The 72,089-nt window shown below is 45.3% G+C and overlaps 1 protein-coding gene across 2 annotated transcripts; it reads left to right on the top strand.

The window, feature by feature from the left end:
- Window positions 1-20,315: 20,315 nt before the first annotated feature.
- Window positions 20,316-60,218, top strand: LOC130291003 (protein Wnt-11b-2). 2 transcript variants are annotated; one of them, XM_056539312.1, is made up of 5 exons: window positions 20,316-20,517; window positions 56,295-56,530; window positions 56,647-56,924; window positions 57,918-58,210; window positions 59,628-60,218. In XM_056539312.1, the coding sequence occupies exons 2-5, from the start codon at window positions 56,398-56,400 to the stop codon at window positions 59,800-59,802; spliced, it is 879 nt and encodes a 292-aa protein (XP_056395287.1). In that variant the 5' UTR covers window positions 20,316-20,517; window positions 56,295-56,397; the 3' UTR covers window positions 59,803-60,218. The 2 variants fall into 2 exon arrangements, with proteins under 2 accessions (XP_056395287.1, XP_056395286.1); XM_056539311.1 differs by lacking the exon at window positions 20,316-20,517 and adding an exon at window positions 53,513-53,772.
- Window positions 60,219-72,089: the final 11,871 nt, after the last annotated feature.

The following is a 72,089-nucleotide window of genomic DNA, read 5'->3' as shown; positions in this document are numbered from 1 at the left end:
ACATTACACCCAAATAGACTGGGTGCTTTTGAACACACCCTCCCTGCCTAATATGCTTTATGCTAGACACATCACCTCATCATGGTCCGATCATGACATTGTATACTCAGAATTGGACTTTGTTGGCGGACCCATCACTCCATTCAAATGGCGACTCAATGAGTCCATGCTGACTAACCCTATGGTTAAACAATCTATAGTGGAGGATCTGGCATCCTACTTTTCCATCAATGTCTCCCCTAGTTCACAAAGCGTTTGTTAGAGGAAGGCTCATCTCTTTGGCATCCAAAATGAAAAGAGACCGAGATAGGCATCAGACCACATTACAGGACAAAATTAGCGCGTCTCACCTTAGCTCACCAGCTCACATCCCTCTACCTTCATCAGGCTAGTAGAGAGACCAGGCTGCAGCTGGACGCTGTGCTGTCACACAGGGTCGAAAAAGCCCTGCGCTGGACTAAGGCTTCCTACTACCGTTATGTTAACAAGCCTGACAAATTGCTAGCCAATATGTTGCGGCAACATCAGAGGCTTAACTATGTTCACGCGATCCAGTCGCACCCTGGTTCCAGGACATCACATCCAGACCACATCTACGAGGCTTTCCACTCTTTCTATTCTAAACTATATTCTGCTCCTAACCAGTCTCCCGCTCTCTCTTCCCGCTTACTTTCCTTTCTTCACTCTCTTCATCTCCCCTTTACTGAAGCAGATAGAGAATCCCTGAACCCCCCATTCACTTACGAGAAAGTCTCTGACACCATAGCTTCCCTGAAACTAGGTAAAGCCCCTGGCCTGGATGGCCTGTCGGCCATCTACTATGAAAAGTTTTCCTCAATTCTCATACCCCTCATACCTCATAGGCTATTTCGGGCGTCACATTTACCTTCAGAATATCTGGACTCTCTGATAACAGTAATACCCAAGCCCTCCAAAGATCCCTCTATAGTTTTTATCTATCATCCCTCATTAACCTTAATACTAAAATATTAACTTCCATTATTGCACATAGGCTCAATAGATTCCGGCCAGACTTATACACGCCAATCAGGTCAGCTTCATACCTGGTAGGCAGGCGGCTGATAACATTCGTAAGGTGTTGGGTGTACTCCACTGGGCCTCATCTACCTCCTCCCCTTTAATGTTGTTAGCTTTGGACATCGAAAAAGCTTTCGATAGTGTCTCATGGACCCATCTCTGGGGAGTACTGGGATCTTCTGGGTTCACTGGACACTTTCTTCACATCATAAAATTACTGTACTCCACTCCCTCTGCATATCTAAAACTCCCAACGTTGTGTCCCACGCCTATCACTATTAGAAGGGGCACTCGCCAGGGGTGCCCATTATCCCCAGCACTATTTGCTTTAGCTATGGAGCCCCTGGCAACCCTCATCCGAGGCACCCTGAAATTATGGGTGTCCCCACTGGTCCCACGACACACAAACTGAGCCTCTTCGCCGACGACCTCCTACTATTACTGACTCACCCCTTGTCTTCTTTACCCAATCTTTTCAATATTCTTACTGATTTCTCTTCTCTCTCGGGCCTGTGAGTTAACACCTCTAAATCTGAAACGCTTTACCTGGGTACTCCTACCCACACCCAAAAACTGATCTCCTTAAACTTTGACTTTCCAGACCCCACCCCCACTCTCTTCTACCTTGGCATACGCCTTACTCTCAAGATTGCTTCCTTATATGGGGCCAATTATCCCTTAGCTTTTAGGTCCATTAGACGGGATCTTCACACATGGGATTTACCTCATCTGTCATGGATCGGCAGGGTACAGACTGTGAAGATGGTGGTTTTACCCAGACTGCTTTACCTGTTTCGTGCCCTGCCGGTTCCTGTCTTGATGGTGGATATTAAGTCTCTGCAGACTGATGCATTCAAGTTTATCTGGATGTCTAAAGCACCCCGAATTGCATGTTCTATTATGCATTACCATAAACGGTTGGGTGGATTATCGGTGCCCAACTTTCAGAAATACTATTACGCTGCTAGACTGGGCTAATTGGCGTGGTTTCTGGCGGAGGGGGAAATCCCGCTATGGGTGCACCTAGAGTCCTCCCTTATAGCTCCATACTCTTTCCCATCCCTAATGTGGTCTACACTCCCGGTTGATAAATATGTCCCGTACTCTGCGCTGCTCTCCATTCCCTGTCTCTTTGGCGACTGGTCCGTTTCCGCTTTCATCTCCAATCTGGCTCTTCCTCCCTCATTCCTATTCTTCGAAACCCTTTCTTCCTGCCATGGAATACAGATTGTAAGTACGAGAATACCTGATGAACATGAAGGTGTTCCGATATCGGGGGTCGATATTATCTTTCCCCTATCTTTACCTGATTGTTTTAGGGGTTGTGACTGTTACGCCGAGCGCTCCGGGTCCCCGCTCCTCCCCGGAGCGCTCGCTTCATTCTCCCCGCTGCAGCGCTCCGGTCAGATCCTCTGACCCGGGGCGCTGCGATTCCGCTGCCAGCCGGGATGCGATTCGCGATGCGGGTAGCGCCCGCTCGCGATGCGCACCCCGGCTCCCGTACCTGACTCGCTCTCCCTCGGTCCTGTCCCGGCGCGCGCGGCCCCGCTCCCTAGGGCGCGCGCGCGCCGGGTCTTTGCGATTTAAAGGGCCACTGCGCCGCTGATTGGCGCAGTGGTTCCAATTAGTGTTATCACCTGTGCACTTCCCTATATCACCTCACTTCCCCTTCACTCCCTCGCCGGATCTTGTTGCCATTGTGCCAGTGAAAGCGTTCCTTGTGTGTTCCTAGCCTGTGTTCCAGACCTTCTGCCGTTGCCCCTGACTACGATCCTTGCTGCCTGCCCCGACCTTCTGCTACGTCCGACCTTGCTTCTGCCTACTCCCTTGTACCGCGCCTATCTTCAGCAGCCAGAGAGGTGAGCCGTTGCTAGTGGATACGACCTGGTCACTACCGCCGCAGCAAGACCATCCCGCTTTGCGGCGGGCTCTGGTGAAAACCAGTAGTGGCTTAGAACCGGTCCACTAGCACGGTCCACGCCAATCCCTCTCTGGCACAGAGGATCCACTACCTGCCAGCCGGCATCGTGACAGTAGATCCGGCCATGGATCCCGCTGAAGTTCCTCTGCCAGTTGTCGCTGACCTCACCACGGTGGTCGCCCAGCAGTCACAACAGATAGCGCAACAAGGTCAACAGCTGTCTCAACTGACCGTGATGCTACAGCAGCTACTACCACAGCTTCAGCAATCATCTCCTCCGCCAGCTCCTGCACCTCCTCCGCAGCGAGTGGCCGCTCCTGGTCTACGCCTATCCCTGCCGGATAAATTTGATGGGGACTCTAAGTTTTGCCGTGGCTTTCTTTCCCAATGTTCCCTGCATCTGGAGATGATGTCGGACCTGTTTCCCACTGAAAGGTCTAAGGTGGCTTTCGTAGTCAGCCTTCTGTCTGGAAAAGCCCTGTCTTGGGCCACACCGCTCTGGGACCGCAATGACCCCGTCACTGCCTCTGTACACTCCTTCTTCTCGGAAATCCGAAGTGTCTTTGAGGAACCTGCCCGAGCCTCTTCTGCTGAGACTGCCCTGTTGAACCTGGTCCAGGGTAATTCTTCCGTTGGCGAGTATGCCGTACAATTCCGTACTCTTGCTTCAGAATTATCCTGGAATAATGAGGCCCTCTGCGCGACCTTCAAAAAAGGCCTATCCAGCAACATTAAAGATGTTCTGGCCGCACGAGAAATTCCTGCTAATCTACATGAACTTATTCACCTAGCCACTCGCATTGACATGCGTTTTTCCGAAAGGCGTCAGGAACTCCGCCAAGATATGGACTCTGTTCGCACGAGGCGTTTCTTCTCCTCGGCTCCTCTCTCCTCTGGTCCCCTGCAATCTGTTCCTGTGCCTCCCGCCGTGGAGGCTATGCAGGTCGACCGGTCTCGCCTGACACCTCAAGAGAGGACACGACGCCGTATGGAGAACCTCTGCCTGTACTGTGCTAGTACCGAACACTTCCTGAGGGATTGTCCTATCCGTCCTCCCCGCCTGGAAAGACGTACGCTGACTCCGCACAAAGGTGAGACAGTCCTTGATGTCTACTCTGCTTCTCCACGTCTTACTGTGCCTGTGCGGATGTCTGCCTCTGCCTTCTCCTTCTCTACCGTGGCCTTCTTGGACTCTGGATCTGCAGGAAATTTTATTTTGGCCTCTCTCGTCAACAGGTTCAACATCCCGGTGACCAGTCTCGCCAGACCCCTCTACATCAATTGTGTAAATAATGAAAGATTGGACTGTACCATACGTTTCCGCACGGAGCCCCTTCTTATGAGCATCGGATCTCATCACGAGAGGATTGAACTTTTGGTCCTCCCCAATTGCACCTCGGAAATTCTCCTTGGACTTCCCTGGCTTCAACTTCATTCCCCAACCCTGGATTGGTCCACTGGGGAGATCAAGAGTTGGGGGTCCTCTTGTTCCAAGAACTGTCTAAAACCGGTTCCCAGTAACCCTTGCCGTAACTCTGTGGTTCCTCCAGTAACCGGTCTCCCTAAGGCCTATATGGACTTCGCGGATGTTTTCTGCAAAAAACAAGCTGAGACTCTACCTCCTCACAGGCCTTATGATTGTCCTATCGACCTCCTCCCGGGCACTACTCCACCCCGGGGCAGAATTTATCCTCTCTCTGCCCCAGAGACTCTTGCCATGTCTGAATACGTCCAGGAGAATCTAAAAAAGGGCTTTATCCGTAAATCCTCCTCTCCTGCCGGAGCCGGATTTTTCTTTGTGTCCAAAAAAGATGGCTCCCTACGTCCTTGCATTGACTACCGCGGTCTTAATAAAATCACGGTTAAGAACCGCTACCCCTTACCCCTCATCTCTGAACTCTTTGATCGCCTCCAAGGTGCCCACATCTTTACTAAATTGGACTTAAGAGGCGCCTATAACCTCATCCGCATCAGAGAGGGGGATGAGTGGAAAACGGCATTTAACACCAGAGATGGACACTTTGAGTATCTGGTCATGCCCTTTGGCCTGTGCAACGCCCCTGCCGTCTTCCAAGACTTTGTTAATGAAATTTTTCGTGATCTGTTATACTCCTGTGTTGTTGTATATCTGGACGATATCCTAATTTTTTCTGCCAATCTAGAAGAACACCGCCAGCATGTCCGTATGGTTCTTCAGAGACTTCGTGACAATCAACTCTATGCCAAAATTGAGAAATGTTTGTTTGAATGCCAATCTCTTCCTTTTCTAGGATATTTGGTCTCTGGCCAGGGACTACAGATGGATCCAGACAAACTCTCTGCCGTCTTAGATTGGCCACGCCCCTCCGGACTCCGTGCTATCCAACGCTTTTTGGGGTTCGCCAATTATTACAGGCAATTTATTCCACATTTTTCTACCGTTGTGGCTCCTATCGTGGCTTTAACCAAAAAAAATGCTGATCCCAAGTCCTGGCCTCCTCAAGCAGAAGACGCCTTTAAACGACTCAAGTCTGCCTTTTCTTCGGCTCCCGTGCTCTCCAGACCTGACCCTTCCAAACCCTTCCTATTGGAGGTTGATGCCTCCTCAGTGGGAGCTGGAGCTGTTCTTCTACAAAAAAATTCTTCCGGGCATGCTGTCACTTGTGGTTTTTTCTCTAGGACCTTCTCTCCAGCGGAGAGGAACTACTCCATCGGGGATCGAGAGCTTCTAGCCATTAAATTAGCACTTGAGGAATGGAGGCATCTGCTGGAGGGATCAAGTTTTCCTGTTATTATCTACACCGACCACAAGAACCTCTCCTACCTCCAGTCTGCCCAACGGCTGAATCCTCGCCAGGCCCGGTGGTCTCTGTTCTTTGCCCGATTTAATTTTGAGATTCACTTTCGTCCTGCCGATAAGAACATTAGGGCCGATGCTCTCTCTCGTTCCTCGGATGCCTCAGAAGTTGAACTCTCTCCGCAACACATCATTCCACCTGACTGCCTGATCTCCACTTCTCCTGCCTCCATCAGGCAGACTCCTCCAGGAAAGACCTTTGTTTCTCCACGCCAACGCCTCGGAATCCTCAAATGGGGTCACTCCTCTCATCTCGCAGGTCATGCGGGCATCAAGAAATCTGTGCAACTCATCTCCCGCTTCTATTGGTGGCCGACTCTGGAGACGGATGTTGTGGACTTTGTGCGAGCCTGCACTATCTGTGCCCGGGATAAGACTCCTCGCCAGAAGCCCGCTGGTTTTCTTCATCCTCTGCCTGTCCCCGAACAGCCTTGGTCTCTGATTGGTATGGATTTTATTACTGATTTACCCCCTTCCCGTGGCAACACTGTTATTTGGGTGGTCGTTGATCGATTCTCCAAAATGGCACATTTCATCCCTCTTCCTGGTCTTCCTTCAGCGCCTCAGTTGGCTAAACAATTTTTTGTACACATTTTTCGTCTTCACGGATTGCCTACGCAGATTGTCTCGGATAGAGGCGTCCAATTCGTGTCTAAATTCTGGAGGGCTCTCTGTAAACAACTCAAGATTAAATTACATTTTTCTTCTGCATATCATCCCCAGTCCAATGGACAAGTAGAAAGAATTAACCAGATCTTGGGTGATTATTTGCGACATTTTGTTTCCTCCCGCCAGGATGACTGGGCAGATCTCCTTCCATGGGCCGAATTCTCGTATAACTTCAGGGTCTCTGAATCTTCCTCCAAATCCCCATTTTTCGTGGTGTACGGCCGTCACCCTCTTCCCCCCCTCCCTACTCCCTTGCCCTCTGGTCTGCCCGCTGTGGATGAAATTTCTCGTGACCTTTCCATCATATGGAGAGAGACCCAAAATTCTCTCTTACAGGCTTCATCACGCATGAAGAGGTTCGCGGATAAGAAAAGAAGAGCTCCTCCCGTTTTTTCCCCTGGAGACAAGGTATGGCTCTCCGCTAAATATGTCCGCTTCCGTGTCCCTAGCTACAAGTTGGGACCACGCTATCTTGGTCCTTTCAAAATTTTGTGTCAAATTAATCCTGTCTCTTATAAACTTCTTCTTCCTCCTTCTCTTCGTATCCCTAATGCCTTTCACGTCTCTCTTCTCAAACCACTCATCCTCAACCGTTTTTCTCCCAAATCTGTTCCTCCCACTCCTGTTTCCGGCTCCTCGGACATCTTCTCTGTCAAGGAGATCTTGGCTTCCAAAAAGGTCAGAGGGAAAACTTTTTTTTTAGTGGACTGGGAGGGTTGTGGTCCTGAAGAGAGATCCTGGGAACCTGAGGACAACATCCTAGACAAAAGTCTGCTCCTCAGGTTCTCAGGCTCTAAGAAGAGGGGGAGACCCAAGGGGGGGGGTACTGTTACGCCGAGCGCTCCGGGTCCCCGCTCCTCCCCGGAGCGCTCGCTTCATTCTCCCCGCTGCAGCGCTCCGGTCAGATCCTCTGACCCGGGGCGCTGCGATTCCGCTGCCAGCCGGGATGCGATTCGCGATGCGGGTAGCGCCCGCTCGCGATGCGCACCCCGGCTCCCGTACCTGACTCGCTCTCCCTCGGTCCTGTCCCGGCGCGCGCGGCCCCGCTCCCTAGGGCGCGCGCGCGCCGGGTCTTTGCGATTTAAAGGGCCACTGCGCCGCTGATTGGCGCAGTGGTTCCAATTAGTGTTATCACCTGTGCACTTCCCTATATCACCTCACTTCCCCTTCACTCCCTCGCCGGATCTTGTTGCCATTGTGCCAGTGAAAGCGTTCCTTGTGTGTTCCTAGCCTGTGTTCCAGACCTTCTGCCGTTGCCCCTGACTACGATCCTTGCTGCCTGCCCCGACCTTCTGCTACGTCCGACCTTGCTTCTGCCTACTCCCTTGTACCGCGCCTATCTTCAGCAGCCAGAGAGGTGAGCCGTTGCTAGTGGATACGACCTGGTCACTACCGCCGCAGCAAGACCATCCCGCTTTGCGGCGGGCTCTGGTGAAAACCAGTAGTGGCTTAGAACCGGTCCACTAGCACGGTCCACGCCAATCCCTCTCTGGCACAGAGGATCCACTACCTGCCAGCCGGCATCGTGACAGTGACTCTTTAGGTGACATGCTACACATTTGGTGGACCTGCAGTGTAGTAAAATCTTTTTGGTCTTCTGTCCTCGCTATTCTTCGCTCCGTTCTCACCTTCCGCTGTCAAATTTTACAGACCTGTCAAACTTCTCCTGGTGGGTTGATCACAATCTCACTGTTGCCAATAAATTTCATATACATGGTAAGATGCTCTCCCTGACCGAGTTGAGGGACCAATATCGACCCCCGATATCGGAACACCTTCATGTTCGTCACGTATTCTCGTACTTACAATCTGTATTCCCCACAAGCACTATCCCTGTTCTGACCAGATTTGAGCGTCTTATGCTTTACACTCCGTCTCGGAAGGGCCTACTCTCCATCATTTATAGCATGTTGAATGCCCCTCCACCGGACACTAAATTACCATTCATGCTACAGTGGGAGGCTGACTTTCACGTCATTCTGCCTTTGAACACTTGGCAGGACTGCTGTGACATACTGAGTCGGGGCAGCTGGCAGGTTTCTCTTACAGAGACCTCATTGAAGATCCTCCACAGGGCCTACTATGTACTGACACGACTATGTACTGACACGACTACATGCTATCTTTCCCCACCTGATTGTTTTAGGGGTTGTGACTCTTTAGGTGACATGCTACACATTTGGTGGACTTGCAGTGTAGTAAAATCTTTTTGGTCTTCTGTCCTCGCTATTCTTCGCTCCGTTCTCACCTTCCGTTGTCCTCTCCATCCTACTTTTTGCCTTCTTAGCAAGCGGCCGTGCAGGATGTCCAACAGCCAGTTCCGTCTGGCTCAATTTATTTTGCTCACGGCTCGAATCCACATAGCCTATAGCTGGAAGACTCCGATGCTGTCCATAGATAGAGCGGTGGATAGGGTCAATTCCATGATGGTTTTGGAAAAGATTAATGCTATGAGGTCGGACCTCGTTGATAACTATAATAGAGTGTGGTCGCCCTGGCAGTCATCCTCTTACTGTCCTGATATACGCTATTCCCTATCACTATCCTTGTTACGCTGCCACATTGAGTTCATATATTGCTACCTGTCGATACCTTGCTGATTAGGTTCTTGATATAGTCTCCAGACCCACAATTGTTCTTATTTGTATTGTTCATAATTCTATAATATGACCTGTACTTGCTTCGGGTTGCATCCCGATACGTTTTATATGTACTGATCTGATGTTCCTTTTGCACTCTCAATAAAACTGATATCTTTGACACTAAAAACGAGATGTGAATGCAGCCTTAGGCTGGTTTCACATGAACAGGTGCATTTTGCATTGCCCTAGCCCAACCTCAGGTTTATAGACCAATTCACTGCATTAAATATCATTATGATGCTGTCAGTTTCGGTCATTAATCCCATGTTTGGATGAGGACTTACATACTGCAGACACAAACATGCACCCATATTACTCTCCTGTGAAACCGGCTTTATACAGAAGACGGCTATGCTCCCACCATCTTATGTAGTAAAACTAAGGTATTTTATCCAGTGGTGCCCACAGAGCCACAGAGACCGAGCATACCTCTACGCAAGCCCTGCCATGTGTATGACAGCTAACACTAGGAGAAAATAACTTGGGACGTTGGCCCTGATTTACCAAAGTCCAACCAATTTTTCTCGGTAATTGCGCCCAAATTTTAGTCGCAACGTCTGTGCGACTACTTCTGCGACCAAATTTTACGCCGCACAACCGACACTTTAGAAACCACTCAGAGTGAGGTTTTTTCACTCTGAAATGGGTGTGTTTTATGCAAAAATGGGCGTGTTTCTGACAAAAAACAAAATATACTCGGAGTACTTCCAAAATCACTTGAGAAAAAGTGTGAGTTTGCCTCACACAATAACCGACAGCCAAGAGGCCGAGTGAAATAAAAAAAAATGGAGTGATTTCTAACAATGGACTGTTTGCCATTGTGTTTTGTGTGAAAGTAACTTGTTTTATAACCTGAAAACATTTTGTACAGTTCAACACTTTTATGAATTAATTATTGAATGCTGTTGTGATAGTTAGTGTTTAACCCCTTAAGGACGCAGGATGTACTCAAACGGCCCCTTTTGAGTACGTCCTGTCAAATCCCAGCCCCCCGCCGCTAGCCGGAGGGGAGCCGGTGCCCGATGCCTGTTGAAATTGTTCAGCAGGCATCGCGGCATATCACCCAGGGGGGTCAGGACCCTGATCCCCGGTGTCAATGTTGGGATCGGGGCCCCAGGAGCGGCGGCGGCGGGACTGACCTGTGCCCGGAGCAACAGCAGGTGGTGAGTGAAAGCCTCCTGCTGTTGCTTAGCAACAGCTCCCAGCATGCAAAAAGGGCATACTGGGAGCTGTAGTTATGCAACAGCAGGAGGCAGACCACCACAACTCCCTTATGGGCATGCTGGGACTTATAGTTTTGCAACAGCTGGAGGCACATTTTTTCTATGGAAAAGTGTACCTTCAGCTGTTGTATAACTACAACTCCCAGCTTGCACAATCAGCTAAAGTGCATGCTGGGAGTTGTAGTGGTGCATCTGCTGGTTGCATAACTACAACTCCCAGCATGCCCGTTGGCTGTCGGTGACTGCTGAGAGTTGTAGTTTTGCAACAGCTGAAGGCACACTGGTTGTGAAACACTGAGTTAAGTAGCAAACCAGTGTGTCTCCAGCTGTTGCATAACTACAATCCCCAGCATCCCCAGCCAAAGTAGTATGCCTCCAGCTGTTGCATAACTACAAGACCCAGCATGCTCTTCCGCTGTCCGTACATGCTGGGGGTTGTAGCTTTTGCAACAGCTGAAGGCACACTGGTTGCAAAACACTGAGTTTGTTACCAAACTCGGTGTTTCACAACCAGTATGCCTCCAGCTGTTGCAAAACTACAACTCCCAGCATGCACTGATAGACCGTACATGCTGAGAGTTGTAGTTTTGCAACAGCTGGATGTTTCTCCCCCCCAATGTAAATGTACAGGGTACACTCACATGGGCGGAGGTTTACAGTAAGTATCCGGCTGCAAGTTTGAGCTGCGGCAAATTTTCAGCCGCAGCTCAAACTGCCAGCGAGAAACTACTGTTAACCCCCGCCCGTGTGACTGTACCCTAAAAACACTACACTACACTAACACACAATAAAATAAAAAGTAAAAAACACTACATATACACATACCCCTACACAGCCCCCCTCCCCTCCCCAATAAAAATTAAAAACGTCTGGTACGCCACGGTTTCCAAAACGGAGCCTCCAGCTGTTGAAAAACAACTACTCCCAGTATTACCAGACAGCCACTGACTGTCCAGGCATGCTGGGAGTTATACAACAGCTGGAGGCACCCTGTTTGGGAATCACTGGCGTAGATTACCCCTATGTCCACCCCTATGCAATCCCTAATTTAAGCCTCAAATGCGCATGGCGCTCTCACTTTGGAGCCCTGTCGTATTTCAAGGCAACAGTTTAGGGTCACATATGTGGTATCGCTGTACTCAGGAGAAATTGTGTTACAAATTTTGGAGGGTATTTTCTGCTTTTACCCTTTTTAAAAATGTAAAATTTTTGGAAAAGAAGCATTTTAGGTAAAAAAAAGTATATATTTTTTTTACATATGCAAAAGTCGTGAAACACCTGTGGGGTATTAAGGTTCACTTAACCCCTTGTTACGTTCCCCGAGGGGTCTAGTTTCCAAAATAGTATGCCATGTGGTTTTTTTTTTTTGCTGTAAAGGCACCATAGGGGCTTCCTAAATGCGGCATGCCCCCAGAGCAAAATTTGCTTTCAAAAAGCCAAATGTGACTCCTTCTCCTCTGAGACCTGTAGTGCGCCAGCAGAGCACTTTTCACCCCCATATGGGGTGTTTTCTGAATCAGGAGAAATTGGGCTTCAAATTTTGGGGGGTATTTTCTGCTATTACCCTTTTTTAAAATGTAAATTTTTTGGGAAAACAAGCATTTTAGGAAAAAAAAAATATATTTTTTTACATATGCAAAAGTCGTGAAACCCCTGTGGGGTATTAAGGTTCACTTTACCCCTTGTTATGTTCCCCGAGGGGTCTAGTTTCCAAAATAGTATGCCATGTGTTTTTTTTTTTGCTGTTCTGGCACCATAGGGGCTTCCTAAATGCGGCATGCCCCCAGAGCAAAATTTGCTTTCAAAAAGCCAAATGTGACTCCTTCTCTTCTGAGACCTGTAGTGCGCCAGCAGAGCACTTTTCACCCCCATATGGGGTGTTTTCTGAATCGGGAGAAATTGGGCTTCAAATTTTGAGGGGTATTTTCTGCTATTACCCTTTTTAAAATGTAAAACTTTTGGGAAACCAAGCATTTTAGGAAAAAAATTATTATTTTTTTAACATACGCAAAAGTCGTGAATCACCTGTGGGGTATTAAGGTTCACTTTACCCCTTGTTATGTTCCCTGTGGGGTCTAGTTTCCAGAATGGTATGCCATGTGTTTTTTTTTGCTGTTCTGGCACCATAGGGGCTTCCTAAAGTTGACATGCCCCCCCAAAAACCATTTGTCACTCCTTCCCTTCTGAGCCCTCTACTGCGCCCGCCGAACAATTAACCTAGACATATGAGGTATGTGCTTACTCGAGAAAAATTGGGTTTCAAATACAAGTAAAAATTTTCTCCTTTTACCCCTTGCAAAAATTCTAAAATTGGGTCTACAAGAACATGTGAGTGTAAAAAATGAAGATTGTGAATTTTCTCCTTCACTTTGCTGCTATTCCTGTGAAACACCTAAAGGGTTAAAACGCTGACTGATTGTCATTTTGAATACTTTGGTGGGTGCAGTTTTTATAATGGGGTCATTTGTGGGGTATTTCTAATATGAAGACCCTTCAAATCCACTTCAAACCTGAACTGGTCCCTGAAAAAAAGCGAGTTTCAAAATTTTGTGAAAAATGTGAAAATTGCTGCTGAACTTTGAAGCCCTCTGGTGTCTTCCAAAAGTAAAAACACGTCAATTTTATGATGCAAACATAAAGTAGACATATTGGAAATATGAATAAAAAAAATTCATTTGGAATATCCATTTTCCTTACAAGCAGAGAGCTTCAAAGTTAGAAAAATGCAAAATTTTCAAATTTTTCTTAAAATTTTGGGATTTTTCACCAAGAAAGGATGCAAGTTACCACAAAATGTAACCACTATGTTAAAGTAGAATATGTCACGAAAAAACAATCTCGGAATCAGATTGATAACTGAAAGCATTCCAGAGTTAATAATGTTTAAAGTGACAGTGGTCAGAATTGCAAAAAATGGCCGAGTCCTTAAAGTGAAAAAGGGCTCAGTCCTTAAGGGGTTAATTATTATTATTTTTTTTTTAACACATTTGCAATTTTAGGTTTAAATCAATTTAACACCCAAGCTTATAAACAAGGATAATTGTAGTAATGTTTGAAAAATTATAACACCTGAATACTTTTGATTCATGAAAACATTTTTAAACAAACAAGTCTAAACCATTTTGACTCACACAACTAATTTCTTTAGCTCTGAGTTTGTGCGACACAATTGACTAGTGTGACACAAAAAAACGTGCAACAGAAGAAAAAAAAATGTGCAACAGAATAGTCCAGTCCTCAGTACATTAACTCTTTAAAAAGTTAAATGATATCTGTCTGGTATCACCAAGAAAGGAAATAGATATATTGTTCCAATGAATATAGATTTATTATATATAAAACTCCATATATGAGAATGAAATATTGATAAAATACAATTAAAAAGTTATAATAATATTGTGCCTTTCGTGGGGCCCCACGTAGGCACCAATAGGATAATTAGAAAACGGATGCTACAAAATTCACATACAAATAGTACAGAATCAGTGTGATTCCATATGGCCACCAATTTACATAAAAATAATAAAAGTTGGATAGATCACAATGTATATATCTGTATCTCAAATCGGACCTAAATGTCTTATGTCACTTGAAACAAAGAAACAACCTGCAACAAAGAAACAACCTGCAAATGAAAATACAAAATGCAATACTGTTGGTTTCAGATAGCTGTGGTATCCAATAGTAACCATAAATTCTGTCCTGTAAGTAAAAAGATCGCAATCTTAATAAATAGTCCTATGTGAAGTTGTGGCCACGTTCATATATTGTCGACTCTGCATAAGTTGAAACAGTCTTTCAGTTACAGTTCTGCCAATTATATCCACTTTGTAATAATATTGCGTATACACTGTGTCAGTGTTATTATATCTGTCCCGTATGCTGCGCACTCTATGATCGCTGTATTGTCGTGCAGCGTAGTAGCTGTAATGAAGTTGTTGGCACTTTCATGCCGGTCTCCGCTCCTGGGGTCTGGCTGGCTGTGTCACGCTCAAGTTGGGGTGGCGATGTACGGCCGCGTCTCTCCCAGCGAGCTTCAAGGATGGCAGTTCTCGGCCGGTCAGCGTGTTTCCCAGTGGCGTCTGACGTCAGCAGTCAGCTGATTGCAGGTCAGCTGACTGTTTGGTTGTAAGCGCTCGTTCTAAAAAGAAGTTAAAGTCTTTTTGTTTCAATAGAGTTGGTCAGCAGACGGTCAATAACCTGAGTGGATGTCACGATTCGGCAGGCTGGAGGTGGATCCTCTGTGTCAGAGAGGGATTGGCGTGGACCGTGTCGGTGGACCGGTTCTAAGTTGCTACTGGTTTTCACCGGAGCCCGCCGCAAAGCGGGATGGTCTTGCAGCGGCGGTAGCAACCAGGTCGTATCCACCGGCAACGGCTCAACCTCTCTGACTGCTGAGATAGGCATGGTACAAGGGATAAGGTCGGACGTAGCAGAAGGTCAGGGCAGGCAGCAAGGATCGTAGTCAGGGGCAACGGCAGGAGGTCTGGAACACAGGCTAGGAACACTCAAGGAAAGGCTTTCTCTGGCACAAGGGCAACAAGATCCGGCAAGGGAGTGCAGGGGAAGTGAGGTATAAGTAGGGCAAGGAACAGGTGCAAGCTAATCAGGGTGATTGGACCAGGCACCATCATTGGTGCACTGGCCCTTTAAATCTCAGAGCGCTGGCGCGCGCGCGCCCTGGAGAGCGGAGCCGCGCGCGCCAGAGCATGACAGCCGGGGACCGGGACAGGTAAGTGACCTGGGATGCGATTCGCGAGCGGGCGCGTCCCGCTATGCGAATCGCATCTCCGCCGGCAATGTCAGTGCAGCGCTCCCGGTCAGCGGGTCTGACCGGGGCGCTGCAAGGAGAGAAACGCCGCGAGCGCTTCGGGGAGGAGCAGGGACCCGGAGCGCTCGGCGTTACAGTGGATATATGGCAATTATTATCTTCTTGATGCGCTATATAAGTAAGTCCTCATAGGTATAGAAAGAAGGAAAACGCACCGGTATAGGGTGCTTAATGTGAATAGAATTCAGTGGGATCCGACATCCAAATATGACACCAGACGCGTTTCGGGGTATGGCAAGTTAACACCCCTTCTTCAGTGGTGTATATATCTATTTCCTTTCTTGGTGATACCAGACAGATATCATTTAACTTTTTTTTTTAATGTACTGAGGACTGGCACACTTTATCCTTTTTGGAATAATCTCCTTTTTTCTCTGTTGGGTGAGAGGTACCCAGTTAACCTCGTACATTTTTATGTTGTAGAGCTACGCATCTCTATTTTTATTTTTTAGAATAGTAAATAAGCCTGAAAAAAAAGACGAGTGATGTTGAAATCACTCCAGAATAAACACTCCACTCTTAGTAAATCAGGGCCAATGGGTATATGATGGGGTGGATGCCTGTAACTTTTTCAATTGCACTTTATTTTTGTTGGAAACTGGGTTATTGGTGATCTATATTCCATTTTAAAGTAATGCTGTGATTTTGTTTTTATTTAAACATTATAGCAAGTAGATGTTATGTGATGTCCACAACACAAATCTTTCCAAGCTAGGAAATGTGTCAAACATATGCTAGGTATCTCTCCTAACAGGTGTCATCTGGCAGGTGGATACCAAGCATGGGGACAGTGTAAAACTGGCAGCTATATCTAATATAATCCTACAACCTGACATGACCCCACATTACCAAGTCCTATCATCACTGGTTTCCTATATATCCTATATAAGGGATTAATCAATGTAAAATTGTGTGATCACAGGAAATCTACATTAATTTCCTACATTAGATGGCTTTGCTGAAAGACAAGATATTACAAGTTATCTGTATTAGGATGTTGGGGATAAGAAACTGAACTAAGGATTTTGTTCCGTTCTGTAGAAATTTCACTCCCTATCTGGATGACAATTAGCAACTATATTATAGGGGATATTTTTACCCTTCTCCAGGGCAATATTGATACTGATAAAGAATGGGAGGCAGCAGAAAATACCCTCAGGATCATATTACACTGATGAACAAATATGGTTATTCTTATAGTATTTTTCACATTGATTCTGAATCTGCTTTCCAAATTTGTGTGTCAGGTATAGTTTTTGAGTAACACATTTAAAAATTTTAATAAACATATATTTTCTGCATATGCTTACAACTTAAGGCCCCTTTCACACTACCGTTATCACAGGATAGTGACGGCCATCGGAGCCGCCGAGGAAAACAGCGGGAGGTGAAGTACAGCTTGTGCCGTCATTTTCTCCCGCTAATCCCGCTGAAAAACAGCAGCGCTCGACAGATACCATTGACTATAACGGTGCCCATCGGGACTCGCTGTTGCCCATTGCGCCCTGTCAAAATGACGGCCGTTAAACTCGGAAAAGATTTAAAAAAAAAAAAAAAGAGTCTGACCTGGGGCGCAATGGTACTGTGAATGTAGCCTGAAATAGCTTAAATTCTAATATTAATGGCAGTGGCTATTTAAAAGTGACCTCTCCACAAAAAACACACAAGCTGAACTGAGCCAAGTGAGAAATGAAGATTTTCCTTCTACAGAAGCCTCTAGATAAAATAGCACGACCAGCAATAATGGCATCCTTAAGTACACTAACGCATTTCTCTCCTTATCTCTCCGCTCAGGCTTACCGTCTTAGCCTGAATGGAAGTCTTTCTGAACCTTTATGTTGGGAAGGGGAATTATACAGGTTTGCCACCAATCTCTCCTGCTATTTAATCCCTCACTACATTAGAGAACATATAATGGCATTAAAGGGTTGTGTCTGTTGTGAAAAGGAAAAATTGCCCTTTATGCCGACGATGATGTTCTATTTCTGTCTAACACAGATAGCTCGCTATAACTATCTTTACAATTTTTGGACATTACTATGGGCTGTATGGGACTTCATGACAATACTGCATAATAATAGGAACACCATGTGTTGCCTTCCAGAGCTATTTCTGAAATATCACCATAATATGGGTCTGATGGAGCACAGGGAAAATTGAAGCCCAATATAAGGTGGAGCTGTCAGTAAGTCACAAGTCAGTCTGAATGCTCGAATTAGAAGACATTTCAAATTTTGGAATAGCCAAGAGAAGTGAAGGCCTAACCAATAGAAATGTTGCAGCAGGAAATTAAGCAAGTTGTTCATGCAAGAAAGAACATTAATATTGAGTTCCAACATTTCTAAAAACAGAAATGAGCCATTTTCTAAGATAATGTCCCACACTTTTTAATAACAGCATTTTATACACCAGGTGTAAGCCAAATGCATTTAAAGGTGCATGTGTTACGTTATGCGCTCCGGCCGTTACCTGCTGCTGCCAGTGGGGCTGGGACTCACTCACCTGGTGCTTCTCCTGCCCCAGCCTCTGCCTCTCTGCTCCGGTGTGTGTGTGTCCCTGAGGGCGCGCACGCCGGAGCTTTAAGATTTAAAGGGCCAGTGTGCTCATTAGTGTAATTCACCTGTGGCTCATTGATAAATTCCTTCACCCTCCTCACTTCCCTGCCAGATCTTTGTTGCCTTGAGCCTGAGAGAAAGCATTCCTGTTATTGCCTTGCCGTGTATCTGATTCTTTGCTCTGTAACCTGACCTTGCTCCTCTGCCACCTGCCTACTGACCTCCTGCTACGTCCTGATTACGTTACTGTGCCACCTGCCCTGACCTTCTGCTATCCTGACTACGAGCTGCCTTATCCCTCCTGTGCCTCGCATCTCCTCAGCCGCCTGTGTGGTCAAGTGGCGCCAGGGGTAGCAACCTGGGTGCCGCCTGCCACAGCAAGTCCATCCCGCTTTGCGGCGGGCTCTGGTGAAAATCAGCGGCACCTTAGACTCCGCTCCCTGCTATGGTCTGAGTCATCCTCCACACAGGTCCAGCGGATTCACATCCACAGGGGTTCCTGTCTTCTGAAATGTGAGTGTTACAGCATGCCATTAAATATGGTGCTTTTGGGACCGCTGAAAAGTCTGTTACATGGTACCATTTTCTGTATTTTAGCTCAATAAATTTGTATTAAAACATATGAAGTCTATGCTCATTCCATTCCATGACCAATCCCACAGTCACTTGCCCAAATTTCTTTGCAGCTTATTCCAGCTTAAACCACTCCAAAAACGTTGCAAAAGATTTCTTGCAACAAAGTTGCAAGAAAGTTTACAGATTTTCTTTTCACTATCCAAACTTGAAAAATTCACAACAAACACCGATGTGGGCTCCAAAAGGACATAGTTTTGCCCAAATGCATTAAAACATACATTTAAAAAATATAGTATGAGGAGAAGATGAAAAAAGTCGGCAGACTCACCAGTACTTCTTTTTCAGGGTTGCTTCTTTATTATATACTCACATATAAAACATTGTGCAGAGGGGGAGAGAGGATCACAGTGTGGGGTATTCACTGTCAGGCGACAGAATCTGTTTCACTCGGTATTCGAGTTTCTTCTGGCCTCTAGCATACTGCAGCTGAAAAGTACTGGAAGGATTAAGATTTTTAAATAGAAGTAATTGATTGTAGTCTAATTTATCATCTTTAAAGGGGTTCTCCGCCCCTAGACATCTTATCCCCTATCCAAAGGATAGGGGATAAGATTTCAGATCGCCGGGGGCCCGCTGCTGGGGACCCCCTGGATCTACCATGCAGCACCCACCTGTAGCAGCTTCCGGAACCGCTGGAGGTCCTCAGGCTGAGTCCATCTCGACCACCGGGACGGTAGATCATGACGTCATGACTCCGCCCCCGTGTAACGTCACACCCCGCCCCTCAATGCAAGTCTATGGGACGCCCCCTGTCACACCCCCTCCCATAGACTTGCATTGAGGGGCGGGGTGTGGCGTTACACGGGGGCGGAGTCATGACATCATGATCTTCCTTCCCGGTGGTTGAGATGGACTCAGCCTGAGGACCTCCAGCGGTTCTGGAAGCCGCTACAGGTGGGTGCTGCATGGTAGATCCAGGGGGTCCCAAGCAGGGGGACCCCGGCGATCTGACATATTATCCCCTATCCTTTGGATAGGGGATAAGATGTCTAGGGGCGGAGTACCCCTTTAAGGCTGATCATCAGCGGCGACAGAGGGAATGCGAACTGATGAGGTAGAGCGGCGGGGACATGTGAGTATAATTGAGCATCCATGTCCCTCAATATACGATGGTTTCAACAAACAATGGTCCACCTGGAACCAATTACTATTGTATGTTGAGAGGCCACTGTATATTAGTGGACACCATTTATATCAGTGAGCTCTACTGACAAATAGTTCATATCTATCTATCCATCTTTACTCATGCATAAACCAACCTTGCATAGTATGGTCCTTGAAGGGGTACTCAGCCCCTAGACATCTTATCCCCTATCCAAAGGATAGGGGATAAAATGTCTGATTGCGGGGTATCCCCGCGATCTTGGCTGCGGCACCCCAGACATCCGTTGCACGGAGAGAACTTCGCTCCATGCTGGATGACTGGCGATGCAGGGCGGAGGCTCGTGACATCACGGTCATGCCCCGCTCGTGACGTCACAGCCATGCCCCCTCAATGCAAGTCTATGGAAGACTTGCACTGAGGGGGCATGGCCATGACATCACGAACAGGGCACGGCCATGACATCACGAACAGGGCACGGCCGTGATATCACGAACCTCCAGCGCTGCACCTGATGCTCTAAACGAACGCCGGGTGCAGCAGGGAGATCGCGGGAGTCCTGTCGCTGGGTCTAGGGGCAGAGGACCCCTTTAAATACAATCAGGCTTCATTAATAGGATGATTGTATTTAAGGGCTACATGTGCAAAACCAGGAACCACTGTTAAGCCTGCATGAAGTATCTGGAATTATAAAGTGTCTGTTTTACAACTTTTTTGCTGTTGTTTGGAGAGGTTTCAGGAAACAGTATCTAGTTGTGACATCATATATCTATTTTGGCACTTCATTTACAGAAGAATTGTTACCTCCAAAGCTATACACTATAACAACGTGGATATCCCACACTCACTTATCACACTTATTAGCACCTTCCAATCCTAAAACCAATTCAAACTGAAGTAATGAGATAATCTAGCCTCCATGTGAAGGAAGATGGGGGTGCTCGGTTTTCATGATATTCCTGTGTAACCAGATGGAAACTATTGGCGGGACACAATCCAAATCACAGACTTAGAATGTCTTGACTTTGATCACTAAGAGGAAAAACCCTTCCTTTGGATAAAAGGTAAAGTCTGTAAATCCCACCTATAATTAGCATGCAGGTAATAGTGAACGTCAGGGCCGCGTTCAGATCAGGATTCATTAGAGACTGGTTTACAAAGGAATGTTATTGCACAATAATAGACTTATTATGTAAATGTGTTACAGGCTGCTATACACTTTATGGGATCTTACCACTTGGAAAATCAATGGCTTAACAATCAAGTGAAACATAAACCTCGGTATTTTAGCAACTGCTTTCATTTGACAATAATTGCGGCTATCGTGTTTAAAATGGATCTGTTCAGTAAGCATATTGGTTGGTATTCATCAAGATTGGTGTAGGTGAACGTCTTTTTACCGGATTAATTAATGTGGTGGAAACTGTGTACCTGCACTAAATGTATTACATGGTGCAGGGCAAGCGAGAAATCTGGTGCTGATCACATTTCTTACTTCAGTACACCACTTTGTATGGTGATTCCTGTGCGACTTAATCCCGTGCGACAAAATGTATGACTTTTTAATAATGCTGTTACGCCCCCTTACATAGACTTGCATTGAGGGGACGGGCGTGACGTCACACGGGGGCGGAGTCCTGACGTCACAAACTTCCGTTCCCGTAGTCGCGACTCAGACCCTCCAGCGGTTCCGGTGAAAAAATATTTGGGTGCCGCATGCAATAATGCGGGGGTCCCCAGTGCCGGGACCCCCACGATCAGACATCTTATCCCCTATCTTTTGGATAGGGGATAAGATTTCTAGGGTGGGAGTACCCCTTTAAGGGTTGATTCACACTACAGAGTTTCTGAGCAGAATTTCAATTGGAAAATACGGTGTAGCAGCCTCCCATTATTCTTAATTAAGGGATTCTGCTGCACCAATCACACTATGGAATTTCCATGCTGAAATTCCGCACCCCAGACCCCTGAATGTTCATTCTTTCAGCAGAATCTGCTCTTAAATGCATAGCCATCTATTAAGACAGCACATTTTAGAGCAGTTCTAGTGGCCGTTACAACAGTGAATGAGCCCTTATTGAGTCACATTAAAGGGGTACTCCGGTGGAAAACATTTATATATTTTTTTAAAATCAAAAAGTGCCAAAAAGTTAAACAGATTTGTAAATTGTAAAATGCATATTTCTTAATTTGTAATTTGCATATTTTGCCACGAAGGGTACGTGCAACACAAGTACCCCGATATATATATATGTATACATACAATTAATATATAGTGTGAGCCCCCTAATTTTTGTTTTAATAGATTTGTAAATTACTTCTATGTAAAAAATCTTAATCCTTTAAGTACTTATCAGCTGCTGTATGCTCCAAAGGAAGTTTTTTTCTTTTTTAATTTTTTTACAGTCTGACCACAGTGCTCTTTGCTGACACCTCTGTCCATGTCAAGAACTTTCCAAAGTAGGAGCAAATCCCCATAGCAAACCTCTCCTACTCTGGACAGTTTCTGACATGAACAGATGTGTGGCCCCGGGTGCCACTCACAAGGGGGGTGCCTTGACAGACTCACTGCCCCCATCCAGGGGCGAACTGACCGGCCAGCCCGATCGGACGTCGTTCGAGGGCCCGGCCGTGTTAAGGGCCTGCCGCTGCCACTGAGGATCCGTTAACTCTGCCTATACCTATGGGGAAGAGGGGGGGGTGGGTAACATTGCCCATACTTATGGGGAAAGGGGGAGGGGATGGGGGTAACTCTGCCTATACCTATGGGAAAAGGGGAGGAAAGGGGGGTAACTCTGCCTATACCTATGGGGAAGAGGTGGGGTAACTCTGCCTATACTTATGAGGAAAGGGGGGGGTAACTCTGCCTATACGTATGGGGAAAAGGGGGGTAACTCTGGCTCTACCTATGGGGAAGAGGGAGGGTGGGTAACTCTGCCTATACCTATGGGGAAGAGGGGGGGGTAACTCTGGCTATACCTATTGGGAAGAGGTGGGGGGAGTAACTCTGCCTATACCTATGGGGAAAAGAGGGAGGGTAACTCTGCCTATACTTATGGGGAAAGGGGGAAGGGGGTAACTCTGCCTATACCTATGGGGAAAGGGGAGGAAGGGGGGGTAACTCTGCCTATACCTATGGGAAAAGGAGGGGTAACTCTGTCTATACTTATGAGGAAAGGGGGGTGGTAACTCTGCCTATACGTATGGGGAAAAGGGGGGTAACTCTGGCTCTACCTATGGGGAAGAGGGAGGGTGGGTAACTCTGCCTATACCTATGGGGAAGAGGGGGGGGGGGGTAACTCTGGCTATACCTATGGGGAAGAGGGGGGGGGAGTAACTCTGCCTATACCTATGGGGAAAAGAGGGAGGGTTACTCTGCCTATACTTATGGGGAAAGGGGGAGGGGGGGTAACTCTGCCTATACCTATGGGGAAAAGAGGGAGGGTAACTCTGCATATACCTATGGGGAAGAAGGGGGGGTGGTAACTCTGCCTATACCAATGGGGAAGAGGGGGAGAGGCAACTCTGCCTATACCTCTGGGGAAAGGGGAGGGGAAACTCTGCCTATACCTATTGGGAAAAAGGGGGTTTAACTCTGCCTATTCCTATGGGGAATGGGGGGTTAACTCTGCCTATACCTACGTGGAAAGGGGGGGGGGACTCTGCTGCCTATACCTAAGAATAAAGAGGGGTTAACTCTGTTCCTATACCTATTGGGAAGGGGGGTTAACTCTGCTGCCTATACCTATGGGGAAGGGGGGTTAAGTCTGCTGCCTATACCTATGGGGAAGGGTGGGGGCTAACTCTGCTGCCTATACCTTTGGGGAAGGGGGGTTAACTCTACTGCCTATACGTACAGGGAAGGGGGGTTAAAGGGGTTATCCAGGAAAAAAACTTTTTTTTTATATATATATCAACTGGCTCCAGAAAGTTAAACAGATTTGTAAATTACTTCTATTAAAAAAATCTTAATCCTTTCAGTACTTATGAGCTTCTGAAGTTAAGGTTGTTCTTTTCTGTCTAAGTGCTCTCTGATGACACGTGTCTTGGGAACCTCCCAGTTTAGAAGCAAATTCCCATAGCAAACCTCTTCTAAACTGGGCGGTTCCTGAGACACGTGTCTTCAGAGATGCACTTAGACAAAAAGAACAACCTTAACTACAGCAGCTCATTACTCAAGTACTGAAAGGATTAAGATTTTTTAATGGAAGTAATTTACAAATCTGTTTAACTTTCTGGAGCCAGTTGATACATAAAAAAAGGGGTTCTTCAGTGCTTAGACTTCTTATCCCCTATCCAAAGGAAAAAGGTTATATTTGCATCATAAAAATAAAGTTTATGCAGAATACCTTGTTTTCCCATTAGAAGAAGGAAGGGATAGGGAAGAGGATGCACTTTTCTACTTGCATTAGGTGTGCCTGATTTACAACATTTTCTGCCACCTTTCTGGCTATGGTGAAGTTACATAATAATGTTCTATTTGGTTTCATTTGTGAATTTGCTCCTCTGTATATTAATGTAACATAAGTCAAATTATTAGCCCACCGGACACAAATAGTACATTTATGGTAAAAACAATGTATATGTCTTTGGTGTTCCTTACCTCACCTGGTTCCCATGAGCAGCTGCAACCCTCCCGGACATCTACATTTGGATCTAAGCATTCCTGTTAGTACACCTGCTTGTACCACAAAGTACCATCCAGCTGCCAAGACAACAAGTGCAAAAAGACAATGTCAAGCACAGTGGCCTGGTCAATGGGGCTTTGTTCTACAGTCCATTGCCTGGTTAAGGTACATAATGTTTGTGGCTTTTGTTTCTGTACATTGCTTGTTGCTCATCCTGACCTTGGCCTTGTTAACAACTGTGCTCCCCTCTTGCCCTTTGGATTGCCTGTCTGACAGGTATTGATCGACGTGTTGTGTGTCCCCTGGCACTGAGCCTTGGCTATGTTTCTGATGACACTCAATTCTACCTCCTGGCCGGTCACATCCTAGAATACTCTAGGACTATCTCATAGCTACTGTCGCCAATCCTTGATTATTTTGGGGACCATGACCTAGATATCTTTCAGTATCTTTTCTACGGCAATGATGTTATGTACATCGGTAACTTTCACTGCATCCAATCACTGGCCTTAGAGACCCCATGCTGTAAAGGCAAGCAGAGACTGCTGAGGCCAATAATTGATAAGGTATGTGACTTCATCACTCCAGATCTGACAGAAAACACCGGAGTGATGATGCGGGACGTTTAAGAGTGAAAATCCCATATAATTCACTGCCAGTCTAGGAAGCGCGGGATTCAAGAGTCTCAAGTGCAGCTGCTATGACACCATAAGATGATCCCCAAAATAGTATTGGCTGTGGTTATTTACTCTTCTAGAGCTTAAGAAGAATGGTACTACAGAGTGTCTACTACTTTATATGTTACAAACTATTGAAGAACAGAATTTTCAATATGTGATCATTCTATATATATATACATATATATATATATATATATATATATATCCGATATATAAAAAGGGGGTGAACTTGCACTCACCGACCACGTAGTTCACTTTTTCACGGGACCTCTGTCCGGCAGGGAGACTTAAGAGGAGAGCGCTCAGAGGCTAACACCTCGCACACGGTGTGCTAAAACGGCTGTTAGCCTCTGAGCGTTCTCATCTTAAGTCTCCCTGCCGCACAGAGGTCCCGTGAAAAAGTGAACTACGTGGTCGGTGAGTGCAAGTTCACCCCCTTTTTATATATCGGATTGCATTTCTATTTTTTCGACACTTAGCACCCCGCCAGTTCAGTTATGTTTGTCAGCTTTGGTTCCTGAACATGAAAAAGACTGTGCTACATAATAGTTCTACAGGTGCGCTATTTTTTGACTGTGCCCTCTGTTCTTCGTTATATTTTGTATACTATATATATATATATATATATATATATACACAGTGGTCCCTCATCATACGATGGTAATCCGTTCCAAATGGACCATCGTTTGTTGAAACCATTGTATGTTGAGGGATCCGTGCAATGTAAAGTATAGGACAGTGGTCTACAACCTGCGGACCTCCAGATGTTGCAAAACCACAACACCCAGCATGCCCGGACAGCCAACGGCTGTCCGGGCATGCTGGGAGTTGTAGTTTTGCAACATCTGGAGGTCCGCAGGTTGAAGACCACTGGTTGAGGAAGTTGTACTCACCTGTCCCCGCCGCTCCGGACCATCACAGCTCGTCACCGCTGCCCTGGATGTCACCCTCCATCGCTGTTGCCGCGTCCCATGGAGTGTCCCCAACACTCTGGCAAGGCCTCTGCTTCCCCGGCATCTTCGCTCTCCGTCGCCGCCATCACGTCATTACGCACGCCGCTCCTATTGGATGACGGGACGGCGTACGCAGCGACGCGATGATGACAATGGAGAGCACCAACGATGCAGAGGATCCCGAAGAGGACGCGCCGGAGCCCTGAGGACAGGTAAGTGATCGTCAGCGGACCACATGGGGCACCGTAAACGGCTATCAGGTGGCAGCTGAAGCAGTCTGCGCTGCCGGATAGCCATTTATGCGATGGCCCCGACATACAAAAGCATCGTATGTTGATGCTGCCTTCAACATGTGATGGCCTCTGAGAGGCCATCGTATGTTGAAATTATCGTATGTCGGGGCCATCGTAGGTCGGAGCGGTCACTGTATATATATATATATATATATATATATATATATATATATATGATTTTAAAGGAGAAATGCAGCGGAAAACTTTTAACATCCCCTGTGCCCAGGCTGCAAAAAAAAAACTTTAACTCACCTTCCTACGTTCGGTGTCCCGTTCCTCCAGCACTGCTCGGCTCCCTGCTTCTTAGGCTCAGAACGTCACACTGCAGTCAGGGAATCGATGGCTGCAGTTATGTCCTGCCTCGGCCAGTGATAGGCTGAGCATACTGTCATGTAAGGAACCCGCACGGGGGGAAAAAAGGAGAAAAAGAGGGATACGCGCCCCTAGTGTAATATGTCAAGGATAAAAAACAACAATGCAATGATAAGCAATTTTGCACTCACCATATAGGGTTGTGCTAAAAGCACAACACTTCAGTAGGCGTCTGGTTTTATATGATGCTCCGATCTGCAGCCGTAGCTTGTCAGGAATCAGGGCAACTGGTCCGGTGGAAAATGCTTGGAAGTAAAAAATCAAGTTTTCAGGCGCTGATCAGATGCAGTAGATAAGTAAGGACCCAAGGTTATTGTCCAAAAAGCTGATTTATTAGCACAACGTAACGTGTTTCCGGTCCTATCCTATCTGACGAAGGATCCAACGCATTACGTTGTGCTAATAAATCAGCTTTTTGGACAATAACCTTGGGTCCTTACTTATCTACTGCATCTGATCAGCGCCTGAAAACTTGATTTTTACTTCCAAGCATGTAAGGAACCCGGGCAGCAGGGAGAAGGCGGGGCCTGAGCTACTTACATGACAGTGCACTCAGCCGCTATCACCGGCCGTGGCGGGACATGGCTGCGGCCGGCAATGCGCTGACTGCAGTGTGACATTCCAAACCTAAGAAGCATGGACCTGAGCAGAGCCAGAGGAACGGGACGCCAATCTCGGCGCAACGGAGGAACGTAGGAAGGTGAGTTAAAATTTGTTTTGTTTTTGCAGCCCGGGCACAGGGGTTGTTAAAAGTTTTCCACCTCCTTTAAAAGAGAATTCCAAGGATATAAAATTATAGCTAAATAAGCCCCATTCTCAAAGTAATTTATTTGTGTGATATGCTGATGATTGTTTAAATTAAGTTTTTATGTTAACCATATTCCGTACAAATTTTTGGTGATTTTTTTCTAGTTATCCGTTTTACTATCTATTTTTAAAATTATCCTGTAGTTTCCAGCTGAAAGTTCCTTTTTCTGTATTCCGGTCTGTTGTCATAGACTGGAATACAGAAAAAGTTGACACAAGTATAAAGATAGCAAAGGTAAAATAGCTAATGCTCACAGATCAGCCTCCCCCTCCTTTTAGAATGACCTCTGTGAAAGCCACAGAGCATGCCCAGACACCTTTGTCATTGATGACAATGGGACAGCTTCAGTCTATTGTTGCTTGTTTCCATGTGGCTTGCCATAAAGCATATCTCTAAATGTTGTGGAAACTGCTCAGACAAGATGGCCGCCCCCTTGGCCGGAAGAAGCGTCCGCAGGTGACGTGAAACTAGTTGCCTCTCATTGGTGTGCCCCATGTCCAAGAGCTTGCCGGCTCTCGCTCCCCGCTCTGGAACATTGTTTTACCTGTTTCAGTGCTATGTCTAAGGAATAAAGATTCCATAATTTGCTGAAGAAATACTTGGATGAGTGCGACTTCATTCAATCTTTCTAACAGAAAATAGATAATAGCAAACAGAAACAGATTAGAGTATCTCTCTTCAGTAAAAAAAAAATGTTGGTGATACATTTACTTTAATGCAGCCTCTCTATACAAGCTGAGCCTCATTTTGGTAGTTGCGGGTTAGTATAATGAGATCACAGAAAGTGGTCCGTCAATTTACAATACTAATTGGTTCCGGGACGATCAATGTATGTTGAAACCATTGTATGTTGAGACCATATGGAAACCTGGTTTGAAGCCCCCAAAATGTCCTCCAAAAATAGGAATAAGTGAGGATTAAAGAAAAATAAGTATATAACAAATACAGATAAAGAAAGTCCTTACATATGAAAGTAAGAAAGATCACCTGGGAGCTGTAAATCACTGTCTATGTAGAAGACAGGAGCTTCTTCAGGGTCCTGTACAGTAAACGCAATGTCCTAAAAAAAAAAGTAAAATGGAGCTGCCCCCACCTGGAGCAGCTATCCCTGGCACAGGTAAAGAGCAGTACAGAACATGTAGTACCTCTCTGTACTGAGAGGAATACAGGTATTTTACCAGGGAACTGGTGCGCCTCAGCGACTTTCCATGCCTCCGGCACTATCTTGGGACTCCGTGCACGTGTGCTTGCCTGTTCCGCCATGTTGCTCCACTTGCTGACTTCTGGCAAACTGGGAGGATCTGGCAGCGCTGCTCCTTTTATGCAGGGCTTCGGGAAAATGGTCGCTGGCCGGAAGTGCGTCAGCGGTGCAGTGCTGACTTTCACTCCCCTGGCAACAAGGGTCGGATCTTCACAGTTCCACTTCGGCATCGATACAGCAACAAAAAGCAACCCTTGCAGGTACAGGCAATACTTGACAAAGTAACATAGCTTCTGATCTGATCTTGCACATGGTGGATACAGTACTTAAACGTTTCACAATGGCGGACAACAGTCTATTCTTCACCTCCCCCTCTTTCACAAGCACCTTGTGTATAACACGTTCCACTGATAAAGTCCTATACACTTTCTGGCGCAACTTGTATTCCCATTGGCATGCGATTTTCTGACAATACTGAACACAGTTCAGACTGAGGCCTGAGGCCTCCTATGACTCTGTACACTCTCTAGGGCCTTGACTGGACCTCAGCAAAGACTTGTAAGGAAAGAGAGAGAGAGCTAGATCCACCCAGGGCTTATATGGGGGAGACTAGCAGGGAGCCCATAGGTCACCCCTGGAATCATCTGGTCACTGGTACCTCCTGGGTAACAATCACATGACAAGTCACATGGTAAACAGTCTTAAAGTGACAATGCTTTCTGAACACATTACATGGTATAATACATTAGAAACATATTTACATGGGGGGAAAGATGCAAGGGGGCCCAGGGGACACTGTAGGGAGGCTGCCTGACAGGGCAGTAAGAGTACGGGGTAACACCTCCCGTACTGGGCTACCACACCCATTCTAATTGGTCAGTTCTTTCAGCCATTGACATGTTTCGCAGATCTGGACTGTCTGTAGCATTGTATGTTGAGTCTGGTTTGAAGTTACAATGGTCCAGAAAAGACCATTGTATGTTGAAAATATTGTATGTTGAGGCCATTGTTAATTTTAGGGATCACTGTATTAAACTATTAAATAACTCTTAACATTAAAGGGATATTCCAGCTTTTAAAAACGTATCCCCTAGAATATGTGATTAGTGTTTAATCGTGGGGGAAGGGGAGGCTGACTGCTGAGTTCTTTGACTATTTAATCTTTATGGTACAAATGATTACTGTTACGCCGAGCGCTCCGGGTCCCCGCTCCTCCCCGGAGCGCTCGCTACACTCTCGCTCCCGCAGCGCCCCGGTCAGATCCACTGACCGGGTGCGCTGCGATACCGCCTCCAGCCGGGATGCGATTCGCGATGCAGGTGGCGCCCGCTCGCGATGCGCACCCCGGCTCCCGTACCTGACTCGCTCTCCGTCGGTCCTGTCCCGGCGCGCGCGGCCCCGCTCCCTAGGGCGCGCGCGCGCCGGGTCTCTGCGATTTAAAGGGCCACTGCGCCGCTGATTGGCGCAGTGGTTCTAATCAGTGTGTTCACCTGTGCACTCCCTATGTATACCTCACTTCCCCTGCACTCCCTCGCCGGATCTTGTTGCCATTGTGCCAGTGAAAGCGTTCCCTTGTGTGTTCCTAGCCTGTGTTCCAGACCTCCTGCCGTTGCCCCTGACTACGATCCTTGCTGCCTGCCCCGACCTTCTGCTACGTCCGACCTTGCTTCTGTCTACTCCCTTGTACCGCGCCTATCTTCAGCAGTCAGAGAGGTTGAGCCGTTGCTAGTGGATACGACCTGGTCACTACCGCCGCAGCAAGTCCATCCCGCTTTGCGGCGGGCTCTGGTGAACACCAGTAGTGACTTAGAACCGGTCCACTAGCACGGTCCACGCCAATCCCTCTCTGGCACAGAGGATCCACCTCCTGCCAGCCGGCATCGTGACAGTAGATCCGGCCATGGATCCCGCTGAAATTCCTCTGCCAGTTGTCGCCGACCTCACCACGGTGGTCGCCCAGCAGTCACAACAGATAGCGCAACAAGGCCACCAGCTGTCTCAACTGACCGTGATGCTACAGCAGCTACTACCTCAGCTTCAGCAATCATCTCCTCCGCCAGCTCCTGCACCTCCTCCGCAGCGAGTGGCCGCCTCAGGCCTACGACTATCCTTGCCGGATAAATTTGATGGGGACTCTAAGTTTTGCCGTGGCTTTCTTTCACAATGTTCCCTGCACTTGGAGATGATGTCGGACCAGTTTCCTACTGAAAGGTCTAAGGTGGCTTTCGTAGTCAGCCTTCTGTCTGGAAAAGCTCTGTCATGGGCCACACCGCTCTGGGACCGCAATGACCCCGTCACTGCCTCTGTACACTCCTTCTTCTCGGAAATTCGAAGTGTCTTTGAGGAACCTGCCCGAGCCTCTTCTGCTGAGACTGCCCTGCTGAACCTGGTCCAGGGTAATTCTTCCGTTGGCGAGTACGCCGTGCAATTCCGTACTCTTGCTTCAGAACTTTCCTGGAATAATGAGGCCCTCTGCGCGACCTTTAAAAAAGGCCTATCCAGCAACATTAAAGATGTTCTGGCCGCACGAGAAATTCCTGCTAACCTACATGAACTCATTCATCTAGCCACTCGCATTGACATGCGTTTTTCCGAAAGGCGTCAGGAGCTCCGCCAGGATATGGACTTTGTTCGCACGAGGCGTTTTTTCTCCCCGGCTCCTCTCTCCTCTGGTCCTCTGCAATCCGTTCCTGTGCCTCCCGCCGTGGAGGCTATGCAAGTTGACCGGTCTCGCCTGACACCTCAAGAGAGGACACGACGCCGCATGGAGAATCTCTGCCTGTACTGTGCCGGTACCGAACACTTCCTGAAGGATTGTCCTATCCGTCCTCCCCGCCTGGAAAGACGTACGCTGACTCCGCACAAAGGTGAAACAGTCCTTGATGTCAACTCTGCTTCTCCACGTCTTACTGTGCCTGTGCGGATATCTGCCTCTACCTTCTCCTTCTCCACTAAGGCCTTCTTGGATTCCGGATCTACAGGAAACTTTATTTTGGCCTCTCTCATCAACAGGTTCAACATCCCAGTGACCAGTCTCGCCAGACCTCTCTACATCAATTGCGTTAACAATGAAAGATTGGACTGTGCCGTGCGTTACCGCACGGAACCCCTCCTAATGTGCATCGGACCTCATCACGAAAAAATTGAGTTTTTGGTCCTCTCCAATTGCACTTCCGAAATTCTCCTTGGACTACCCTGGCTTCAACACCATTCCCCAACCCTGGATTGGTCCACAGGGGAGATCAAGAGTTGGGGTACCTCTTGTTTCAAGGATTGCCTTAAACCGGTTACCAGTACTCCCTGCCGTGACCCTGTGGTTCCCCCTGTAACCGGTCTCCCTAAGGTCTATATGGACTTTGCTGATGTGTTTTGCAAAAAACAAGCTGAGACTCTTCCTCCTCACAGGCCTTATGACTGTCCTATTGACCTCCTCCCGGGCACTACTCCACCCCGGGGCAGAATTTATCCTCTGTCCGCCCCAGAGACTCTTGCTATGTCTGAGTACATCCAGGAAAATTTAAAAAAGGGCTTTATCCGCAAATCCTCCTCTCCTGCCGGAGCCGGATTTTTCTTTGTGTCCAAAAAAGATGGCTCCCTACGCCCTTGCATTGACTACCACGGTCTTAACAAAATCACGGTAAAGAACCGCTACCCTCTACCTCTTATCTCTGAACTCTTTGATCGCCTCCAAGGTGCCCACATCTTTACCAAACTGGACTTAAGAGGTGCTTATAATCTCATCCGCATCAGAGAGGGGGATGAATGGAAAACGGCATTTAACACTAGAGATGGACACTTTGAGTATCTGGTCATGCCCTTTGGCCTGTGCAACGCCCCTGCCGTCTTCCAAGACTTTGTTAATGAAATTTTTCGTGATCTCTTATATTCCTGTGTTGTTGTGTATCTGGACGATATCCTGATTTTTTCTGCCAACCTAGAAGAACACCGCCAGCATGTCCGCATGGTTCTTCAGAGACTTCGTGACAATCAACTCTATGCCAAGATGGAGAAATGTCTGTTTGAATGTCAATCTCTTCCTTTCCAAGGATACTTGGTCTCTGGCCAGGGACTACAAATGGATCCAGACAAACTCTCTGCCGTCTTAGATTGGCCACGCCCCTCCGGACTCCGTGCTATCCAACGTTTTTTGGGGTTCGCCAATTATTACAGACAATTTATTCCACATTTTTCCACGATTGTGGCTCCTATCGTGGCTTTAACCAAAAAGAATGCCAATCCTAAGTCATGGCCTCCTCAAGCGGAAGACGCCTTTAAACAGCTCAAGTCTGCCTTTTCTTCTGCTCCCGTGCTCTCCAGACCTGACCCATCTAAACCCTTCCTATTGGAGGTAGATGCCTCCTCAGTATTAGCGGGAGCGGTCCTTCTACAAAAAAATTCTTCCGGGCATGCTGTTACTTGTGGTTTTTTTTCTAGGACCTTCTCTCCGGCGGAGAGGAACTACTCCATCGGGGATCGAGAGCTACTAGCCATTAAATTAGCACTTGAGGAATGGAGGCATCTGCTGGAGGGATCAAGATTTCCAGTTATTATTTACACCGATCACAAAAATCTCTCCTATCTCCAGTCTGCCCAACGGCTGAATCCTCGCCAGGCCAGGTGGTCTCTGTTCTTTGCCCGATTTAATTTTGAAATTCATTTTCGGCCTGCCGATAAGAACATCAGGGCCGATGCTCTCTCTCGTTCCTCGGATGCCTCGGAAGTAGAGCTCTCTCCGCAACACATCATTCCTCCTGACTGCCTGATCTCCACTTCTCCAGCCTCCATCAGGCAAACTCCTCCAGGGAAGACCTTCGTCACTCCACGCGAACGCCTCGGAATCCTCAAATGGGGTCACTCCTCCCATCTCGCAGGCCATGCGGGCATCAAGAAATCCGTGCAACTCATCTCTCGTTTCTATTGGTGGCCGACTCTGGAGACGGATGTTGTTGACTTTGTGCGGGCCTGCACTGTCTGTGCCCGGGATAAGACTCCTCGCCAGAAGCCCGCTGGTCTTCTTCATCCTCTGCCTGTTCCCGAACAACCTTGGTCTCTGATTGGTATGGACTTTATTACAGACTTACCCTCATCCCGTGGCAACACTGTTGTTTGGGTGGTCGTTGATCGATTCTCCAAGATGGCACATTTCATCCCTCTTCCTGGTCTTCCTTCTGCGCCTCAGTTGGCAAAACAATTTTTTGTACACATTTTTCGTCTTCACGGGTTGCCCACGCAGATCGTCTCGGAAAGAGGCGTCCAATTCGTGTCAAAATTCTGGAGGGCTCTCTGTAAACAACTCAAGATTAAATTAAACTTTTCTTCTGCTTATCATCCTCAATCCAATGGGCAAGTAGAAAGAATTAACCAGGTCCTGGGTGATTATTTACGGCATTTTGTTTCCTCCCGCCAGGATGACTGGGCAGATCTTCTACCATGGGCCGAATTCTCGTATAACTTCAGAGTTTCTGAATCTTCTTCCAAATCCCCATTTTTCGTGGTGTACGGCCGTCACCCTCTTCCCCCCCTCCCTACTCCCTTGCCCTCTGGTTTGCCCGCTGTGGATGAAATAACTCGTGATCTTTCCACCATATGGAAAGAGACCCAAAATTCTCTCTTACAGGCTTCATCACTCATGAAGAAGTTTGCTGATAAGAAAAGAAGAGCTCCCCCCATTTTTTCTCCCGGAGACAAGGTATGGCTCTCCGCTAAATATGTCCGCTTCCGTGTTCCCAGCTACAAATTGGGACCACGCTATCTTGGTCCTTTCAAAATTTTGTGCCAGATTAATCCTGTCTCTTATAAACTTCTTCTCCCTCCTTCTCTTCGTATTCCTAATGCCTTTCACGTTTCTCTTCTTAAACCACTCATCATCAACTGTTTCTCTCCTAAACTTATCTCTCCCACTCCTGTCTCCGGTTCTTCAGACATCTTTCCTGTAAAGGAGATACTGGCCTCCAAAAAGGTCAGAGGAAAAACCTTCTTTTTGGTTGACTGGGAGGGCTGTGGTCCTGAAGAGAGATCCTGGGAACCTGAGGACAATATCCTAGATAAAAGTCTGGTCCTCAGGTTCTCAGGCTCCAAGAAGAGGGGGAGACCCAAGGGGGGGGGGTACTGTTACGCCGAGCGCTCCGGGTCCCCGCTCCTCCCCGGAGCGCTCGCTACACTCTCGCTCCCGCAGCGCCCCGGTCAGATCCACTGACCGGGTGCGCTGCGATACCGCCTCCAGCCGGGATGCGATTCGCGATGCGGGTGGCGCCTGCTCGCGATGCGCACCCCGGCTCCCGTACCTGACTCGCTCTCCGTCGGTCCTGTCCTGGCGCGCGCGGCCCTGCTCCCTAGGGCGCGCGCGCGCCGGGTCTCTGCGATTTAAAGGGCCACTGCGCCGCTGATTGGCGCAGTGGTTCTAATCAGTGTGTTCACCTGTGCACTCCCTATGTATACCTCACTTCCCCTGCACTCCCTCGCCGGATCTTGTTGCCATTGTGCCAGTGAAAGCGTTCCCTTGTGTGTTCCTAGCCTGTGTTCCAGACCTCCTGCCGTTGCCCCTGACTACGATCCTTGCTGCCTGCCCCGACCTTCTGCTACGTCCGACCTTGCTTCTGTCTACTCCCTTGTACCGCGCCTATCTTCAGCAGTCAGAGAGGTTGAGCCGTTGCTAGTGGATACGACCTGGTCACTACCGCTGCAGCAAGTCCATCCCGCTTTGCGGCGGGCTCTGGTGAACACCAGTAGTGACTTAGAACCGGTCCACTAGCACGGTCCACGCCAATCCCTCTCTGGCACAGAGGATCCACCTCCTGCCAGCCGGCATCGTGACAATTACATATATATAGAACAGGAAAATGGGAGTTACAGTCATGGCCGTAAATGTAGGCCCCCCCCCTGAAATTTTTCAAGAAAATGAAGTATTTCTCACAGAAAAGGATTGCAGTAACACATGTTTTGCTATACACGTGTTTATTCCCTTTGTGTGTATTGGAACTAAACAAAAAAAAAGAGGAATAAAAGCAAATTGTACATAACGTCACACCAAACTCCAAAAATGGGCTGGACAAATTTATTGGTACCCTTTCAAAATTGTGGATAAATAATATTGTTTCAAGCATGTGATGCTCCTTTAAACTCACCTGGGGTAAGTAACAGGTGTGGGCAATATAAAAATCACACCTGAAAGCAGATAAAAAGGTGAGAAGTTCACTTGGTCTTTGCATTGTGTGTCAGTGTGTGCCACACTAAGCATGGACTACAGAAAGAGAAGAGAACTGTCTGAGGACTTGAGAACCAAAATGGTGGAAAAATATCAACAATTTCAAGGTTACAAGTCAATCTCCAGAGATCTAGATTTGCCTTTGTCCACAGTGCGCAACATTATCAAGAAGTTTGCAACCCATGGCCCTGTAGCTAATCTCCCTGGATGTAGATGGAAGAGAAAAATTGATGAAAGGTTTCAATGCAGGATAGTCTGGATGGTGGATAAGCAGCCTCAAACAAGTTTCAAAGATATTCAAGCTGTCCTGCAGGCTCAGGGAGCATCAGTGTTAGCGCAAACTATCCATTGACATTTAAATTAAATGAAATGCTATGGCAGAAGACCCAGGGGGACCCCACTGCTGACACAGAGACATAAAAAAGCAAGACTACATTTGGCCAAAATGAACTTGAGTAACCAAAATCCTTCTGGGAAAACTTCTTATGGACAGATGAGACCAAGATAGAGCTTTTTGGTAAAGCACATCATTCTACTGTTTACCGAAAACGGAATGAGGCCTACAAAGAAAATAACACAGTACCTACAGTGAAATATGGTAGAGGTTCAATGATCTTTTGGGTTTGTTTTGCTGCCTCTGGCACTGGGTGCCTTGAACATGTGCAAGGCATCATGAAATCTGAGAATTACCAACGGATTTTGTGTCACACTGTACAGCCCAGTGTCAGAAAGCTGGGTTTGCATCCGAGATCTTGGGTCTTCCAGCAGGACAATGACCCCAAACATACGTCAAAAAGCACCCATAAATGGATGGCAACAAAGCACTGGAGAGTTCTGAAGTGGCCAGCAATGAGTCCACATCTAAATCCCATTGAACACCTGTGGAGAGATCTTAAAATTGCTGTTGTGAAAAGGCGTCTTCCAATAAGAGACCTGGAGCAGTTTGCAAAGGAAGAGTGGTCCAACATTCCGCCTGAGAGGTGTAAGAAGCTTATTGATGGTTATAGGAAGTTATTTTTTCCAAAGGGTGTGCAACCCAATATTAAGGGTGCCATAAATTTTATTCAGCCCATTTTTGGAGTTTGGTGTGACATTATGTCCAATTCGCTTTTTTTCCTCCCTTTTTTGGTTTAGTTGCAATACACACAAAGGGAATAAACATTTGTATAGCAAAACATGTGTTACTGCAATCCTTTTCTGTGAGAAATACTTCATTTTCTAGAAAAATTTCAGGGGTGCCATTCACGGCCAGGACTGTATTTTGTAATGTCATAAGTAGTTGATATTGCACTTGATAAAGAATAAGAAAGCAATCACATGTAGTTATTTTGGGACCACACATGATGGTGTCGCTGTCCAGTATCTGCAGCCATCCAGTATCACTTTCATTATGCCAGGGTGTGAGGTCTTCACTATAGAGGTAGGATCTATTCTTTTCAGCTACAAATTTCATTTTATTTTAATTTTTTATTCTGCAATTATCTCATTTCTCATTCTTAAAAAAGTAATACAATAAAAGGAGTGAAAATAATGCTATTATCTCACAGAAACAAGTGGTGTAAATTCTGTAATTCACTCACCAACAGAAGTCATTATATTCTAAAACACAATAGGATTGCTATTAAGCACATCTTAGTATAATGGATCCCGGCCTTTTTATTTTCTTCTTTAAATAAAATAAATGGCTTCCCGTACTCTTCACAGAATGTATTGTTCAATAAATACTTGCAGTAAGTGGCTTACATAGATCAGCTACTGTTGGATGTAGTGTAGGTTTCAGGATTTAATAAAACATGAACTATTCAAGATAAAGGGGCTACGTAGCTAGAAACCAGATTCCTAATCTGTTGCAGAATCACCATGCCAATTTTCATCTTGTGTTTTTGGTTTTAACTCTGTGGGTTCTAAAAGCCATAACTATTTTATATTTTTCACTGACTGGTCCATATTAGGTAATATTTTTCACAAGATTAATTGTACATTTTATCAATATACTTCATGGTATTATAAAATGTAAAGTGAAGCAAATCTAAAAATATTTTTGGTGAGAAATGAAAAAAACATATAATTCTACAACTTTTAGTTGGTTCAGTTTTATGTGGTAAAATGAACAGGTAAATACAACGTATTCTATATATATATATATATATATATATATATATGGTGATCCCTCAACTTACAATGGCCTCAACATACAATAGTTTCAACATACAATGGTTTTTTTTCTGGACCATTGTAAGTTGAAACATACAATGCTACAGACAGTCCAGATCTGTGAGACGTGTCAATGAACTGACCAATAAGAATGGGAATTCACTGGTAAAACTCCTGTGTTACTGAAGCGTATGCACTGACTGTTGTCTGGTAGCGCCCCCTACAGTACAGGGAGGTATTACATGTTCTGTACTACTCTTTGGGCCAGGATTAGCTACTCATTTGGACACCAGGTGAGGGCGGCTCCATGGTACTTTTTTAGGACATTGCATGTACTGTACAGGACAACGAAGAAGCTCCTGTCCTCTACATAGACCAGTGCTTCCCAAGCAGGGTGCCCCCAGCTGTTGCAAAACTAAAACTCCCAGCATGCCCGGACAGCCTTTGGCTGTCCGGGCATGCTGGGAATTGTAGTATTGCAACAGCTGGAGGCTCCCTGCTTGGGAAACACTGACATAGACAGTGATTTACAGCTCCCAGCAGATCTTTCTTACTTTTATATGTAAGGATTTGCTTTATCTATATTAGTTATCTACTTATTTTTGTTTAATCCTGACTTTTTCCTATTTTTGGATGACATTTTGTTGGCTTCACAACCAATTACCAGGTTTCCATAGAGTTCTGGTCTCAACATACAATGGTTTCAACATACAATGGTCGTCCTGGAACCAATTAATATTGTAACTTGAGAGACCACTGTGTATATATATATATATATATATATATATATATATACAGTGGTCCCTCAACATACGCTGGTAATTCGTTCCAAACGACCCATCGTTTGTTGAATCCATCGTATGTTGAGGGATCCGTGCAATGTAAAGTTTAGGAAGCTGTACTTACCTGTCCCCGCCGCTCCGCACCAGGTCCTCACCGCTCCCGCTGCTGTTCCAGGGGCTCCCGATGCTGTCCCGCTGCTCCGGTGTCTTCTTCGCGATCCTTCGGTGTCTTGCGCATCTTCTGCAGGGTCTGGGCCTCGCTTTCTGGTGACGTTATTACGCTGCTGCGCCGGCGCGGCGTGCGTAGTGACGTAATAACGACGCCGGAAAGCAAGGCCCGGACCCTGGAGAAGATGCGCAAGACACCGGAGGATCGCGAAGTGGACCCGGAGCATCGGGAATAGGTAAGTGAACCTGCTGGGGCACATTACACTGCTATCCGACAGCAGCTTAAGCATTTTGCGCTGTCGGATAGCAGTTAATGCGATGGCCCCGACATATTAAAGCATCGTATGTCGATGCTGACATCGACATGCGATGGCCTCTGAAAGGCCATCGTATGTCGATTTTATCATATGTCGGGACCATCGTAGGTCGGTGGGTTACTGTATATATATATATATAGACAGCACACACTCCATTCATTTCTAAGGGAGCGCCAGAGATGCCCAGCACTCAGGTCTCTTCAGCGCTTTTATGGAGAAATAATAGAGCATGTGCCGTCTGCAGCACATGCTCCTCTCAGTGAGCCAGAGTCCTGTTCAGGAGATCACGGGGGTCCTAACTAGAGATGAGCGAACTTACAGTAACTTCGATTTGTCACGAACTTCTCGGCTCGGCAGTTGATGACTTTTCCTGCATAAATTAGTTCAGCTTTCAGGTGCTCTGGTGGGCTGGAAAAGGTGGATACAGTCCTAGGAGACTCTCTCCTAGGACTGTATCCACCTTTTCCAGCCCACGGGAGCACCTGAAAGCTGAACTAATTTATGCAGGATACATCATCAACTGCCGAGCTGAGAAGTTTGTGACAAATCGAATTTACTGTAAGTTCGCTCATCTCTAGTCCTAACAGTCAGACCCTCTGCGATCAGACACTGATTCCATATCTGGTGGAGAGGGGATAAGTTATATTTCACTGAACCAACTTTAAAAAATTAAAAACATTCAAAAAAATTCTAATCTTCACACTGCTAAATTCTGATCCCTCGTACCTTTGCATTAAATTACTCTGACTGTTTTTTTTTTTTTTTTTGCGCCATGATCTTTAGTTTTTATTGGTACTATATAGGGTTTATATAAGGTTGAAAGGACTTTTAGATTACTTTTTATTCCATTTTTTCTATGACGTATAGTGACCAAAGAAACCACCAGTAGCTTTAGAACATTATGGTGGATATACATGTCAGCCCATAGCTGGTTTAGATTTCTAAGGCTGCCTTCTGGGAAGCCATAGAGGTGCCTGGATTTATTTAGAGACATGCCGATCTCAATAAATCCAGCACAGCTGTCACATGTCGGATTGCACATAAGACCAACATATGAAATCCTCCACCCCTTATATGTTAAAGGGGTTCAGGGAAGGTGAGTATGCAGTCTTTTTGTTTTGAATGCACAGGGAGGCGTGTATAAAAATTGCCTGGGAAAACCCAATTTCCACATGTGGCAATTACCAAACAAGTTATTTTTTATTGTTTAGATTTTTAAAATTTATTTTTTACATATAGTTTTTTTTACTTTTCCTTTCCCTATGGGACTCTTACAAGTAATGGTCTAATTGCTGAAACAGTTTACTGCAACACATTGGTATTGCAGTGAACTGTTGTTACTATTCTCTTCTAGAACAGCCTTATTATGGCAGTCTGTAATAGCATCTACCATGTAAGCCATTGAGGCCAATGAGTGTCGGCTGTAATACACCCTGAGCTCCTTACCACCCCACTGCTTTCATAACATTCATGTACATAAAAATGCAGGATGGGACATTGCACCAACCTTTTTTAGTCCAGGTAAACAATAGCGCTCCCCTAGGAAGACTAAGGAGAATCAACATGTGTTTCTCCCTGATGGTAAAAAAAAAATCCCTAATCCTCTGACCCTTTCCATGCTAGGAATTTTACTTTGTAAGACTAAAAATTCTTGGTTAGATGACCACTGGCAAAAGGCAAATTGTCCGTGGAATGCTATACCTCTGATGACAGGGGGCCACATTTCTTACCATCTAATTTCTTCACCTCAGGCTTATTATGTGCACTCTCCCCCTAATTTTGTAGGAAGCCAATTAAATGGATTATTCAGGAGTTTTGATTGATGGCCTATGCTTGGGATACATCATGACTGCATGGTTAGGGTTGGTTCAACTATTGGCTTCCCCGGAAATCCCACAAATGTTATAAGTCCTTGGCTTCCCCAGCAATCCTACAGATGTTATAGGCCCTTTGCTGTTGCAATAGGCATATTAGGCTGTGCCTCAAAATACAGCTCATCGACATTCAAATGGTGCCGACCTGCACATCCATATGTATGGAAGCATCTGTCAATAGAGTAGAAGTGGCTGCAACGTATGCTTCATTCTGCTGATCCATAGAGTCCTGTGCATCAAACCCCCATCTGACCTCAAAGCCATGCATTGTATTGCAAATTTCTGGAAAACACCTTTATGGTCTATTCACACGTACAGTATTCTGCGCAGATTTGATGCGCAGGATTTTCTGCTGCAGATCTCAATGTAAACTGAATGACTGAACACAGCTTGAAATCTGCACAGAATAGCAGAATACTGTATGTGTGAATAGACCCTTAGAGTAAACATGAAAACCATGCAAGTTTAGTGAGAACTTCCAAACTACACAAATGACTGTAGTTAAATTTAAATATTAAAAGTTGCAGTCCCCTTGCAGAGTAATGAAAGAGTGAAACATGTGCCGATGTGTGTTCCATCTGCTGAGCTAGGATTATCATTGTGAGCTCACAGCGGGAGGGTGCCCCTATAAACCCTTGCTTATGCTGCTATCAGAGGAATGTGCAGAACGTAAGGAGCTGCTGAGTGATCACCAGAACAGCCACATAACCAGTGTCTGGTGGCTGCTTATCTTAACATGTATCATTTATGCTGGTCAAGTATATGCTGCAAGGACAATGCCAGATACTGCTGGTGTCCAGTTTTACTTATAAGTAAAAGTTGTTCTGATTTTATCAAGAACGATAGAAGGCTGCAAGTTGCACTTAAATAAGACAATCAAATAAAACAGGCCACGTCCTGTCTCTTTCAGCCCAATTCAATTAAGCCATTTTAGGGACCATTTAAAGGGGTACTCCGGCCCTAATACATCTTATCCCCAATCCAATGGATATATATAAGATATAAGATGTCTGATCACGGGGGTCCAACTGCTGGGGACCCCCCCAATCTGTCATTCAGTACCGATCTTTGCGAGCTCTCCGCAACACTGGAGGCTCTGAGTGTGCAGCATGACGACCACGGGGCCCATAGACTTGCAGTGAGGGGGTGGGACATTGCGTCTCACGGGGGGCGGAGTCGTGACTTCATGATACTCCAGCCCCGTGGTTGTCACGCTGCACACTCAGAGCCTCCAGCACTGCATGACAGATTGCATGGGTCCCCAGCGGCGGGACCCTCCACGCCCTGACATTTTATCCCCTATCCTTTGTATAGGGAATAAGATGTATTAAGGCCGGAGTACCCCTTTAATGTACAGATGCTCTCAGCATTGTATGATCTGTCCACACTAGTGGGCACACAGCTTGTTGGGCAGGTGTTCATACAGGTGAGCGACTCTATAGCAAATGATACATTTTAATTCAGCAGTTATTCAAGCAACCTGACTGTGCGATTGATAAACCCTTGAGAGTTCTCAGCAAATAATTGCTATTATACAATAATTGCTGTTATACAAATCATTGACCCTTCCAAGATTAGAGAATCTTTTTTTTCTAATAGACGCTGACAAGATCTGAATACTGTCACGATGCCGGCTGGCAGGTAGTGGATCCTCTGTGCCAGAGAGGGATGGCGAGGACCGCGCTAGTGGACCGGTTCTAAGCCACTACAGGTTTTCACCAGAGCCCGCCGCAAAGCGGGATGGTCTTGCTGCGGCGGTAGTGACCAGGTCGTATCCACTAGCAACGGCTCACCTCTCTGGCTGCTGAAGATGCTGAAGATAGGCGCGGTACAAGGGAGTAGGCAGAAGCAAGGTCGGACGTAGCAGAAGGTCGGGGGCAGGCGGCAAGGATCGTAGTCAGGGGCAACGGCAGGAGGTCAGGAACACGGACTAGGAACAGACAAGGGAACGCTTTCACTAGGCACAAGTGCAACAAGATCCGGCAAGGGAGTGCAGGGGAAGTGAGGTGATATAGGGAAGTGCACAGGTGATCACACTAATTGGTAATTGGGAGATTGGGCCAGGCACCGACATAGGTGCACTGGCCCTTTAAATCGCAGAGACCCGGCGCGCGCGCGCCCTAGGGAGCGGGGCCGCGCGCGCCGGGACAGGACCGACGGAGAGCGAGTCAGGTACGGGGACCGGGGTGCGCATCGCGAGCGGGCGCCACCCGCATCGCGAATCGCACCCCGGCTGGAGGCGGGACCGCAGCGCACCCGGTCAGTGGATCTGACCGGGGCGCTGCAACAACGAAGATGAGGCGAGCGCTCCGGGGAGGAACGGGGACCCGGAGCGCTCGGCGTAACAGTACCCCCCCCCCTTGGGTCTCCCCCTCTTCTTGGGGCCAAAGAACCTGAGGAAAAAAAACTCAATTTTTCCGTGATGAGGTCCGATGCAAATTAGGAGGGGTTCTGTGTGGAAACGTACGAGACAGTCCAATCTTTTATTGTAAAAACAATAGATGTAGAGGGGTCTGGCGAGACTGGTCACAGGAACGTAGAACCTGTTGATGAGAGAGGCCAAAAAAAATTTTCCTGCAGATCCGGAATCCAAGAAGAGCATAGTAGAGAAGGAGAAGGTAGAGGCAGATATCCGCACAGGCACAGTAAGGCGTGGAGAAGCAGAGTTGACATCAAGAACTGTGTCACCTTTGTGCGGAGTCAGCGTACGTCTTTCCAGGCGGGGAGGACGGATAGGACAATCCTTCAGGAAGTGTTCGGTACCGGCATAGTACAGGCAAAGATTCTCCATGCGGCGTCGTGTCCTCTCTTGAGGTGTCAAGCAAGACCGGTCAACTTGCATAGCCTCCGCGGCGGGAAGCACAGGAACAGATTGCAGAGGACCAGAGGAGAGAGGAGCCGGAGAGAAAAAACGCTTCGTGCGAACAAAGTCCATATCCAGGCGGAGCTCCAGACGCCATCCGGAAGAACGCATGTCAATGCGAGTGGCTAGATGAATGAGTTCATGTAGGTCAGCAGGAGTCTCTCGTGCGGCCAGAACATCTTTAATGTTGCTGGATAGGCCTTTTTTAAAGGTCGCGCAGAGAATCTCACTATTCCAGGACAACTCGTAAGCAAGAGCACGGAACTGAATGGCGTACTCGCCAACGGAAGAAACACCCTGGGCCAGGTTCAGCAGGGCAATCTCGGCTGAAGAAGCTCGGGCAGGTTCCTCAAAGACACTTCGAATTTCCGAGAAGAAAGAGTGTACAGAGGCAGTGACGGGGTCATTGCGGTCCCAGAGCGGTGCGGCCCATGACAGGGCTTTTCCAGACAGAAGGCAGAACACGAAAGCCACCTTAGACCTTTCAGTAGGAAACTGGTCCGACATCATCTCCAAGTGCTGGGAACATTGCGAAAGAAAGCCACGGCAATACTTAGAGTCCCCATTAAATTTGTCCGGCAAGGACAGGCGGAGGCTAGGAGTGGCCACTCGCTGCGGAGGAGGTGCAGGAGCTGGCGGAGGAGAAGATTGCTGGAGAAGTTGCGACTGAAGTTGGTGCGAAATGGTGGACATTTCCGACAGCTGACGGGTTAGAAGGGCGATCTGTCGGGCTTGCTGGGCGGCCACGGTGGTGAGGTCAGCGACAACTGGCAGAGGAACTTCAGCGGGATCCATGGCCGGATCTACTGTCACGATGCCGGCTGGCAGGTAGTGGATCCTCTGTGCCAGAGAGGGATGGCGAGGACCGCGCTAGTGGACCGGTTCTAAGCCACTACAGGTTTTCACCAGAGCCCGCCGCAAAGCGGGATGGTCTTGCTGCGGCGGTAGTGACCAGGTCGTATCCACTAGCAACGGCTCACCTCTCTGGCTGCTGAAGATGCTGAAGATAGGCGCGGTACAAGGGAGTAGGCAGAAGCAAGGTCGGACGTAGCAGAAGGTCGGGGGCAGGCGGCAAGGATCGTAGTCAGGGGCAACGGCAGGAGGTCAGGAACACGGACTAGGAACAGACAAGGGAACGCTTTCACTAGGCACAAGTGCAACAAGATCCGGCAAGGGAGTGCAGGGGAAGTGAGGTGATATAGGGAAGTGCACAGGTGATCACACTAATTGGTAATTGGGAGATTGGGCCAGGCACCGACATAGGTGCACTGGCCCTTTAAATCGCAGAGACCCGGCGCGCGCGCGCCCTAGGGAGCGGGGCCGCGCGCGCCGGGACAGGACCGACGGAGAGCGAGTCAGGTACGGGGACCGGGGTGCGCATCGCGAGCGGGCGCCACCCGCATCGCGAATCGCACCCCGGCTGGAGGCGGGACCGCAGCGCACCCGGTCAGTGGATCTGACCGGGGCGCTGCAACAACGAAGATGAGGCGAGCGCTCCGGGGAGGAACGGGGACCCGGAGCGCTCGGCGTAACAAATACATTGTGCTGCATTGGGAGTTGATACCCAATTGAGTAGTTTGAAAGTTTCCAATATAAACAGGTTATTTTTACATGGATTACAATTTACAACGGAGTGGAATACTTGTAGTGGAATATTATCTCCTTTCTCTTTCCTTTATATTTCATTTTTAATAAAGTCCATACTTTATGTTTTTTCATGATTTTATTTCACTCACCAGAACAGATCTGTTTAACTTTTCCTGCGTATCAGAGAACAAGGGAATCCAGGAACAAAAGTCAGGAACATGGAAATGGCTAAAATATTTGTACATGAACAAACAAATTAAACTGTTTACAAAAGCTACTGTTTCCTGGTGGATTTCTAAGCAAAGATGCAAGGGTTAAACAATGCATTGCCCCTAGGATCTGCAGCTGCATATGCTATGTTAATTATATAGACCAATGCTACTTTGTACAGTGCAAGTTGTCACCTGGCTTTCATGGACAATAGGCCTGTGTATTGAGCCCAGACGCACCAGGTCCCTTCTTTCCTAAAGGCAGAAGACACAAAAGATTCATCAAATTTACACACATACACTGGCTCCTGCACTTTGCATTTTTGCATTCTCCAATACTTTCATGGATAAATCAGGCACCTTTCAGCACGCTTAAGGTAGAATGTACGGTATCTCACATTAATAAGTCCACCCCTCACATTTCTGTAAATATTTTATTACATCTTGTCATGTGACAACACGGAAGAAATGCCCCTCTGCTACAATGTAAAGTAGTGTGTGCACAGCCCATATAATAGTGTTTAATGTCGTGCCCTCTAAACACAAAGCCATTAATGTCTAAACATTGACAACAAAAGTAAGTACACCCCTAAGTGGAAATGTCCAAATTGGGCCCAATGTGTCAATATTTTGTGTGGCCACCTATATTTTCCAGCACTGCCTTATGCCTTGAGCATGGAGTTCACCAGAGCTTATCAACTCCTCCATTATGACATCACAGAGCTCGTAGATGTTAGAGACCTTACACTCCCCCACCTTAAGTTTGAGGATGCCCCACAGATGTTCAATAGAGTTTAGGTCTGGAGACATGCTTGCCCAGTCCCTCAGATACTTTAGGAAGGCATTCGCAATCTTGGAGGTGTGTTTGGGATCATTATCATGTTGGAATACTGCCCTGCAGCCCAGTCTATGAAGGGAGGGGATCATGCCCTGCTTCAGTATGTTACAGTACCTGTTGGCATTCATGGTTCCCTCAATGAACTGTAGTCCTTCAGTGCCAGCAGCACTTATGCACGCCCAGACCATGAAACTCCCAACAACATGATTGACTGTAGGCAAGACACACTTTGTACTCCTCACCTGGTTGCCGCCCCACACGCTTGACACTATCTGAACCAAATGTTTATCTTGGTCTATCGGACCACATGACATGGTTCCATTAACCATGTCCTTAGGCTGCTTGTTTTCAGCAAACTGTTTGCGGGCTTTCTTTTGCATCTTCTTTAGAAGAGTTTTACTTCTGGGACGACAGCCATGCAGAACAATTTGATGTGGCTGATCCTTCAACCCCTTCAACCTTTGCATCAGATCCTGTACGATCCCCTGATATATTTATACATAGTTATTAGGTCGCCCCTAAGCCTTCTTTTTTCTAAACTAAATAACCCTTATTCTGAGAATCTTTCTGGGTACTGTAGTCCTCCCATTCCCCGTATTACTCTGGTTGCCCGTCTTTGAACCCTCTCCAGCTCCACTATATCTTTCTTGTACACTGGTGCCCAGTACTGTACACAGTATTCTATGTGTGGTCTGACTAGTGATTTGTACAGCAGTAGAATTATTTCCTTGTCGTGGGCATCTATGCCCCTATTGATGCACCCTATGATTTTATTTGCCTTGGCAGCAGCTGCCCGACACTGGTCACTACAGCTAAATTTACTGTTAACTAAGACTCCTAAGTCCTTCTCCACGTCAGTCGTCCCAAGTGTTCTCCCATTTAATACATAATCCCAGCCCGGATTTTTCCTCCCCATGTGCATTACCTTACATTTATCAGTGTTGAACCTCATCTGCCACTTCCCAGCCCAAACCTCCAACCTATCCAGATCCATTTGTAACAGTGCTCTGTCCTCTATAGTGTTTACCGCTTTACAGAGTTTAGTATCATCTGCAAAGATTGCTACTTTACTATTTAACCCCTCTACAAGGTCATTAATGAATATATTAAATAGCACAGGACCCAAGATGGGCCCCTGTGGTACCTCACTAGTAACAGTCACCGAATCAGAATAAGTACCATTAATAACCCCCCTCTGTTTCCTATCACTGAGCCAGTTACTTACCCACTTACACACATTCTCCCCCAGCCCCATCCTTCTCATTTTATGCACCAACCTTTTATGTGGCACCGTATCAAATGCTTTGGAAAAATCCAGATATACGACATCCAGCAATTGCCCCTGGTCCAGTCTGGAGCTCGCCTCCTCATAAAAGCTGATCAGGTTAGTTTGACAGGACCGATCCCTCATAAAGCCATGCTGATATGAAGTCACACATTTATTTTTTATCAAGATATTCCAAAATAGCATCCCTTAGAAAACCCTCAAACAATTTACATACAACCAAGGTTAAACTAACAGGCCTATAATTCCCGGGGTCACCTTTTTAAATATTGGCACTACATTTGCCATGCGCCAGTCCTGGGGAACAGTCCCTGTCACTATAGAGTCCCTGAATATTAGGGAGAGTTCTTTGCTATGAGTTACCATGTTAAACTCTAGTGATCAGTATTAGAGAGTGTGAGAGTGATAACACCAAATTTTAAACACTTGCTCCCCATTCACACCTAAGACATGGTGACACAAACAAGTCACATGACACCGGAAAAGGAAAAATTGCTAATGGGTCTAATTTGGATACTTTTGTTGCCAAGGTTTAGACATTAATGGCTTTGTGTTGAGTAATTTTGAGAAGACACAACATTAAACACTGGTGGGAGGTTTGAGGATAAAGGATGTTTGGGAGAAGGGTAAATTTAAGAGTTGGTTGGTTTTAAAAGAAGAATTTAAATTAAAGGAGGGTAGTTGGTTGGAATACAATAGTACTAGGGGAGTTTTTCTTGAATTTATAAGCAGAGGAGGAGCCATATATTTAACATATCTGAAATAGTGGTTAAAATAATGAGAGGGGAAATTCAAAAAAGACACATTTCATATGTATACAAAACTTTGATTAGGTTAACTAAAAATAAATTAGATCATAAAAGTTTTCCACAATGGCAGGAAGAAATTGTACCAACAGAGGAAATAAAGTGGGACATTATATGTAAAAATATTAATATGGTATCTTCAAATTTAAATTATAGGATAACGCAATTTAACATCGTTTATAGACTTTATTATACACCTAACTTTTGGAAAGGATAGGGATAAGAAGAGAAAGTAATTGTAACAGATGTAACCTAGAGAAGGCAGAGCAGTTACATATTTTTGGGAATTGTCCAGAGATTGTTAGCTATTGGATAGAAGTATATGGTAAAATTAAGGAAATAATGGGTGTACGCATGAATTTCTGTCCTGTGGTGGCAATCTTGGGAGATGACTCAAGTATAACAGTTAGTAGGGGGGAAAAAAGATGTTTGAGAATGTTGTTTTATGCTCGTTTGATAATTGTCAAAAAATGGATATCCCCCAGAAGTCCTATTTGTATTGAATGGTACAATAGTATGAGGAGGGTAGAGGGTTACTTCGGGGGGGAGGAGGAGAGGGAGGGATAGATAGGAACGGAGAATAATATTTTTTTATTATTATTATTAGGATATTGCTATGAACAGATGTGAGATGTGATAGGGCAGGGGGCTGGGAGGACAGGATCTAAGGAATTGTAAATTGGAAGGGGTATTGATTAAGATAGTAGGGAAAATATCGAAAGATCAGTAAAAGGGGAGGGTTGATTATTTAATGTGGGTGGTGTTTCTGACCTCCGGACCCCCTGTCCTTTGACTGATTAATGTACGTGGGATGGGAGGGAGGGGGTGGGGAGGGGTTTGGGTCCTACACAGTTTTATAAAGCGATTGTTTTGAAGTTGTTGATTCACTTAGTTTTTTTGTATGTGTAAAAAATAAAATTAAAATGATAATTTAAAAGAAAAAAATATTAAACACTGTTATACAGGCTGTGAACTCACTACTTTACATTGTAGCAGAGGGTCATTTCTTCAGTGTTGTCACATGAGAAGACACAATAAAATATTAACAAAACTATGAGAAATGTACTCAATTTAAGTAGGTTAACAACCATTGGCTATTGGCCGCACATCTTTATGTGTAATAGGGGATGTATGACAGAACGTAATCACTAGTTGACTATGTTGGGGCCATGAAAGTCAAGGAGGCCCATGCATGTCCATGTGCATATATGAAGCACTCAGACGGATCCCTCCAAGGAACAGCCCAGGATAAAAGCAGCGCACAAGACTTCAAAGGTAAAATGGTTTATTTACCCGGCATGCAACGCGTTTCGCTGGACAACCAGCTTCATCATGCCTGATGAAGCTGGTTGTGCAGCCAAACGCGTTGCATGCCGGGTAAATAAACCATTTCACCTTTGAAGTCTTGTGCGCTGCTTTTATCCTGGGCTGTTCCTTGGAGGGATCCATCTAAGTGCTTCACCTGTGTTGCCAGGAGCGGCTGCCGATCTTTGCCCGTTGAGGGTTAATCCACGCTTTCACCATAGTTGTACTTGGTTGCAGTACAACTATACTCTGTGAGCATTTTTGCTTTTTTCCCTCTCCTCTTTATAATACGTTATCACACTAGGAGCACTCTCCTTGTCTATATTTACATGTGCATATATGTCAGCATCACACTGACAATTTTCCCAGTGCCATGGAACCTTGCCTTGTGCGTATGGTCATATGTTCATCAAAAACAATGGATAGAAAGATAGATAGATAAATAGATAGATAGATAAATAGATAGCATCCAGGAGAACAGTACTTTAAGCAAATGATAGTAAGGGGGGGGGGGGGGGGCAGCAGCCAGGTCCCAGATCCACTGTCCATGAATAAAAAACTAGAAAATACTGCATCACAAGTTAAAATGAAGCATACAAAAAAGAACTGTATACCTACTGTGAAGCATGGAGGAGGCTCGGTTATGTTTTGTGGCTGTTTTGCTGCATCTGGCACAGGATGTCTTGAATCTGTACAGGGTACAATAAATTCTCAAGCCTGTCAAGGCATTCTGGAGGGAAATTGCTGCCCAGTGTCAGGAAGCTTGGTCTCAGTCACAGGTCAGGGGTCCTCCAACAGGATAATGACCCAAACCTCACAGTTACAAATACCCAAGAACATTGGACTATTCTGAGGTGTCCTTCTATGAGCCCTTGTGTGAATTCTATTAAACATCTGTGGAAGGAGCTGAAGCCTGTAATCTGGAGGAGACACCTTCACACCTGAGACTGCTGGAGCAGGATCTTATGAGGAGTGGGACAAGATACCTTCAGACAAGTGCAGAATCTCATTGAGAGTAAGGGTCTATTCACATGACAGAATGTTTGTTTGCAGAATTCCGCCTCAAATAAAAAGCCCATAGACTTCTATGGGATTCCTCACTCCCATTCACATTTCTGAATTTCCACTTGCGGTATTCCGCAAGCGGAAATTCAGAAGTGTGAATTGGAGTGCGGAATCCCATACAAGTCTATGGGCTTTAATTTGAGGCAAAATTCCGCAAGCAGAAATTCGGCTGTGTGAATACAGCCTAGGCTAGGTTCACACTGCGGAACTTTTCTGTCCGGAGATTCCGAATGCGTCCAGCACCGACTGAATCAGTCAGCGTTAGGACTGTGCGGACACTGCAGTCTCCAATAGACTACAATGTGTTCCCCAAGTATTTCCACCTGAAGAATGAGCAACGCCATTCTTCAGGCGGAAAATTTCAAACGCATTTTCCATTCACAAATTCCGCTTCACACATTCCAAAGTGTGAATTTATGACCGGAAACCCGCTCACTATACTATACATTTTAGTAAGCGGAATTTCTACCTGCAATTTCAAAGCGGAATTGCAGGCGGAAGTTCCGTAGTGTGAACCTAGCCTTAGGGTCTATTCACATGTTGGAATTTCTGCCTCAAATGAAAGCCCAATACACTTGTATGGAATTCCGCAAGCAAAAATTTCGAAGTGTCAATGGGAGTGCAGGATCCCATAGAAGTGTATTGGGCTTTCATTTGAGGCGGAATTCCGCTGGTGGAAATACCGCCATGTGAACAAACCCTTACAGAAATCGCTAAACTGTAGTGACTGCCTCAAAAGGTTATGCAACAAAATATTAAGTTCAGGGAAACACCATTTTTGGCCAGGCCAGTTTCATTATAATGTTCTTCAAATAGTTCTGTTGAACCACAATTCAAATGTAATTTCCGATTTCATCAGTTCATTATCGGTAAATTGTTAATTATTATTATTACTTTTGTCAGTTTCAAGTTAGATCAGGAAGTGTTACCGTTTTTTCTTTTTTTTTCTTTAACGGAAAGGTACCAACAATTTTGTCTACGACTGTACGTGTGTGTTTGTGTGTGCAGTGTATACCTATGATTATAATGAATTTCAATAATTTTGGTTATCTTTAAGCAGCACGCATGTTCTTCTGATTTTCTATTCTGTATATTAAAAAACCAGTAGGTCGTATGAAAAGTGATGTGGCAGTAGCAGGATATATGTAGAAAACTTACTACAACTCTGTAGCTCGTGATTTGCTCGCTGATAAAGTGAGCAGTCAACAGATTTGAATGAAACTTCTGGAGACGGCTCACTTTAGCAGTGGGCAACTAGAGGGCTAAACATCTTTTAAACATGTATTCTGCTGCTGCAACATTTTTGGAGTTGCATTTAAAATGTGGGGGGGATGAGACTTCACTTTACCCCATTATCACCTTGCGACAGTGAGTTGCAATATAGAGGAATATGAGGAGCAGGGGCCACTGCACTGACTCTGACATGCCAAGGCCCTTGGCTGCGGGATCTGAAAAGTTGTTTACATGTAAATAGATCTGAAGTGACTCAAATCTCCTTTCAAAGTATGGAGTCATGGAAATGGGAGGGGTGCAGTTAACACCTCTGCTGCATGTGAGGACAGAGGTGTCAATTCTAATCTGAATACTGCTACTGCCTGTTAGAATTACAGTAAAGTGTCCTGGGAAGGAAATGTATGATGTCACACATCTATAAAGTAGGTGCCTTTGTTTTAGTAAATGTATGTGCAAAAATGGAAATATGCAGCTTTTCCCACAAATCTAGAAAATTCTTCTGTGCTCATTCAGCTCGGAATTCCATGCAACAGTTTAAGGCCGAGTTCACAGTACGGAATTTCTGATCGGAATTTCGGTTCGATAATTCCGCTGCTTTAAGGTAACGTGCAGGTGAATGGGTTGATCCTTTAAACTATTCACACTGCGGAATTTTCTGGATGGAATTTCCATCAGAAAATTTGGCTCCAAAAATTCCGCCAGAACATTGAACCTGCCCATGTTCTGGCAGAAGCTGCACCGCAAACATTGCCTTCTATGGGGATGGCAATGCCCATGCGGTCCTGAATCAGTCGGCGATGGAATCGCCGGCCGGAAATTTCCTGGCCGCGGAATCTGTAGGGTGAACCCGGCCTAAGGGCATGTTCGCATGTTGCATATATACGCTGCAGGTTTTGTGTTTCCGATTTTATATTGTATTTCAACTATATATTTATCTTGATTTCCACAGCATTAAATCTGCAACCTATATGTGTAAACACAATCTAATGTTGAAATAGTCACCACCATAAATAAAAATGTATTCTGTTGCACAATATAAGTGACCAGATGCAGGTGCCATGTAATGACATACATACAGTAGCAACAACTCTTGCACTATACAATAGTGTTACAGTCCAGTAAAAATCAATATATGTTGTGATTATAATAGTCACATGACAACTGAGAGTAAAAGATGTATAACCTCCAAAGAGACAATTAGTTTAAGTGGATCTAAAAAAAAAAAAAAAAAAAATCATGTGTTCAGTTATGGAGGTAGGTGGCCCTAGGCTGGCTATAAGTTAGCATACCTATATCAAGACCTGAGTAGGGCCCGATCCCCTCTGTATGGTGATGAGGTAAGGGGCAGAGCTCACACTTGCACTATGCAGATCCGGCAGTGGGCGGGGTCGGTGACGTCAGAGGGGCTTTAAATGCAGGAGGGAGCAGTTCTCAGACAGTAAGAAGAGATCCATAGAGATAAAGTCACAGTCACTGAATGCTGAGCACAGTCACTCACCGCACCGATCTACTGACACCAGTATAGGCACTACACCTAGTCACCGGAGGAGGACGCCCTACACATCACTCACCCACCCGCCCTCACCTCTCCTCATTCATCACCCGGATTCTCACTCACCCACTATGGCTTTATTTCGTTCCTGGATCTTTTTACTTTTTTGCTCTGTCGGACCTTGTGGCGCCATCCACTGGCTGTGAGTATATCTTCACTCTACATAGCTTTTTATTAAAGACGATAGATCAGTGATTCTCAACCAGTATGCCTCCAGCTGGGAGTTGTAGTTTTGAAACAGCTGGAGGCACCCTGGTTGGGAAACACAGAAGATAGGTCAGTGATTCCCAACCAGTGTGCCTCCAGCTGGGAGTTGTAGTTTTGCAACAGCTGGAGGCACCCTGGTTGGGAAACACTGAGAAGATAGGTCAGTGATTCCCAACCAGTGTGCCTCCAGCTGGGAGTTGTAGTTTTGCAACAGCTGGAGGCACCCTGGTTGGGAAGATAGAAGATAGATCAGTGTTTCCCAACCAGGGTGCCTCCAGCTGTTGCAAAACTACAACTCCCAGCATGCCCGGACAGCCTTCGGCTGTCCGGGCATGCTGGGAGTTGTAGTTTTGCAACAGTTGGAGGCACCCTGGTTGGGAAACACTAATATAGATGGTACCACACCCTAGGAGACCATCTGCCCCTGCAATAAATGTCCTTTAACCTCTTTTCTGCACTTGAGTCAAGACTGGCTTATACTATTACTCTGTATAGTTCAGAATCCTATATTCTGCCAGCCTAGCTATAGGGACCTGTGTACTGTTACTATATAGTGCCATTGTCTGGACAGGGCAGTTACTATGTACAGGCAAATCTTATAAACTGCTTTTATTTGGGGGGGGGGGGGGTAGCATTCATTTTATTGTTCACCTATAAAAGCTTTATTGGAAATCTTTTGTATTGATCTGAAATGACAACAACCAAACAGATTGTGCTGCCTAGTTGTCACTTTCCTTTCCTCCACACCAGACTCTTGCAGCCTGCAGTCCAGTCCTCCAGGGAAGCTATTTATTCACTGTGTATTCTAGGTAGAAATGTTTCTTTATAAATAATGGCCCTCCTTTACTTAGAGAATCGGGTTGTAAGTCTATGTTGCTTTCTTACCCGGCTGCTTTTTTCCCCTGGTATTTATTATTATGTCGCATCCTGTTTGTCGCACGTGGGTTTTGTTGGTTTTGGTTTCCAACTCCTCTGAGTTGTCGGGGAAAAATCCACAACAATTCAACAAATTCGGGTTGGAAACCATTATAAATACGTGGGAAAGCTCAGAAATGTCGGGTTATGCCCCTTTTTCGGGTTTGGGAGAATCCACATCGGGTCCATCGGGAAAAAATGTTGCATTGTGTCGCAGACTGGCGCACAATGTCTGCGACATGGCGCAGACAAAGATGCGACAAAAAAACCCGACAAAAGAGGTCGGGTTTAGAATAGTAAATGAGGGCCAATGTTGCTTTCTTACCCGACTGCTTTTTTCCCCTGGTATTTATTATGTCGCATCCTGTTTGTCGCACGTGGTTTTTGTTGGTTTTGGTTTCCAACTCCTCTGAGTTGTCGGGGAAAAAATCCACAACAATTCAACAAATTTTGGTTGGAAACCATTATAAATAGGTGGGAAAGCTCAGAAATGTCGGGTTTACAATAGTAAATGAGGGCCACTGTGTGTGATGGCTTGGGCTGGACATGTCACTTGTAGCAGGTGTAGAGATCTAATTTGTGAATTCAAAACTTGTCAATATTGGGGCAAAGTCTAAACTAACTGGTACCAGGTTTTTTGAAGTGTAATCTGGATTTTAGAGTGGCAAATCTTCTGTACACCCAGCTTTCTCTGGCCTGTCTGTATTGAGTACCTTGCAATATAAGCTGTTAACTTTTCTTTGGACTTTTTAATTGATTTGTTGCTTTCTAATAGTTGTAAAGTGTTACATTTGTTCTGTAGAAGTAGGAAAATATTATTATTTATTTTTTAATTGCGTCTGTGATTTATCCTTTCATAGTTCTGTATAAGTAGTAATCATTGTATATCAGTATTTAAGGATATAGATATGTATACTTTATAGCTCTGTATGTTTGTCTGTAAACACAAAAACAAAAGTTTTCTGTCCGTGATTGTTAAATAAGTTAGGGGAATTTTTCTATTTTATGAATAACTAACTTATTTAACAATCACGGACAGAAAACTTTTGTTTTTGTGTTTACAGACAAACATACAGAGCTATAAAGTATACATATCTATATCCTTAAATACTGATATACAATGATTACTACTTATACAGAGCTATGAAAGGATAAATCACAGATGCATTTATTTATTTATTATTGTATATTTTTTACTTATTTTTTTTTCCCCCCCATGGACACTGGGTAAATTCCCCTTTTATTATGGAATGTCCCAGGGTTTTATGGATGGTAGACAACCCTGTCCCCAGGATATGTCTGATAGATGTGGGTTTTGTCTCTAAAATTCTCAACTATTCCCAGAACTTGGTTCTCTGAAACCTCTGACCAATTTGAGATAGTTGCCTGCCAGTACATTGAGGCAGAGAATGAAAGGAGCGGTGGCTATCTATGTGTGCAGCTTTGTCAATTCTCTTCTACGGGAGTCATGAGGATACCGAAGATTTTTGGGGGATGCTATTACCTTTTAGTCTTATCCTTTGATCTTTGTTTATCTTCCAGTGGCCTTACAGTAAATGGCAGTCGAGTAGCCTGGAATGAAAGTGAGCACTGCAAATTACTTCAAGGATTGGTTCCTGACCATACCCAACTTTGCAAGAGAAACATGGAACTGATGCAGAGTGTGGTCAATGCAGCAAAACAGGCCAAACTCACTTGCCAACTGGCATTCTCCGACATGCGATGGAACTGCTCATCAATTGAACTTGCTCCGCACTTCACCCCAGACTTGCTGAAAGGTAAATGGATACGATGACAAGACCTGGTTCAGTTATAGGAGGACCACTGTAATAGCTTTAATATTTCAGAGGAAAAGGTGTTGCCAATACATTGATAGATTTTATTTACATTTCAGGAACCAGAGAGTCAGCCTTTGTGTATTCCTTAGCATCTGCAGCTATTAGTCACACCATTGCCAGAGCCTGTGCCTCAGGGGAACTACCCACATGTTCCTGTGGTGCCACCCCAGCTGAGGTTTCTGGACCAAGTTTTCGTTGGGGAGGATGTGGTGACAATCTGCGTTATGGCCTTCAAATGGGATCAGCATTTGTTGATGCTCCAATGAAATCTAGCAAGTTTGGAACACAAGCTGCCAAGCTGATGAATTTGCACAACAATGCTGTTGGGAGACAGGTAAGAAGTTGAAAATCTGGAGGACAAAATTGCCCTCAGAAGAAACAGAGGGCACCATATTAAGCGCGGTCAGTGCTCTAATCTTTCTCTGCGGCCACTAAAACTTGCAGAGTGCTGAACAGTGTTTGGCAGCCCCATAGGGGCTCTGTTAATTATGGGAACAATTTTGTCCCTGTTTTTGGGCTGTTTTGGGGTTCAGCTTTAGGACTCCACCAACCAGCTTTTTATCCTGTGGACAGGGGATAACTTTTTGCTATGAGGATACCCTTTCAAGTTATGGTTGTAGAGAAGGCATGTTCTGCCATGAATCCATTTAATTAGAGATGAGCGAATTTACAGTAAATTCGATCCGTCATGAACTTCTCGGCTCGGCAGTTGATGGCTTATCCTGCATAAATGTGTTCAGCTTTCAGGTGCTCCGGTGGGCTGGAAAAGGTGCATACAGTCCTAGGAAAGAGTCTCCTAGGACTGTATCCACCTTTTCCAGCCCACGGGAGCACCTGAAAGCTGAACTCATTTATGCAGGATAAGTCATCAACTGCCGAACCGAGAAGTTTGTGACGGATCGAATTTACTGTAAATTCGCTCATCTCTACATTTCATGTTCAGCATTCATTACAAATGCTGAGGAGCTTCTCCAAATCATACTCCAAGTAGCACTATGACCATGATGGAAGGAATGGGAGATTTAACAGTCCAGATTCTAGTTGAGAAGCAACAACTTCTTAGTACATTAAAGGGGTTCTCCACTGGCCAGCGTTCAGAAGTAAAGGTTTTGAATGCTGTTTTCACGCTTCCGGTGTTGACATCACAGCCAAGCCCTCTCATCGAACGCTGGCCAGTGGAGTACCCCTTTAAGAGCAGCAGGCTTATCTTATGTAGCCCATCTTTAGGAAACAAATGCTGCAGAATAACGTCTGTTGCCTTTTAAAGTGCCACTGAGATGTTTGTTTGTAGGTACAGTATAATCATTAGGTATTTCTTTTCATCTAGGTGCTAATGGATTCAATGGAGACAAAGTGCAAATGTCATGGAGTGTCTGGTTCATGTTCAGTGAAGACTTGCTGGAAGGGTCTCCAAGATCTGCCACATGTAGCTGATGAGCTGAAGTCCAAGTACTTGGCTGCAACCAAAGTCATTTATAGACAAATGGGAACGCGCAAACATTTGGTTCATAAGGAGTTGGACATCAGGCCAGTTAGAGAATCTGAGCTGGTTTATTTAAATAGCTCCCCAGACTACTGCACCAGAAATCCCAAGCTGGGCTCGTATGGAACGCAAGATCGGTAAGCAAATGTTTCACCAAGTTGGTGCCACCTAAATATATTGGGTTTTAGTACAGTGGTCCCTCAAGTTACAATATTAATTGGTTCCAGGACGACCATTGTATGTTGAAACCAGAACTCTATGGAAACCTGGTAATTGGTTCTGAAGCCCCAAAATGTCATCCAAAAATAGGGGGGAAAAAAGTGAGGATTAAAGAAAAATAAGTAGATAACTAATACAGATAAAGCCAATCCTTACATTTAAAAGTAAGAAAGAGCTGCTGGGAGCTGTAAATCACTCTGTCAGTGTTTCCCAACTAGAGTGCCTCCAGCTGTTGCAAAACTACAACTCCCAGCATGCCCGGACAGCCGTTGGCTGTCCGAGCATGCTGGGAGTTGTAGTTTTGCAACAGCTGAAGGCACCCTAGTTGGGAAACAATGGTTTATGTAGAGGACAGAAGCTTCTTCAGGGTCCTGTACAGCACATGCAGTGTCCCAAATGGAGCCACCCTTACTTGGTGTCTAAAGGAGCAGCTAACCCTGGCACAGGTAAGGAGTAGAACAGAACGTGTAGTTCCTCCCTGTACTGTGGAGGCGCTACCAGACACCAGTCAGTGCATGCACTTCAGTAATAGAGGTGATTTACCAGTGAATGTCCATTCTGATTGGTCGGTTCCTCCAGTTGTGACATGTTTCACAGATCCTGACTGTCTGTACATTGTATGTTGAGTCTCGTTTCAAGTTACAATGGTCCAGAAAAGACTATTGTAAATTGAGGGATAACTGTATTGGTGTTTGAGCTCTACACCATAGTCTCCATGTGCCAGGGGTCATAGGTTCTAAACTTATAGGCAGTTAAAGCTATATTTAGCTCATATAGCTAACAGGTTGAAACAACTAGCAAAGCAAAAACATCCATTACATCATGAAGGCTTTTGAAGGTTACAGTCTACCTGTTGCCTCCAAGTAGAGATGAGCGAACTTACAGTAAATTCGATTCGTCACGAACTTCTCGGCTCGGCAGTTGATGACTTTTCCTGCATAAATTAGTTCAGCTTTCAGGTGCTCCCGTGGGCTGGAAAAGGTGGATACAGTCCTAGGAGACTCTTTCTTAGGACTGTATCCACCTTTTCCAGCCCACCGGAGCACCTGAAAGCTGAAGACATTTATGCAGGACAAGTCTGCAACCGCCAAGCCGAGAAGTTCGTGACGAATCGAATTTACTGTAAGTTTGCTCATCTCTACCTCCAAGTAATGCATATAGCCAATGAAGATTATGCGAAAAATTACTTTATCCATCGCATGTTCTTTTTCTTTTATTTATTTTTATACATTTTTTTTCTTGTAATGCAAGTGCCCAGTATCAACACTTTTTCTATAACTAGAATAACTTAGTGTTTTGCCTGTGGTTTTAAATTTTTCTATAATTTCTTTTCAGACTTTGCAACAAAACCTCATTGGGCAGTGACAGCTGTAACCTGATGTGTTGTGGTCGCGGGTACAATGTTTATACAGAAACCATTGTGGAGCGCTGCCAGTGCAAATACTACTGGTGCTGTTATGTCATGTGTAAGAAATGTGAGCGGACAGTAGAAAGATATGTCTGCAAGTGAAGTAAATGTTCAAGCCTAAATTTGACTGTTTAAACATGTAAATGTACCTGTCTGGGAAGCGGAGCTGAAAGCAGGTACTAAAAATCCAAGCCTTTGTGACTGGATAAATAAGGGGCAATCTACAGGAGCTGGCCTGCTGTGCTCCAAAGACAACCTCCCACACAATGCCTGGATTAATGCACAGCCCCATAAAATGGAAAGAATGAGGGTGATACATGCAGTTGGCACGGACTATGGAGATGTGGACACATCAGTGCTCCTAAATTGAGGACGTTACCTCTAAATGAACCTGTCATGCAGGATGCAAATGCATATGTATGTTATGTAAAAACAAACAACAAAAAAAACATCAGTGTCTTTAGTTTTGAGACTTTAATTGTATATATATATTTTATAAATTGTAATTATATTTTTATATTAAACCAACATTTTGCTGCTGTAAACAGTGGATTGTACAACTAGTGTAAGGCTGGTTCTATATCTCTAATGTGCAGACTGCTGTAACGCTGGGGGCCGATCAGTATGAAGCTTATAGATGAAAGCTTATGTCCACTGTACTTGGGCTGCCCAATCTTTCAGCGTTGCCCTCTCTGCACCTGTGGGGGTACAGTCTGACAGCTGTATGGGGGATGGTTTGGCAGGTGCTTCTTCTGTTAAAGTGCAGCTGCTTGCATGTTCAGTATAGTGCAGGGGATCTGTGTTGGAGAGTTCTTTAGATATACCCAGGGCGCATGTAATCCTCAGAATTCCAACATTTTACAGCCCAAAATACCTGTAGTTTTATTTGGAATCAAAACTCCCAAACCAGTTGCCAGTTCACCATGGAGCTTAGTGGGAATATCCAGTCTTGCTTCCCTCCCACTGTGCAGGGAATGAGCTTCCAGGAATATCTCTAAAATACTTGCAAACTCCAGCACAGCCATCATACATATGGAAGAAGACCCCACAACCCTTTGGTCTGATTTATGGCTGTCCTATAACCTCAAGCTGTACTCTGTGGGGGTTCTAGCCTCATGTCCATGCTTAGGAATCTCAAGGTCTAAGCGCTAAAGTCTGTCTTATGGCTTCTGGACAAAGGGGTCATTAAACCAATCAATGCAGCTCAGTGAAAGTGTTTTTGGCCCTAGATCCTTTTTGTGTTTTTAGAATGTTGATATAGAGCTTGCTTGTCCCTAGAGTTGTAGGGGGTTGTACTTGTGATTATTTTTTGAAGATCGCTGGCTATGGCCATACGTTGTGTAGGGTAATGTGGACTCTTTGTTAAATCTATCAGTAATTGAAGTTACAAGGTAGAGTTCCCATTGAGAAATAGATAACCAGGTTCCATTACTGATAACATTCAAGAACACTTTGACATGCTGTACACTATCTGGTAACTCTTCAAACAAAATTTCCTGTGAAGTGTGTTTAGGTTTTTTTTGCCAAGATACAAACGTTTTTCAAGCTTGATTCTGGCAAATCTACCGGTCATCTACACTGTACATTTTAGCACAAATCCCTTAGTCTACTTTCAGACAGGGCACATACTGTACAAAATGCAGCATATTAAAGTACCAGTGATGTAAATGAGACTTTAAGAAATTTTACACTCTTTGGGGGTTGTGTGTATGAAAATTGACCTGCGGTAAAGATTTTAAAGGGAATTGATCAGGTCACGTAACCCCTAGAAGATCCAGCTTTATTCAGCAATCCCAGTGCCTACTGAAACCCTGGTACTTAACCTGCTTGGCTTTACATTAACGAAAGCAGGACTACATGCCACTGTAGCTCTCCCCATGCCTACTTAGGAGATGCCAAGATTTCTGAAAAATAAAGCTGGTGTTTATAAATATTGCATCAGAGAAAGGTTATGGGCACCGTGTGGGAGGTTTATCAAAACCTGTGCAGAGGAAAAGTTGACCAGTTGCCCATAGTAACCAATCAGATTGTTTTTGGTTTTGTGTGTGTTTTTTTATTTTTATTTTTTCCTTCCCCCAGAGGCCCTTCTAAAAATGAAAGAAGAAATTTAGTCACTGGACATCTGCAACACTTTTCCTCACAAATTTTTATTTAATTTCACCCAGTCTCCCAACACTGCTACCACTACTACGTGGGACTGAGTAGGGTTAATTGACTTCTGGTTTAAATAATTTTTATTGGATATTTTATTTTTTTAGAAATTTACAACAAAGGAAAGATTGGCCAAAGAAGTTAATTGACTTCAATAAGGGAGACAAAATCGGCACTCAAATGTTTTTGCTAGAGGTGAACGATGTTACAATACTTTGATTCTGCATGAACTTCTCGGCTCGGCAGTTGATTGCTTTTCCTGCATAAATTAGTTCAGCCTTCAGGTGCTCCGGTGGGCTGGAAAAGATGGATACAGTCCTAGGAGACTCTTAGGACTGTATCCACCTTTTCCAGCCCACCGGAGGTTCGTGCAGACTCTAAGTACTGTAATTTTGCTCATCTCTAGTTATTGCTGTTACTTACTTTATCCATAATAAAAAAAAAATCATCAGCAGCTTATTCAAACTAAAATCCACATGGAAATGAATGTAAACAGAAAATGTACATCACTTTTAAAAGTAGCTTCAAACAGCTGTTTACATTGACTTGGTTTATTACTATTGTTGTATCCCAAATTTCTTAAAGGAAAACTGTCACCTGCACTATAACCCGATACACCAGGTTATAGTGCGGGTGAACAGGAGACCGATGTGGGTTCTCAGGCTGCAATACCTACCTGTAGTCCGGAACCCCGATCCTCCGAAGGTCCCCCTCTTCCAGCGCTTTGAGGCGGGCCTGCCAGCTAGATTTAAATATTCATAAGCGCCGGTCATGTGAGCGCTCAGTAGGCATGAGCGCTCACGAGGCCAGCGCTTATGAATATTTTTTATCTAGCCGGCGGGCCCGCCTCAAAGCGCCAGTCAGTGCTGGAAGTTGGGGACCTTTTTGGAGGATCTGGGCTCTGGACTGCAAGTAGGTATAGCAGTCTGAGTCCCCGCATCGGTCTCCTGTTCACCCGCACTACAACTCGGTGTATCAGGCTATAATGCAGGTGACCGTTTTTCTAACATCCACATCAGATCATCTGCAGATTTCAAGCTGCTTAAAGGGGTTATCTGTCCAAAGACATCTTATCCCCTATCCAAAGGGGATCGTGGGAGGGCCCCCCCTCGTGACATTTTATTTATATAGTGCCTACAGATTCCGCAGCGCTTACATCACGCCCCTCACGTGACTGGAGGTGGCGTGACATCATGAGGGGGCGTGGCATTAAGCCACTTCTCCAGTCACGGAAAGAAAGAGCTTTCCGAGACAGAAGATGCAACCCTGCATAGAATGCGGGTGCTGCATGGAGATCGTGGGGGGGTCCCAGCGGCAGGCCCCCTGTGATCAGACATCTTATCACCTATCCTTTGGATACGGCATGTGAGACCCTTCCCTTAAGGGGTATGTGGAGGGGGATATTAAATTGAGGGTAGTTGACTACAGAATCACCTCCGGGCATATCTGGGCACAGATTGAATCATTTGGCACTAGAACTGCTTGGATATGCGCAGTCTCAATCGATGACAGAACATATGCAAGTGAATTCTGCCAAAATAATTAAAGGGGTACTCCGGTGGGAAAAAAAATTTAATTTAAATTTTTTTAAGGTCTTTAAGTCAACTGGTGCCAGAAAGTTAAACAGATTTGTAAATTTACTTCTATTAAAAAATATTTACCCTTCCCGTACTTTATAGCAGCTGTATACTACCGAGGATATTTTTTTTTTTTCTTGTCCACAGTGCTCTCTACTGACACCTCTGTCCGTGTCAGGAACTGTCCAGAGCAGCATAGGTTTGCTATGGGGATTTTCTCCTGCTCTGTACAGTTCCTGATACGGGCATCAGGTGTCAGCAGAGAGCACTGTGGACAAGACAAAAAAGAAATTAAAAAATAACAGATTGTCCTCTGTAGCATACAGCTGCTAAAAAGTACAGGAAGGGTAAAGATTTTTTGATAGAAATAATTTTACAAATCTGTTTAACTTTCTGGCACCAGTTCATTAACAAAAAAAAAAAAAAGTTTTCCACCGGAGTACCCCTTTAACATGATCATTCTTTCAGTATAGAAATTGAAAGTTCTGCCATGGAAATGCAGCAGTGTGCAACAGAAGCACTGATGGGAGGATGCTGCATCAGAATGTCTCGGCTCAAAGTGTGCATGTTCCCTGATGGTAAAGCTGTTCTCTTTTGTCCAAACCAACCAATCACAGCTCAGCTTTCCTATCTTAAACAGCTGGTAAAATGAAAGAGGAGTTGTAATTGGTTGCTATAGGCAACAAAGAAGCTTTTTTGTTAGTTTTGTGATTATCTCCCCCACTGAGTAATTACGCTTAAAGGGGTTCTCCACTCCCCTGTCTTCCGGAGCTCCGCTCGCAGCGTCCAGAAGTTTATTACTCCGGACGCTGTGTGCGGGCTTCCGTGTTCGAGGCTGCCCCCTCGTGACGTCACGCCCGCCCTCTCAACGAAAGTCTATAGGAAGGGGGAGCGACCGCTGTCACGCCCCCTTCCCATAGACTTTTGTTGAGGTGGTGGGCATGACATCACGAGGGGGCGGCCTCGAACACGGAAGACAGGGCAGTGGAGAACCCCTTTAATTATACCATAGCTCATGACCAGGGCTTTTGGCATACATTTGGCAGGTTGCAAACCTGACCGCTAATAAATGTACAGTGTGAGAAGCAATGTCCAAGTGCTGCAGCCCCTTTGGTCAGTCGATCAACCTATCCTAGTAAAGATCCATCACTACTGTAGTACTGGAAAACTTCTTTACAGATTTTGGGCCACTTTGATATCCTGTTCAGAAGATCATGTACATTATATCAGATAAAAATCATGGCATAAGGGACACATACCCTGTTGCAAAACTACAACTTCCAGCATGCCAGCACAGTTAAAGGAGGCACTCCGGTTGGGAAACACTGTCCTAAGGCAATATTTCAACTTGCAATCTGATGAGGACAAAAAAACAAAACTGGCACAACCACCCCGTGTGAATTCATTCTAATGGTAATCTACTGACTCTAGGGCATGCCAGTTGAAATATTGCAATGTAGCGTGTGCCCCATATGCACACTACTGAACAGCAGGTCTGGAATAGAGAGTGGTAATAGTAACCTGATGTAGCAGTTGCACTTGGTGTAACTAGTAAGCGATGTCTTCCTCTTTTACCAACACGTGACAACTGTCATTAATGTTGGTGACGATCGCCGAAGCCTAAAAATGTGGATGCTCAGAACAAACATTTTTATGTAATTGTATAACAAATTCTCCTGACCTACTATCTTCTGTCATCTATGGGGGACAGTGAGTGGCTCCATTGTGCGCTGTTTTGCTTATCAGTATGACCAATGCTGCACTATGTTTATGTATTTTTGCTTATGACGTTACTATATGAACTATTGTTCTTTGTACATTTTTATTGCTTATTTTTTTCTGCATATTCATGCATCTGTTTTATGATGCCCTGGCTATGGTCTGAGTATTATTAAAGGAGTAGTCCAGTGGTGACTCAGTGGTGAGCAACTTATCCCCTATCCTAAGGATAGGGGATAAGTTGCAGATCGCGGGGGGTCCGACCGCTGGGGCCCCCTGCGATCTCTCTGTACGGAGCCCCGACAGCCCGCGGGAAGGGGGCGTGTCGACCTCCGCACGAGGCGGCGGCCGACACGCCCCCTCAATACAACTCTATGGCAGAGCCGAATCGCTGCCTCCGGGAATCTCCAGCTCTGCCATTGAGATGAATTGACGGGGCGTGTCGGCCGCCGCTTCGTGCGGGGGTCGACACCCGCTATCTGGGCCGAGAGCTGGGGCCCCAGCATTCGGACCCCCCGCGATCTCAAACTTATCCCCTATCCTTAGGATAGGGGATAAGTTTTTCACCACTGGACTACCCCTTTAACTAACCATACCCACAGGGCCAGTACCTAGTTGTCCCATGATGATCCCGCCACCTTCTGGTGAGGAATGCATTGGAACTTATGTACAGTATAATTTAGTGTATGACACTGAGATTACTACTGGGAAATACACTAATTGGTTACTTCTCGTGCCTGGGTATATGATAGTAGATATGATAATACTTATTATGTATAACTTGAGTCTTGTATGTGACTCCCACCACTGTTGGAGGCACCTGAAGTACTTACATATTTATGGTTTACCATTTTTGTTCATGTAGATAGTCCATTGAGTAATGATGGATCAGTGTATTGATTTGGGTCATTAAAGGGGTATTCCAGGCCAAAACTTTTTTTCATATATCAACTGGCGCCGGAAAGTTAAACAGATTTGTAAATTACTTCTATTAAAAAAATCTTAATCCTTCCAATAGTTATTAGCTTCTGAAGTTGAGTTGCTATTTTCTATCTAACTGCTTTCTGATGACTCAAGTCCTGGGAGCTGTGCAGTTCCTACGGGGATATTCTCCCATCATGCACAGCTCCCGGGACGTGACATCATCATTGAGCAGTTAGACAGAAAACTTCAGAAGCTAATAACTATTGGAAGGATTAAGATTTTTTAATGGAAGTAATTTACAAATCTGTTTAACTTTCCGGAGCCAATTGATATATAAAAAAAAAGTTTTTGCCTGGAATACCCCTTTAATGATTTTATAGTGCAAAAAGGGGTGATTTGTTTAATTGGTTTATTAAAGGTCACATTTTAATATTACTACTTCAGTGATATTATATTTTTCTTGCACAGGATTTGGTATTATCTAATTATCTATGATTTTCTGTGAATTCCTCAGTATAATTGAAGAGTGAAATAGGAGAGCAGATCACTCTAAGACCATATTCACACTACGGAATTTCTGAGCGGAATCCATTGGAATAATTCAGTTGCAGCATAGTCCTATTGTTTTTAATGGGTTTCTGCTGCACCGTGCACATGGTGGAATTTCAGCAGCAGAAATCCCTATTCCAGCCTCCACTGAAAGAATTGACATGTCAATTATTTTTGCAGAATCCGCTCAGAAATGCATTGCTGTCTATAGAGACATCACATGTCCAAGCTGTCCTAGCTCCAGCATGTCCTGCTGGCGCCTGCTTTTTGTGTAATGTCTGCCCAAGTGGACGTTTCACAAATATTCTGCTGTGTGAAGATCGTCTTAGGGTATGTTCTCACTGTGGACATTCTGTAGACAGCTAGAACCGCTCAGAAATGTGCAGACTCCATAGACGGCAATGAATTTCGGAACAGATTCCGCAGAAAGAATTGACATGTCAATTCTTTCTGTGGAGACTGGAATCAGAATTTCCAAGGCATATTTTTCCGCAATTAAAATTCCGCTATGTGCATGGTACAGCAGAATCCCACTGAAAACAACGGGACTCTGTTGCAACAAAATTTCCTAGTGTAATTTTTCCACCAGATTCCGTTTGGAAATTCCTCCATTTAAACATAGCCTAAGGCCAGGTTCACATGGCCACAAATGTGCGAAATGTCCACCCGGAAAACACAGGCAGAAATTTTGCACATTTGATTAATCCGGCAGGCGCTAGGACCGCTCAGAAATGTGCTGTCTCATAGACAGCAGTGCATTTTTTAGCAGGATCCACAGAAAGTCTAATCTTTCTGCAGACACTGGGATTTCCAATGGTAAATTTCCAATGTAATGAATGGGACTCTGCTGCAGCAGAATGTCCGTGCTGAAAATTCAGACAAAATTTCACACAGACATTCTCCCATGTAAACATAGCCTATGTGTCCTGATTGCAAAGGCCTTTTATATGGGGCAATGATCGCATGAATGAGTCTTTATTTCCCATAATCACCCATGCATACATGCTGCGATTGAATGACACGCGATAAAATGACATTGATCACATATATTATGCAGGTAAAAAATGATTTGGCAGTGCATCCCCTTGTGGACCCCCTCACTCATACAACTACCCGCGTTTGTTGCAACTAGGAATTAAAAGTAAAAGAGCTGATTGACTTGCTATATAATTTTTTTCAACTTTTTAATGATCTTTTTTTTTTTTTTTTTTTTTTAAATAAAATGAACCATAAAACAAAAACTATTTGTGAGGTGAAACCGCTTCGCATTATTATTCTGACCCCTATAACTTTTTAATTGTTCTGTCTATGGAGCTGCTCATGAGCTAATTTTTTTTGCACAATGATGCAGAATTTATTGGTACTTTTGATATATATTTTCAGGAATATGAAGTGACCAAAAAATCAGCAATTCTAACATATGGTATTTTTTATATTATGTATTGCATTTTCTGCAAAAAATTACAAGGAAGAATTTGCATTATCAGAGGATTTCGATCACGTGACACAGGGCCAGGAGAGAACACACTAAACTCACACTTCTCCTGGCTCGTTCTAGTGATCAGTCCGGGTCTGAATATACCCCAACCAATCAAAACTTTTCATATGTAAAGAGTGCAGAGACGCGCGACTAAACTAATATGGGGCATGGAACATCTTAGCTATGAGGAGCGATTAAAGGAGTTACAATTGTTTAGTCTTGAGAAGAGACGTTTAAGGGGGGATATGATAAACGTATATAAGTATATAAATGGCCCATACAAAAAATATGGAGAAAAACTGTTTCAGGTTAAACCCCCCCAAAGGACGAGGGGGCACTCCCTCCGTCTGGAGAAGAAAAAGTTTAGTCTCAAGGGGCGACACGCCTTCTTTACCATGAGAACTGTGAACTTATGGAACAGTCTACCTCAGGAACTGGTCACAACAGGAAAAATTAACAGCTTTAAAACAGGATTAGATACATTCCTGGAACAAAATAACATTAATGCTTATGAAGAAATATAAAATCCCATCCCTTCCCCAATATCGCGCCACACCCCTACCCCTTAATTCCCTGGTTGAACTTGATGGACATATGTCTTTTTTCGACCGTAATAACTATGTATATGAGGCACTGGAGTTGGTGTGTCTCAGATGGAGGTTAGGGGAAGAACCACACACTCTTTATGCACCTTTTGGCTAAAATAACAATAGAATGTGCAGTTGGAAGGGGGGGGTGGGTGAGGTGACAATACGGGGTATAAGGGTTTAGGTTATCTACATCAAGATTCCATATGGCACAATAGTGGTCTCCAATTAAGTTTGATACCCTGTATCAAACCCTTTTTTCTTTGAAGGAGGGAACTTTGGGGTACACTATTAATAACTGGAAACCAGAGTGGGAATATTAACCCCTTAAGGACCCAGCCAATTTTCACTATAGGACCCGGCCATTTTTTGCCCATCTGACCACTGTCACTTTAAGCATTAATAACTCTGGGATGCTTTTACTTTTCATTCTGATTCCAAGGTTGTTTTTTCGTTACATATTCTACTTTATGTTAGTGGTACAATTTTGTTGATACTTGCATCATTTCTTGGTGAAAAATTCCAAAACTTGATGAAAAAATTGAAAATTTAGCATTTTTTTTTACTTTGAAGCTCTCTGCTTATAAGGAAAATTGATATTCCAAATAAATTATATATTGATTCCCATATACAATATGTCTACTTTATGTTGGCATCGTAACGTTGACATATTTTTAATTTTGGAAGACATCAGAGGGCTTCAAAGTATAGCAGCAATTTTCCAATTTTTCACAAAATTTTCAAAATTGAAATTTTTCAGGTACCAGTTCAGTTTTGAAGGGATAGGAGTGAGGTGGCAGTGTGCCACCCCTCTTATCCCTGCTATTGGTCATCTAGAAGTAACGACCAATAGCACATCGGGGGCAGGGGGGGTTAACTTTTGGTTTTCCCATTCTGCCCATCCACAGTAGGATGGGCAGAACGGGGAAACCGACAAGGACCGGCACCTACGGTCTACTTACCCATCGGCGGCGATTGGCGGCGGCAGGGGAAGGTGATGTGGCTCCCTGGATCCTATGGAAGCCGGTGACTTGCCTAGCAACATCTGGAGGGCTACAGTTTGGAGACCACTATACAGTAGTCTCTAAACTGTAGCCCTCCAGATGTTGCAAAACTACAACTCCCAGCATGCCGAGACAGCTGTTTGCTGTTTGGGCATGCTGGGATTTGCAGTTTTTCAACATCTGGAGGGCTACAGTTTAGAGACCACTGCACAGTGATCTCCAAACTGTGGCCCTCCAGATGTTGCAAAACTACAAATCCCAGCATGCCCAGACAGGAAACTGCTGTGTGGGCATGCAAGAAGTTGTAGTTTTGCAAGATATAGAGGGCCACAGTTTAGAGACCACTGCACAGTGATTTCCAAACTGTAGCCCTCCAGCTGTTGCAAAACTGCAAGTCCCAGCATGCCCAAACAGCTGTCTTGGCATGCTGGGAGTTTTAGTTTTGCAACATCTGGAGGGCTACAGTTTAGAGACAAACTGTAGCCCTCCAGATGTTGCTAGGCAACTCACTTGCTTCCGTAGGAGCCAGGGAGCCACATCGCCATCCTCTGCCACCCGGTAAGTGGACCTTCGGTGCCGGTCCTCGTCGGTTTCCCCATTCTGGGTGGGCAGAACGGGGAAACCGAAAGTGCCCTTCAGGGGGATCGTGGGTGTCTTGGACAACCCCGATCCCCCTTATTTTCTGGGTCACTGGAGACCCATATTATTCGGAATTGCCGCAAATCGCCGGTGTGATAACCCCCCCCCTGGGTATTTGCGCGGGGTGCCTGCCGATATATCGGTCCACAAGTGGTGATGGGTCTCTGTTCTTCTTTTATGCTTCCACAATTGGGCTCGGTTGGTTTTTTGGTCCACTTGGCTTTCCGTCCTTTTGTTTACTATTGCTATGGTAACACCACGCTCTCTCCTATGTTAAGCATCCAGGCGCGATGATGTAAACTAGAGGCCGGAAGAAGCACGCACTTATGTGCGAAACTGCCGGCGTAGCCTCCGAGCGCCACACACCAGCGCCTATGCTGTAACCAGGCACCCCACTACCGGACTTCCAGACCCGACTGTCTCTGCCCAGCGGTGAATGCACGTACATGCTCTTTGTTTTGTCTATATTGGATACTTTACACTTGTGTATATGCACCCCGCAGGAGACATTGTGACAGGTTGCCGAGGATTGCTTCGTTGCTTGTAGGAGGTGATATTGCTCCCTGAGTGCTCTCCCTGTTTCCTTGATTCATTTTTTTTTTATAATTTACAATTCTGTTTAACTTTCTGGAGCCAGTTGATATATATAAAAAAGTTTTTTCCTGGATAACCCCTTTAACCTTAGCTCTCTGGATACAGAAGGAAGTTGAAGAAAGAAATCGGGCACTCTCATTGCATATTGTTAAACAGTGTTCACACCATATTGCCTTTTAGATGCATTAGATATGTGGTTGCAGATCACTAAGGATTAATGTTAGTAGAGTTTGGTAGTACACAGGTGTGAGTTGATTTGTGGGTGGACCTATTCAGTTAATATTTTTTATTTATTCGAATTCAAAGGCTGAGATGGTTATGCCTTGAAAAAGACTATATGTAATGCATTAGTTTTATCCATTTGTTGTAGTCCACCTGGACGTTATTTTAAGGAAAATTCAATAAAGCATTTATACATTTTTTATCTTCCAATGGGAGTGACAGATTTCTTTTTTCAGACTTCCTTCTTGAATAGCTACCACATACGGCTGTGTGTTACCCGTGCACCCAATGGGGTGGTCTGAATATCCATTAAATTTTTTCTCTCTCTGGATACAGTCTTTGAGCCTGTTAGGGTTGTCAGATGTGTGGTCAGCCTGGATTTACGTACATAATATGGAATCCAAAATGTGTCCATAATATACCCATGTGGCCTAAAATCCCCAGCTTCCCCAATGTCTAAGCTGATACTGACTTATTGCTTAAATCTGACTCAGGTGATCTCTTATACAATTTTATATGATGCACTGTTCCATGCCTGCTTAGCATTGCAAGCAGTCCTTGGTTACTGTTTTATGGGTCACTGTCTGCAAAAGTTAACATCTGCTGCTCTAGAACAATGCACAAGTGTATGGATTCTGCTCATACTTACACCGGAGCCCAACTCATGAACTTTCTGTGTTCCCTGTCGTCAGCTCAGCAGCACAATGATGGCGAATCTCTGCCCCTGTGAGCTGCAGGACCTAGGAATTTTTAATAGTAAAATGAAAACACATGCCCCACAGGGCAAAAAAACACCCCTCAGAGAGAGGTACTGTGAGTTTTTTCTGTCCTGTGAGCAGGACCTGGGTGCTTGAGGGCTCCTTTTTTCCCCTCCGTTTTCACTATTATTATTACCTGTCTGTATGGCGGGGCATGGACCAGCATGCGTGGCACTCCTTAAGAG

The sequence above is a fragment of the Hyla sarda genome, chromosome 9 (genome assembly GCF_029499605.1).
Source record: "Hyla sarda isolate aHylSar1 chromosome 9, aHylSar1.hap1, whole genome shotgun sequence".
NCBI classification, from domain to species: domain Eukaryota; kingdom Metazoa; phylum Chordata; class Amphibia; order Anura; family Hylidae; genus Hyla; species Hyla sarda.
The sequence above is the reverse complement of the archived record's forward strand: the minus strand, read 5'-3'. Positions and strand labels throughout refer to the sequence as shown.

Bases quoted from the DNA above. Each gene is read 5' to 3' on its own strand.
- LOC130291003 (XM_056539311.1), top strand. From the start codon at position 53,702: ATGGCTTTATTTCGTTCCTGGATCTTTTTACTTTTTTGCTCTGTCGGA. The intron at 53,773-56,294 runs GTGAGTATATCT...TTTATCTTCCAG, and splicing joins TGTGGCGCCATCCACTGGCT to TGGCCTTACAGTAAATGGCA. The intron at 56,925-57,917 runs GTAAGAAGTTGA...CTTTTCATCTAG, and splicing joins ACAATGCTGTTGGGAGACAG to GTGCTAATGGATTCAATGGA.